Genomic DNA, 72,089 nt, shown 5'->3' on the forward strand with positions numbered 1-72,089 from the left:
AAATTTGTATGGAACCAGAAAAGACCTGGAATAGCCAAAGTAGTCTTGAAAAAGAAAACCTAAACTGGAGGCATCACAATCCCAGACTTCAAGACGTATTACAAAGTTGTAATCATCAAGACAGTATGGTACCGGCAGAAAAACAGACACTCAGATCAATGGAACAGAATAGAGAACCCAGAAATGGACCCACAAACATATGGCCAACTAATCTTTGACAAAGCAGGAAAGAATATCCAATGGAATGAAGACAGTCTCTTCAGCAAGTGGTGCTGGGAAAACTGGAGAGCGACATGCAGAAAAATGAACCTGGACTACTTTCTTAAACCATACACAAAAATAAACTCAAAATGGATGAAAGACCTAAATGTAAGACAGGAAGCCATCAAAATCCTCGAGAAGAAAGCAGGCAAAACTTCTTTGACCTTGGCCATAGCAACTTCTTATTCAACACATCTCCAGAGGCAAGGGAAACAAAAGCAAAAATGAACTACTGGGACCTCATCAAAATAAAAAGCTTCTGCACAGCAAAGGAAACAATCAGCAAACTAAAAGGCAACCGATGGAATGGGAAAAGATATTTGCAAATGACATATCAGATAAATAGTATCCAAAATCTATAAAGAACTGATCGAAATCAACACCCAAAAAACAACTAATCCAGCGAAGAAATGGGCAAAAGACATGAATAGACACTTCTCCAAAGAAGACATCCAGATGGCCAACCGACACATGAAAAAATGCTCAACATCACTCATCATCAGGGAAATACAAATCAAAACCACCGTGAGATACCACCTTACACCTGTCAGAATGGCTAACGTTAACAACTCAGGCAACAACAGATGTTGGCGAGGATGTGGAGAAAGAGGATCTCTTTTGCACTGCTGGTGGGAATGCAAACTGGTACAGCCACTCTGGAAAACAGTATGGAGGTTCCTCAAAAAATTAAACATAGAACTACCCTACGACCCAGCAATTGCACTACTAAGTATTTATCCAAGTGATACAGGTATACTGTTTTGAAGGAGCACATGCACCCCAATGTTTATGGAAGCACTATCAACAATAGCCAAAGTATGGAAAGAGTCCAAATGTCCATCAATGGATGAATGGATAAAGAAGATGTGGAATGGATAAAGAAGATGTATATACATACATACACACACACACACACACACACACACACACACACATACACAATGGAGTATTACTTGGCCATCAAAAAGAATGAAATCTTGCCATTTGCAACTACGTGGATGGAACTGGAGAGTATTATGCTAAGTGAAATTAGTCAGAGAAAGACAAAAATCATATGACTTCACTCATATGAGGACTTTAAGAGACAAAACAGATGAACATAAGGGAAGGGAAACAAAAATCATATAAAAAGAGGGAGGGGGACAAAACAGAAGAGACTCATAAATATGGAGAACAAACTGAGGGTTACTGAAGGGGTTGTGGGAGAGGGGATGGGCTAAATGGTTAAGGGGCACTAAGGAATCTACTCCTGAAATTATTGTTGCACTATATGCTAACTAATTTGGATATAAACTAAGAAAATAAAATAAAATAAAAAGAAAGAAAATATCCAAAATAATGTGCAAATAAAATGTCAGAATTAATGGGGCACCTGGGTGGCTCAGCCAAACATCTGGCTCTTGGTTTTGATTCAGGTCATGATCTCATGGTTCATGGGTTCAAGTCCTACATCAGCTTCTGCACTGACAATGTGGGGATTCTCTCCCTCTCTGCCCCTCCCCTGCTCATGCTCGCTCGCTCTCTCTCTCTCTCTCTCTCTGGATAAACATTTTTTTTAAATGTCAGAATTAATAATAAGTTTAGGTTGTTCAATAAAATGTCAATAGACAAGAATCAATTGCATTCATGTATACTAGCAATAGCAAAAAAAAAAAAAAAAGCTGATACCTAGGAATTAATCTAACTATAAGACCCCTCAGAAAACAATGAAAGACTAAGAAGATAAATAAGAGAAGATATAAAATAAAGATATACCAGTTTCGTGGATTGTGAGACCGATATTTTATTAATTTTTTTAAAAATGTTTATTTATTTTGAGAGACTGTGTGAAAGTGGGAGAGGAGTAGAGACAGAAGTAGACAGAGAATCCCAAGCATGCTCTGCACTGTCAGCTCAAAGCCCCAAGTGAGGCTCGGTCCCATGAACCATGAGATCATGACCTGAGCCAAAATCAAGAGTCAGACATTTAACTAACTGAGGCACTCAGGTGCCCCAGGAGACCTATATTTTAAAGATAACAATTCTAGGGGCATCTGGGTGGCTCAATCGATTAAGCGTCTGACTTCAGGTCATGATCTCGCAGTTTTTAAGTTTGAGTCCTGCATCGGGCTCTGTGCTGACAGCTCGGAGCCTGGAGCCTGCTTGGGATTCTGTTGTCTCCCTCACTCTCTGCCCCTCCCCTGCTCATGCTCTGTCTCTCTTTGCCTCTGAAAATAAATAAACGGTAAAAAATAAAATAAAATAAAAATAAGTTAAAAAAATAAAGATAACAATTCCTCCCAAATTGATCTGTGTATTTAATGTAATCTTGATCAAATCCTAATAAGGAATCTTATAAGAGCTGCTTTCCAAATCTGTGTGGAGAAGTAAAACTTCCCACCACAGGGCAGACTATGGTAGCCACGAGAGTGTATTGCCGACCTCCAACTATAAGGAGAAAACTGACCAAGGACCCCAGTGACTGAATGCATTTAGAGATACTAAAGCAGACCTGTTCTTGGCAGACAAGAGACTCTTCTGACAACCAGCTTTGGCTCCAGAATTTCCAATAATCTTTTCAAACCTTTCTTTGACTACACAGTTGCCTAGAACAATTCCACCCAATTTTCTCTTCTCCCCTTTACTTGTAAGCAGACTTGTACTGTTCAGTCTGACAGCTCTCCCAGCCTTAGCAAGCTCCCTCCCTATTTCCTCTCACATAACCATTCCCTTAATGAAATTTGGTTTTTAGTGTTTATTTATTTATTTTGAGTGAGAGAGAAGGAGAGAGGGAGGGAGAGAGAGAGAGAGAGAGGGGGAAGAACATGAGTGGGGGAGGGGCAGATAGGGAGAGAGAGAATCCCATTCGGGCTCCATGCTGTCAGTGCAGAGCCCTACACAATGAACCTTGAGATGATGACCTGAGCTGAAATCAAGAGTCAGATGCTCAACCACCTGAGCCACCCAGGTGCCCCTTAATGAAATTTATTTGACTTTTTAATGTTTATTTATTTATTTTGAGAGAGAGCATGAGCAGGGGAGAGGCAGAGAGAGAGAGAGAGAGAGAGAGAGAGAGAGAGAATCCTAAGCAAGCCCTACCCTGTCAGTGCAGAGCCCCACGCAGGGCTCAATTTCACAAACCATGAGATCACGACCTGAGCCAGGTGCATAACTGACTGAGCCACCCAGGTACCCTTATTTATTAATTTTTAGTGCTACCTTGGTGTCCGATCGTTGGAGGATCCAGACTAGCACAATAGCCAAGGTGTTCAATAAGAAGGTGGGGTTAAGGGGCGCCTGGGTGGCTCAGTCGGTTAAGTGTCCGACTTCGGCTCAGGTCATGATCTCGCGGTATGTGAGTTCGAGCCCCGCGTCGGGCTCTGTGCTGACCGCTCAGAGCCTGGAGCCTGTTTCAGATTCTGTGTCTCCCTCTCTCTCTGACCCTCTCCCGTTTGTCTCTCTCTGTCTCAATAATAAATAAACGTTAAAAAAAAAAAAAAAAGAAGGTGGGGTTACATGCTTGACTTAATATCAAGACTTGTTAATAAAGCATAGTAATTGAAACAGTGTTGTTCTGACACCAGGTTGGACAAATAGACCCAAAGAATGGAAGGCCCAGAAACCTTGCAATGCACGAGCCTGTGTGCACGTACACATAGACACACACACTCACAACTTAACAAATGTGGCTCCAACAGAGTGGAAAAGAGACTGTATCTTAATAAATAAAGTGGAATACTGGATATCTGTATGGCGAGAGAAAATGAAACCATTTCACACTTCACACAACAACTAATTCCAGGTGTATTGTAAACCTGAATCTACAAGAAAAGAATAAAGCTTCTAGAATATGCGAAGCTATCTTCATGGCCCTAGTATAGAAAAAAAAACTTCCTAATCAAAGCACAAAAGGCTAACCATTAAGGAAAAGAATACTACTTAGACCCCATTAAATTAAGAACTTCGTGTTCATCCAAAAACAAGCACCGGAAGGTTGAAAAGACAAACCACAGAGTGGGAGCAGATCTTTTCAACACATATAACTGATGATGGGATCATACGCAAAATATAAAAAGAACTCCTCCAAAACAGCAAGAAATAAACGTTTCAAGAGAAAAATGCCAAGAGTCTTGAACAAACAATTCACAGGAGGAACCTAGCCCCATTTATTATCAGAGAAATTCAAATTAAAATCACAGTGAGATAGTGCTATATGTCCACCAGAGTGTACCAGGAAGTACAAACGTACAAAGGCTAACAAATATATGGGAGTTACAAAAATGTACCAATGCACACTGTTTGAACTGATGAATCCAAGGGTGGGTGAGGCTGGGAAGCAATGGGAGCTCTCCTATAGAGAGTAGTGTAATTTTGGTATGATCACTTTGGAAAACAGCTTGGCACCACGTACTGTGACTGAAGATCGGCTTACACTAGAATTCAGCGATTCTACTTCTACATGGAACAAAACACATATCCATAGCAACGTGATTCTTATAGTCCCAAACTGGAAATTACTCAAATGTCTATTAACAACAACATGGATAAACGTATTGTGGTAATTTCGCACAGTGGTCAACTATAACGAAATGAAATTGAAGCACATTACTGCTACATACAAGTGTATGAGTGAATTTCTCAGTGTTAAGATACACATTTCAAAAAAACACACACAGTAAGATTCTATTTATAAAAATTCAAACTTAGGCAAAACTGCACTGTTTAGGAATGAGTATACATATGGCAAAATTATAAAGAAAAGTATAGCTACCATAAAAGTCGGGACAGTGGTATCCTCTAGGAGAAAGGCAGAGATAGTATTTTTTATCATTCATTCATTCATTCATTCATTTATTTATTTATTTATTTTTGAGAGAGAGAGAGACAGAGAGAGAGAGAGAGAGCGAGCGAGCGAGCACGAGCGGGGGAGGAGCAGAGAGAGAGATAGGGAGACACAGAATCTGAAACAGGCTCCAAGCTCTGAGCTGTCAGCACAGAGCCTGATGTGGTGCTCAAACTCACAGACTGCGAGATCATGACCTGAGCCGAAGCCAGATGCTCAACCAACTGAGCCACCCAGGTGCCCCGATAGTATTTTTAAAGTAACCTCTATGCCTAATTATGGGGCTTGAGCTCACAACCCCGAGATCAAGAATCACATGCTCTACGGACTGAGCCAGCTAGATGCCCCATTATCCTCTATGAGGAAAAAGAGGGAGATGTCAGTGGGAAAAGGAACGTGGCAAGCCTTGGAAGATGCTGTCAAATAGTGATAATTACATGCATTTTCTTTTTTATGATTTATTGACCCATAAAGTTTTGCTTAGTAGACTTTTCTGCATGCGTGTCATATTTCAAAGTAAATAAACTTAAACTTGGCTAACTGATTTGGCAATAAGAACTAGCTTTGCCATCTCAGATATTTAGTGGACATTTTCCAAAGTTTGGATGAAAATATGTTTAAAGCTTGCACTAAAACAAAAGCATTTCATCAAAAATACTGTGTTGATAAGGGCAAATTGAAATTTACATTTGGATTTTTCCCAACTCTTTTTGTGACTGTCAATTTACACAAATGTTGCTCTGGAAAGGAATGAGAGTTAATGGATTACCTCTCAATTAATAGTCATTCCATAGGACTTGGTACAAAGCCTTCATAATATACTTCCCAGAAATTAAGAATGTGAATTACTCTATCCTTTGCAAATCAATGGTTTCTAATTCTTTGCTCTCAACAAAACTAAAGAAGGGCTTAGTCAAACTATTAGCTTATAGAATGTTAAAAATGGTTTTTGATAGTATATCATTGTGATTTTTAGCATATAACTCATAAAAAGTTCAAAGAATTATATGACAGTGTGATAATAAAACCTGCTCCATTTTTATTTACTTATGTGAACAAGGTTTCCTAGTGTCTAACGCTACAAAAACCATCAGTAGGAAGAGAAATTAGCTAATAATAATACCCACCCATAGATAAATGATACTCAACCATAGATAAATGAACCAATTAATTTTTAAATGCTCAATTCATGTTATTAAGAAATAGATTTACAATTCTTTAGTTATATGTTTATTATTTATAAAAAATTTAATTTATATTGTTTTGTCTAGTTGTATATTCATTAAGATTGCAACATAGCTCAATCCAGGTCAAATTTTCAATCTCTAGAAATACATGGTTACACAATTTTAGTGTGTGTGTGAGATCTTATTGCAGAGACACAAGATAAAGTAATCTGGGGCACCTGGGTGGCCCAGTCGGTTAAGCACCTGACTCTTGACTTCAGCTCAGATCATGATCTCATGGTACATGGGATTGAGCCCCGCATTTGGCTCCATGATAACAGTGTAGAGCCTGCTTGGGATTCTGTCTCCTCTCTTTCTGCTCCTCCCCCAACTCACATGTGTGCTCTCTCTCAAAAATAAACATTGAAAAAAAAGGGGGGGGGGGGCGCCTGGGTGGCTCAGTCGGTTAAGCATCCAACTTTGGCTCAGGTCATGATCTCACAGTTCATGGGTTCGAGCCCCGCGTCAGGCTCTGTGCTGACAGCTCAGAGCCTAGAGCCTGTTTTGGATTCTGTGTCTCCCTCTCTCTCTGCCCCTCCACTGCTCACGCTCTATCTCTATCTCAAAAATAAATAAACATTAAAAAACATTTTTTTAAAAGAAAAAAGAAAAAAAAAAAGCCTGGGTGGCTCAGTCAGTTAAGTGCCCTACTCTTAATTTCAGTTCAGGTCATGATCTTACAGTTTGTGAGTTCAAGCTCCAAGTTTAAGTTGCCAGCACAGAGCCTGCTTGGGATCCTCTCTCTTACCCTCTCTCTCTATCTCTCTGCTCCTCCCCTGCTAGTGCTCTCTGTCTCAAAATAAATAAATTTTTAAAAAAAGACAAAGTAATCTATAAAAGACTTTCAAGCATAAAAAAACACGTGCATAAAAAACATGTTAGGATGGGGGCGCCTGGGTGGCTCAGTCGGTTAAGCGTCTGACTTCGGTTCAGGTCATGATCTCACAGTCCGTGAGTTCAAGCCCCTCGTCGGGCTCTGTGCTGACAGCTCAGAGCCTGGAGCCTGCTTCAGATTCTATATCTCCCTCTCTCTGACCCTCCCCCATTCATGCTCTCTGTCTCCAAAATAAATAAACATTAAAAAAACAAACATGTTAGGATGAAATTCTGTAAGAGACACAGAATGGAAATAAGAGTTCAAGAAAAAAAAATGAATGCGCTAAATTTGACTGTTAAATATTTGTTTATGGAATTTTTTATTTGATTATAGTTGACATGCAAAGTTATGTTAGTAATTTAACAAGGTTAAACATTATGCTTACCACAAGTATAGCTACCACCTGTCCTGTTACATCACTATTACAATGTCATTGACCATATTGCTTATGCTGTGACTTTTATTCCTGTCACTTATTTATTTCATAACTGGAAGCCTGTATCTCTGACTCCCCTTCACCCATTTGGCCCCACCTTCATCCCCCTTCCTTCTGGCAACCATCAATTTGTTCTCTGTATTTATGGGTCTGATTCTGATCTTTGTTTATTTATGTGTTTGTTTGTTTGTTTGTTTTTGTCCACTCATAAGTGGAATCATTTGGTATCTTTCTCGGTCTGATTTATTTCACATAGCATAATACCCTCTAGATCCATCCATGCTGTCACAAATGGCACAATCTCATCTTGTTTTATGGCTGTGTAATATTCCATTGTGTACCTCTATCACATTTATTCATGTATTTTTTTAAATGATGGTATTAGATTACCATGAAGTTTTTATTTCTTTAAATACATTTTAAAGTGATATGACAGTTTTAGAATGTTAACAGTTTCAATAAGTCAGAGTTCATTCTTTGCAACTATTTAAACCTTTAAAGAAATTTTAGATGTCAACTTAAAAATCTACACAGGGGTACATGGTTCTCTAAGCCCAATGGTTTAAAGAGACTAATGGCTTATTCTCTTACATAAAAGAAGCTAGGGACACACAGTCCAAGCTGGTGTGACAGTTCCTTGAAATCATCAGAGGCTATGGATCCTTCAGTCCTTCTGTTCTGCCATGCTTAGAAGGTGGCATCTACCCTCAAGGCCACAATATGACTACTGGAGCTTCGGCCATCATTCCCATCATCTGGGAATCCTGGAAAGGGGCCACAATAACTTTCCCAGAAGCCCAACCACACCACATCACCTGGCCACTCCTCTTAGCCAGGGAGCCTGGAAAACCGGGCATGTTGCCCAGAGCCCTATTACCAAGGGAGAAGATGAGAATATATATATATGGCAGGCGATTAGCGGTCTTAGTTACACAGAGTGTGACCCATGACCGCTACATTATACACATGCATGTGTACCTGTGCATTGTTATGACTAGGAGATATTTACCAGTGTATGAATGATTTATCCTGGGTGGGGGAGCTTCAGGTTATTTTTACCTACTTCTCAGCACTTTAGTATATTGATTTTTGACAATCAACCTGGTAATTCTTACAAAAACTTTGCTGAAATTCTCATAAGTTAAAAAGGGGCAAACTGGGAAAAAGAAAAAAAAAATCAGACTTCAGAGTCAAAAGACCAGAGTTTAAATTCCACTCTCCAGTATGACTTAGGTACATATCTTCATCTCTGTGAGCCACAATTCCCTTGTCTACAGAAAGAAGATTGGTTAGGTTTTTCCATTATCTCTGGCTTTAGTTGTTTCTCATGAGAAGTCATAGTCATCCTGATTTTCATTCCACTATATGCAATTTCTTTTCCTCTGGCTGCTTTTAAGATTTTTTTTTTCTCTATCATTAGTTTTCAGCCATTCTCTGATGTGCCTGGTATGGTTTTGTGTCTATTCTGCTTGTCATTTTGTTGAAATTTTCCTATCTGTATATATTTTTCATCCTATTTGCAGAACTTTCAGTCAGTAACTCTTCAAATAAAAGCTATTTGCAGTTCTGACCTGCTATTTCTACCTATCATCTTGGCCATTCCTAGGTCTGTTTCTATCAACCGTGTTTTTTTCTTTTTGATTAAAAAAATTTATTAGATGCTGGACAATATGATTGGTATGTTTAGAATTTGTTGTCTTCCTTTAAAAATGTTGTTGTGTTCTGACAGTTACTTGTGGATCTGCTCGCCACTGTCAAAGCAATTTTTTTTTTAATGTTTATTTTTGAGACAGAGAGAGACAGAGCATGAACGGGGGAGGGGCAGAGAGAGAGGGAGACACAGATCCGAAGCAGGCTCCAGGCTCTGAGCCATCGGCCCAGAGCCCGACGCGGGGCTCGAACTCACGGACTGTGAGATCGTGACCTGAGCTGAAGTCAGACGCTTAACCGACTGAGCCACCCAGGCGCCCCCAAAGCTTTGTCAAAGTACATCTAGGATGGCCTTTGTTTTAGGGATGGTTTAACCCTTGAGCTCCCTGTGTTCATGAAGGCTTCTCTATTCTGGTCAGTCAGAACTCAAAAGTCTTCCAATATTGTATGTGCTTGGGTAGGTCCTTGCTTGTTGTTCATTCCCCAGTATTTGTTTGTCTGGCCCTCTGGGATATCACCCTACATATGTGCAGCTTAATATTCAGCCAAAAACTTAAGGGGATCCTCTTTGCCGCCAACTTTTTAAAAATTTCTTTTTAAGTTTATTTATTTATTTTTAGAGAGACAGAGACCATGCAAGTGGGGGAGGGGCAGAGATAGAGGGAAAGAGAGAATCCCAAGCAGGTTCGGAGCTGCCAGTGCAGAGCCCAATGCAGGCCTCAAACCCGTGAAACCATGAGCTCGGCACCTGAGCCAAAACCAAGAGTTGGATGCCCAACCGACTGAGCCACCCAGGCACCCCTACCCCCACTTTTTCTTTATTGAGATGCAATTCACGTACCATAAAAGCCACCCTTTTAAAGCACTGGTTTCTAATATATTCACAAGATCGTGTAACTATCCCCACCATCTAACTCCAGGACATTTTCACCACTGCATGGGGATCCTTCAGGAGATTTCTGGAGCCTCCTCCTCTCCAATATTCTGCCCCACAAGTTCCAGATGCCTCAGCCTCCCTGTACTCAAGACTCTGTGTGCCCAGCTCAGTGAGACTGCTGAGCTCCCTTGGAAACCTTCCTTGTGCTGGGTTCTGCTAAGTGCCTCCAGGCAGAAAGCCAGGGTGATCACAGGGCTCCACTGTCTATTGTCCAATGTCTGAAAACTCTTATTTTCATATATTTTTTCTAGTTTTGTAGTTATTTATAGAAGGAGGGTTACTCTGGTATAATTATTCTATCACGGCCAGAAGTGGAAATCTCGTTTATTTGATTTTCAAGATTAAACCAGCTTGTCATTGTGCTTGGCTGTAATAAACACTAAACAAATCATAGTTATTAAGTTACTATTTTATGTATTACTGAACCGAACATGATCTTCTCAATACCTCTTGTATCAGATTCCTATTGTCCGGTACCCACAGAATAGAGGGGAGAGGAGACGTCACCTCGACTATAGCTTCACACTGGCTGTGTTTCATAATTTTTTTTAATGTTTATTTATTTTTGAGAGAGAGAGAGGGAGACAGAGCATGAGTGGGGGAAGGGCAGAGAGAGAGGGAGACACAGAATCCGGAGGAGGCTCCAGGTTCTGAGCCGTCAGCACAGAGCCTGATGCGGGACTTGAACTCACAGACTGTGAGATCATGACCTGAGCTGAAGTCGGACGCTTAACCGACTGAGCCACCCGGGCGCCCCTGTGTTTCATATTCTTTCAAACCATTTCGTGTGACTCCAAGCCCCACACCCCTGGCCATACTGATTAGTTCAGTTAAACCAGGGCTAAGCTAATTAGTGCATGATATTCTCTTGGCCACACGGATGGTTCTGGAAAGGAGACTTGAGGGGCAAGGGGGAGGGGAATGTGTCTTCCCCTCTCCTAATGTTTCCTTCCCTTAGAACATCCATTAATGTGGTTTCTGACCTCTCTCTACCCCTTTACTCACAGAGGCGCAGCAATCCCTCTAAGTGAAAACCAGAGAAGAGTAAACTGGCCATGTTCAGCCCAGCTCAGCTTTTCTTCCCATCGAAGAGAGCCTCAGGAAGTGTGTGTGCAGAGAGCACACAGTCACCTCCACTTCTCCGTAGCAGGAGGCTTACTCACCTGGCAGGTTTCCCACACGGGGAGACCCCAACTGGATGAGCAGGCTGTCCTAACTGAGGGGTTCTGGAAGAAGGCTCACTGTGTTCTCGCCCTAAGTAACAGTCTCCAACAGTAATAAGGTAAAGGTACTATTTTCCTCTTTTGTTTCATGTATCACATTTTTTTATAACTCAGAGACACGAGTGTCCTTTACTGGAGCCCCCTCAGAGACCATCATGGTTACCTGGCCCCATTCAGACCTGTGAGATACAGCAGCAGGTTTGGCGAATGACTCGGGGGAAATTTCCCTCCTCAAGAATCTTCTACTGTGGCTGTAGTGAGAACATGTGCATCCTGCAGCCACCTGAGCCAAGCCTCAGAAAAAACCATGCGGGAGGAGGGTGGAGCTAAGAGAAGCACAGGAAAACCCGGGTGCCAGTGCCTGCCTGGTTACAGGAACCAGTACACATCCTTTACTGCTTCAGCCAGGTGGGGGTTTGCCCTCTTTTACCTGTTCGCTGACATCAGCCCAGCAGACACAATCTCTATTCCGTTTAAAAGTACTTTTACTCGGGGCGCCTGGGTGGCTCAGTCGGTTAAGCATCTGACTTTCGCTCAGGTCATGGTGGTGAGTTTGAGTTCATGTCCCGCAGCAGGTGAGCTCGAGCCCCACTCCAGGTGAGCCCCACTTCTCTCTCCCTCTCTCTCTTCCCCTTGCTTGCTTACGCTGTCCCTCCCCCTCCCTCTCAAAGCAATAAAAAGTGCTTTTACTTGTATCTATATCATTTGATCCTCTCCCAGTGGTCCAGAGTTACAGGAGATGAGGAAATGGCCACAAATGTAAAATGATGTGCTCAAGGTCACAGGGTGGAAAAGTGACAGACAGGGATGGGACGCACACCCGGGGGTCCCTACTCTAAGCTCAGCGAGCTTTCTGCTGGACCACACCACCCGTGCAGGCAGCCCGGCAGGTGTTCTGAGCACCCAGCGGGCTTGTCTCCACTATAGGTGTCATAGTAGGGCCGCAACCAGACTCTGGGGCTGACATCAAAGAGGGCAGTGGCCACGGTCTCCCCAAGTCACCCTCGTCCATCCCCATCAGACATGGGATCTCAAAGTGGGTGGCCCTCAGAACTGAGCCCTCAACAATGGGGATCTGGATGGGGATCCTGCTTGTGAATGGAGAGACTCCTGAAGGAAGCAAGGAGGTATTTCCAGGGCACAGGGATCCCAGTGATCAAGGAAATTGGGTGGGAGTCTGCTGAGAGTCCACTGATATGAGCCTGAAGGTAGACATTTGTAAGTTAAACTAAAAAGCTAAAAAATCCATTTTGAGAACAGCAGCAGCAGCGGCCAGCCTCTGGGTACCCCTCCCCCAGGCCACTCACTGACATATGACATTCCCTCAGTTCCCATCTCACCCCTCAGCACCTCTGGGGAGTGGTGAGCTATTAAGCATCGACAGTCACTTACTCTTCATTGTGACCAGGCTACCACTCCTTTCCTGAAAGACACGGAGGGTGAGTCCTAGGCAAGACAGGAGGGAATCCCCAAACGTTATGTCTCCACGGCATTGGGAACACCTGCTCTCTGGGTGTCCTCGGACCTCCCTCTTGTCTGACCAGGAACAGGACAATCACTGTGGGTCTGGGGAAGAGGCAAACGAGCCCACTAAACTGGTCTGATGCTACAAGGAATTACTCCTTCTCCTCCCACTGGTCCTCCCCCACCACCGAGGGAAAAAAAATGCCAACAGGAAGAAACATTTCCATCTCGGCCTGTTGTCCTCAGTCTCTTTCTTTCATCCCACTGTCTGATTTGATGTCAGGTGCAGGGTGGGCTAAGTCCTGCTGTTATCAGAAGGCACTGGCCCTGGGCAAAAGGTGGACGCCACAAGCAGTTCGCATGCCATTGGCTCTCCAGGCGACATTCCCAAGTTTCATTAGGTGGAAGGGCAGGAGCAGAAGGAACAGAATGTGAGCTGCCAGTCTCCTGGGGAGGACATCACCGTCAACCTGAAGTTGGCGAACAACACTGGCCGCATCAGATCAATACGAGGAACAATAAAGAAACGAAAAACAAAAATCTCTCCTTACATTGTAGAACAAAGATCCGTGGAATCCAACAGCCCTGGTTTCTGCCTCTGGGCTCTGCCACTCCCTAAGTGTGACCTCACAGAAGCTACTTAAACTCTCTGTGTTGCAGATTCCTCATTTATAAAGAGAAATGACACTAACCACACAGCCTTACAGAGCTCTTCAGGGAGAATCACATACAACAATACACATACAGCACTTAAAACAGTGCCTGGCACGTAGAGAGTGCTTATTAAATGGTGGCCCTTATTTCTACTCATCTTGGGTCAGGGGCATGGACAGGAGATGGGAAATATTGTAGAGAAGTAAAATGCAAATTGTGGATAGGGAAGATCACATGGGCATTTTGTGAACATTAATAACACCATTGCCAACACTGAGGAAATGGTCACCAGACCTAGGTCTGGGCAGACGAACTGCTTACAAAGGCTTTCCCAATTGGATCAAGAGATTTTCCAGAGCTTTCACAGAGTCTGGGGCTGCCGTCTACCTTCACTGCCTCTGCTCCCTGTGGCTGACTCCCAAAGGCAGTGTCCCCACCACCAACTGGAGGAGAGTGTGCTCATTTGCAAAAGCCCCTTCACCACTAAGGACCACACTCTCCGTGGGGCTAAGAAGCATTGACAAGGAGGATCTGTGAGATTTGGGCCCCTCAGGAAGTCAGATCTTGGTCCATCGGGTTCCTGTCTTCCCCCATCATCTCCAACCAGCTCCTGGCTCTCCTGTATCCTCTGCCCTCGGCATCTCCACAGGCTGCTTCACTGGATGGACCCTTAGGCTCATCTGGCCCCACCTAATCACTGACAAAGCACAGAGGACCAGAAGGGACACGGGCTCATCCAGATTCGCACATGAGGCTTGGGATGGCTGTGTGGCTCACCCGGGTTGGAGGAGCCCAGGACAGTTATCACCCCCCATGCCCGCGTACTCTGCCATACATAGGCAGCTCACAAAGCACACACATATCCTGCACCCGGTTCACATATGGGAAGCCCTGACCACAGAAGCTGGCATGGAACACACTGACAAAGACTCGCTATCCTTACTGCTGTTATTGCTTCCCATCTCCTATCTTCATACCAGCTCCAAGTCACGGTGTGTGTTAGCACCTTGTTATACAAGAGCTAAGTAGGTTCACATGGTCCTCTGAAGGATTTTCCCCAAACCCTGCAGTTAGTAACAGCACAGCGAGGCCGGCACCCCAGACTCCAAGGTGCTGCCTCCCACCATCCTCTGGGGTGGGACACGGACCCTGAGAGGATGTGGCGCTGGCCTGGCAGTGACGACTGTGACTCTCTACTATTAAGACCCACTTTGAGGCACCTGGGTGGCTCAGTCGGTTAAGCACCCATCCAATTCTCGATCGCAGCTCAGGTCATGATCTCACGGTTCATTTCTCAAACCCCACGTCGTGAAGTCTGCGTGGGATTCTCTCCCTCCCTCTCTCTCTGCCCCTCCCTCACTCATGCTCTGTCTCTCACAATAAATAAAAATAAACAACAACTAAGAAGACCCACTGTCATCCTCAGCACTCTGCTAAGATGAACTGCCAGGCCTCCAAACAGCCCAACAGAGAGAGAAAGCCCAGGAGATGTGAGTGCTGGGAACCCGTCCTGCCACTTGCTCTTGACAGAGAGGCCATCGGAGTCTCTGAATGAAGAAGGCAGGGATGCTGACCCACCCAGGCACAGCTCACGCCACGGCGCTCGAGAAAGCTGGCAGGGCCATGCCCCATGGGGGTCACTGCATTTTGCAAGTGGTGTTTCACTGTGGGTGCTTATTGTGGCCCAAAGATGGGGCTTGTCGGTCCCCAGCAACAACACAAGTGCATCGTGGAGAGGAGTAGGCCCACCCCAGCAGAGCCACACAAGGGGGGAGCAAGGAGAGAAGTCAGGGCAGAACCCACCCTTCCAGGCCCTCCCCACCTTGTTCAAAGTCAGCAGGAGGGCCTCTCAGAGTCAGAAGGACAGGAGCAGCTGGGGGGCTGTGGCTCGGGAAGGGAGACACTTCCCAAAAGGGTGCATGGCGCCCCTCTTCTGCCTCTAACCCGTGGACTCTCACCCCAGGCCCCTCTGCACACCCACGAAGCCCTGCAGTTGTGGGCATAATGGGAGCAGACTCACACAGATATATTTTTCCCGTGGAGAAGGCTGATAGCTCTCAACAGATTTTTAATCCTCTGTGGAGGACACTGTAGTTCATGTGGACAGATAGAAAGACTTCCTGCCTCACCGGGTCATGGGTGCCTGCAGTGGGAGTGGCCAGGAAGGGAGGCGATAGAGCCAGGCCCTCCTCCTGAAGAACAATGAGTTTTTGAGGCCCAGTGTCCAACTCCAGTCCTCACTTCTCGAGCTCCTAACTCCCCTCACCTTTAGGCCTTTGCTTAGGGGCCTCCTCTTCCTCCAGGAAGTTCTCCTTGATCTTCCATGTCCACTTCTCACAGTTTAGCAACTGCCTCTTTGTTTCCCTGAACTAAACCTCAGATCTCACTGAGGCAGTGGGCTGTGTCTGCGGGGTCTCTTGACCCTGCCTTTGGCAGCCTGCTAGGGGCCCTGGCCCATGGTGGAATCTGGTCAATCCTCAGTGAATGAATGAATGAGTGAGTGAATGAATAGTAGCCTAAGTTAGGTGGCTTCCAGATGCCCCGCATCTCTGAGGACGGTTGTACATTTTATTTTTTAAGCAGTAGAGCAACAGAGAAGCTTGAAGTCACTCTGCTTGCCCCTGACAGTTTGCAGGCAAGGGGAGAAGCTGCCGTCCCAGACCAATCTGGCCAGGGCCCAAGGCCTCCGGTTTCCTTTTGTGGAACTGGGCTCTGAGATACGGGGCTGGGGATGGGGGATGGGGGATGGGGGATGGGGGATGGGGCATGGGGCATGGGGGACGGGGGTGGGGGGTTGGCAGACCTCTTCTTTCATCTGAGAGCCCCGGCATGTACAAAAATGAAGAAATGCAAAATGGCTTGCATTTCTGGCTTGCAAAAATGATGGTCCTTCTTAAATGTTCACATTTAACAACTGGAGCTGTTTTGGCCTTGGGTTGGGTACCCTGTCAGGGGACCTCCCTCACCACACACCTACCCTAATTTGGAGGTGATGTCCCAAGTGGAAGTTTGAGGCCCTATGTGATTGGGTGGCCAGGTCCAAGGCCCTCTCCCCACCCCCACACATCCCCAGCCCCAGGCTGTGATAGGCCTCAGCTATTATTTCTACCACATTCCGGGTGCAGGCAGTGCTCAGGGCATCTCGGGCTCAGAGAAGCCCGGATGCCCAGCCCAGGCTGGCCCAGCTCTGTGAGTCCTGCAGGGCGGGGGCCACATGGCCATCCTGCTGTCCCTGGGAAAGCAGGACCCCTGAGCCCTCAGGTCACCTCAGGGCGGGACTCATGAATGGCCACACTCCTGGCTGTGGCCTCTCCTTCCCACAGGCTCTACAGGTAACGGCCAGTAACTGGTGCTTCTCCAGGTGGAGGTCCTGAGGAGGCCTGAGGCTGCATGGTCAGTTGCCCAGCCACAGCCACTCAGGGAGCCTGGCCCGGCCTGCAAACTGGCGCCACCGCCTGGTGGGGAGCGGGACTGATGCGCTCCTTTCCATCCCTCTCCCCCCACATCTCCAGAGTCGCGGGGATTTTTCCAGAGTGCTGGCTGTGATGTTCAGGCACAACGTCCACCACACAACTGGGTGAAACACGTCCCGCCAAAGGAGCACAACGGTGAACAAGCCGAAACACCAGCCGGCAGAGGAGAAGCTTACAGGCAAACAGGCCCGCCTGACTCAGGGGGAAGAGAGAGACACACACGGGAAGGCTTGGCTGAGATCTCCAGGATCCGCAAGCCCAACCCCGGCTCAGCCTCCAGCAGAAGATACCTCGAAGACAGGCGCCAAGTGTGTGGGCTTTGGGGCCAGGCGAGCTGGGGTTTAAATACCCACGCTTCCGCCTCCGTTCACCAGGTGCGCGATCCCTAGTGAATCATTGTTCTTCTCGGGGGCACATTTCCTTAATCTGCGAAAGAGGGTTACGAACACTTGCCGTGCTGTGTTGATGGAACAATCACATTAAATACGGGATGCAGAGCACTTGATACAGTGCTCAGAATAGAATCTATTCTTAAAAGCAATCCATTAATAACAGGGAACCAAGGCTTGAGAATGCTTATTTAAAAAAAAAACAACACAAATTAAAACAGATTCAAGTTCATTCCTACAAGAACATCCCTCTTGGTTCCTACTCGCATTCTTAAGCAGAAGGAGCAGAGTGGCCACCAGCTGAGGAGGGAATGGCCCGCAGCTCACCGTCTATTTTATCGATGCTGCAGCCAGGCAGAGACCCTGTAGAAATGACATCACAAGCTGTGGAGAGAGCAGGGAATAAATGCTGGCGCTGATTGCTTGGGAGATGCATTCACAATCTCATTTACTCTTTGCAACACTCCCCTGCAGGCAGGTGCTATTATTACCCCTATTCTAGAGGTGAGGAGGCCGGGACACCCAAGGTCACACTGCTTCTACTTAGCAAACCTGAGGCTGCAGCAGGGCCGCCGGGCCCCACAACCCCTCCTCTCAACTGCTAGACAAAAGCTGCCTCTCTGGTCTGGGCACTGCCTTCATCCCCATTGTTCAGATGAGAAAACTAGGTTCAAAGAGGTAAAGTCACTTTTGCAAGGTCGCACAGGCAGTCATCGGCCAAGCCAGGGCAGTCATGATTCTGAGCTGCGAGTTTTAGTCACGTGAGTGTTCTCTTTAATTCAACCTGGAACCCAGAAAGTAAAAGCCAGCCCCTCTCTGGTGGTAGGAACTGTGAACAGCAGTGAGGGCTCTGTCGGTAGCCATGTTTCCCACGTGTGCCAGAAGCTCCTGTGTGGTGAGACACCACGAAACCATCACATGGGGAGAAGCAAAGTGGTGACTCTGCCAGCCGATTCGAGCCCTGGTTCCGGTCGTTTCTGGAGTCCAGCAGCACCCCTTCCCTTCAAAGATCTGGTCGTTCAAATTCAGGATTTGATTCCACAAGCCAATAAAGCCCCCCTGGGTCCCCAAGTTGTTGATGAGTTGGTGTCAGTCACTTGCAACCCACACGGGTTCTTGCGTAGAAGGCAACATGGAGAAACAAGAAGCTGAAAGCAGAAGACGGGGGGACCAGGAAGACTGGCCGAGAGGCAAAGAGGAGCCAAGAGAGGCAGAAGAGCTACGAGGGGCACAGAGCTAGAGAGGGCTACTGGCCCAGCCTGCCACAGCCTTCGCACTGTGCGGCTCCTGAGCTTGGTTCTCCTGTCCCCAGGCTGTCCCAAAACAGCCTAAAAACAACATGAGCTGGCACTTCTGAACATTTCCTGTTCCAAATGCATGTGAGTTTCACAGCCCTCTGAATTCCACGTGTAGACATTCATCTATACCAATTTCTCCTTAGAAAGGGCTCCCTTCCCATACATCTTCATACTGGCTACAAAACAATCCCCGTCCTTCAGAACCCCTGCATGCTCTCCCGAAATGCCTGCCCCCCTGCCCCCTACTCCACTGCACCATCTTAGCAGGGCGCTTCTGGGAAGGCAGATGGTATTAGCTGGGAGCTGACCCCCAGCCCAGCCCTCAGGAAGGCAGAGCTGGTGGTGCATCAGCAGGGTCTATGCAGAAGCATCTGGCCCAAGGAACCAAGATTAAGCCTTGTTCATCTAAATGCACACAACCCAACAGGCAGCACCCCATGCGGGGCACCCCAAGGCTGCTGTTAGTCACGCGTGCATTTTAATTTAGCTACAGAGGGGGGATGAGCTAAGAGCACAGAATAATCCTTCCTTTAGAGAGAAAAAAATGGGGCCTAGGGAGGTTACAAGTCAACCAGGAAACTCTCCCTGGAGACAAGTTTCCTGGTGCTCATTCTAATCCAGCCAGAACTCCAGTCATCCTGGAGTCAGAATCTGGCCATATTCCTCACCTTCTTTTTCTCCCCTGCTCAATTTTACTTTCTCTCAGAGCTCAAACACAAGGAGATCTGGTTTCATTCCATCCATCCATCCATCCATCCACCCATCACGTACTGAGCCTCGTTCACAGTGTGCAGGCTGGAAGAGACCTTACAGGTCATCTGACCAAATCCTTCCCATCCAGTGTTGGTGGGCTCTTTGATTCTAAGGAACAGAAATTGACTCTAGCTAACTGAAGACATTTTTTTTCTTTTTTTTTCTTTAATTTGTATTCAGTTTGAAAGAGAGTGGGGGGTGGTGCGGACGAGGGATCCAAAGTGGGCTCTGTGCTGACAGCAGAGAACCCGATGTGGGGCTCAAACCCACAAACCTTGAGATCATGACCTAAGCCAAAGCCGAATGCACAACTGACTGAACCACCCAGGCACCCCAGAAAAAATTCTTTAAAAAATTTAAAGAATTTGAGGAAGAGGGGTGCCTGGGTTACTCAGATGGTTAGACATCCAACTTAGGCTCAGGTCATGATCTCATGGTTCGAGGGTTCAAGCCCCACATGGGGCTCCATGCTGACAGTGTGGAGCCTGCTTGGGATTCTCTCCCTGTCCCTCCCTCTCTGCCCCTCCCCCACTCATGCATGTGCTCTCTCTCTCTCTCTCTCTCTCAAAATAAACTTTAATTAAATTTTATTTAATGTTTTTATTTAATTTAAGTTAGATTTAATTATTTAATTAAATAAACTTTAATGTAATTGAATTGAAAAAAAGAATTTGAGGAAGATGGGAAGCCTATATAACTGAAGAAAAGCTGAAGACCTGGGTCCCTGATAGGACAGACCCCAGGGACCTTTGGAGCAAGAATCTCTGGGCGGTCTCCTGAGGGTCTCCCCCTTGGGCCTTCTTAACTGCCCCCCCTCCACCCCCAGCAGGCAATCAGGTGTCGGTTGTCTTCAATGTTTTGGAGGAATCAGCAAACCCTCAGATAACGATGGGACCCACTCTGGCCTAAGAATCACCTGCAGGGGTTACTAAAATATAGATTGTTGGGCCCCACACCCAGAGATTCTGACTCTGAGTTAGGTGTCTGGAGTTTTGCATCTCTGACAGGTTTTGAGGCAATGCTGGTGTTGCTGGTGTGGGGACCATCCTTTGAGAGCCAGCCCTTGGCTTGGCCACACACTTGGGTTGTGTGCCTCTCTAAGCTGGGGATCCTGGGGCACCTTGAGAAGCAGTCCCTCCAAAGCTGTATTCAGCAAGTCCCACAGGGCTGTGCTCAGTGGGATTTCCAAAACAAAATCAGAATGTTATGACTGAAAGGGGAATGGATGTTAGTGAGGCAGGAAAAAACACAGATGTGTACCATTAAATATTTGGGGAAGACTCTCAGGCTTCCCTGGGTTGGTTCAAATAACCCCCAGGTACTTCTGCTGCTCTTCACAAGGTATGCTGATAACCCTCCTTGTAATCTTGAAGGAGAACAAGCTCCCGGTCAGGCAGACAACATGTTTTTGCAAGCTTGGTATCTGACCAGTTCAATGCGTTTATTGGCAATACAGTAGCAAAAGAGGCAAACACTGTCCCAACTCTCATGGAGCTTTCCTGGGTAATGAAATGAAAATGAAACAGTTCTACAGATAAGGTCTCCTACAGCGTGCAACAGTGAGGCTATCAATATCACCTCCCTTATTCTAGTTAACGTGCTTCTATTAATGCAGCCTGAGATGACATTAGGTTTCTCAGCAGCCACATCCTACCATTGACTTATTGTCATTATTCAAAATTATTTAGTGAGTATTTCTAGGGCACCCAGCCCTGTGCTGGGTGTCACGGGTGCAAGAGAAGCAAGAGGCCAGTCTCAGCCCCTTAGGAGCTGCCAGCATCTTAATGAAAGGCTGGTTAAGTGGCAACTGGACAAGATCTCCAGATCTCAAATTGGACACCCAAAGAGTCATCATTACCTATCCCATTAGGAACACTTGGATCCCCTGTCTCAGTATAGCCCATATTGGGAGGTAGGATACACAGGCTGCACAATCTGGCATCATATCTCTACGGTGCAATATACATCCTGGCACCCTGCTTGATCCTCCCCCAACTGAAGCAGATGGGGGCTCCCCCTGCCACTCCCCTAAAGGGGTTTATGAATGGTCAGCTGTAAATCAGGAGTACAGGAAGAGTTGAAGCATCAAAGAGCCCTGAGCTGGCAGCATCCTTACCGATGGCCTTAGTCCGCATCTCATTTAACAGAAGACCCTGGACCCCAAGAGGTAAGTTCGCGCAATTAGTAGAGGGCATTTGGGATCCAGAACCCAGCTCCCCTCTGCCATAAAAGCCAGTGCTGTGTCCATTATACCACCAGAAGCAGAGGTGGATGAGGCAAGGGATAGAGAGAGAAAAGAGGATACATTTTGCTCATGAACTAGTGCCCTCAGGAGACTCTAATAGAAAACGTGCCAGACAATGCACTCTATACATATGTCATTAAGCAAATGATGTGATGTAAGCGATACATCAGGGGAAACCTTCAGTGCTTGAAATGGAAGAGCCTGAGACAGCACATTCTTCAGAAACAATGGGCAGATATAACTCAGGAGCTCAGAAAGCTTCTGTTTTTAAGTGTGCAATGCTAAGGAGAGGAGACAAACAGGGACAGACTCCAGGGACCTAGTCCTCAGGAGACAGGGCACTGGGGCCAAATGCATTAAGGTGATCTATTGGTCAGATGGTTCAGATTCAATTACTCTGACAGGAAAGGTGGCTTGTTAACTGTGGGGGGCCGGGCCCCGGTGCCAGGCTGAGACCGGGTCGAGCAAAGGCTGGCTCCCTATCGACTCAGCCAACCTGGTGGTTCCCCCTCCCGTTCATGTGGGAGGCCGGGCCCCAGCGCCAGGCTGAGACCGGGTCGAGCAACGTTCCCTGTTGACTTAGCCAACCCGGTGGTTCCCCCTCCCATTCCCCCACTTTCAAGGGCATACGAAAGCCTTGTCAAGGCTGAGAAAGTTAATTCCTGAAGCCTGTGGTCTGCAGGTGTTGGCAGTAATGCTACCTCCCTTTTTCTACCCCGAGTCAGATAGAAACAAACATGGGAATTGTGTTTTGCTAGCAATCTTATCAACAAGGTCTTGTTGTGACCCGTCTAGAAAATTCACAAGAAACACAGAACTAAATGTTTTGGTTGGTAGCGATTATGTGAAACCTGATTATTCTTAGAATGACCTGATCCATAAGAGTCTTATATTATGAAAGATTGTGTACAGCAACAATAAAGCCGTCACTTGGGCCATCAGCCCAGGGGACCCTCCTGTTCCCAAACTTTCTTCTCTTCTTTTTTCTTGCATTCCCCTACCCTCAGGACCCTGACCTCGGTGTTTGTCACGCTGGTCGCGACAGTTAACCAGCTCTACAGAGGAAAGGCAATGAGGACTCTTTTCCAAGCCAGAGCTACACAGGTGTGTGCAAAAGAACTACAGAGGGGGTGTGGGTGTGCAGCAGCTGGGTGGGTGAAAGGAAGACACTGCTCTCCTGGAACACCCGATTTCACGGTGCTGTTTTCAGAAAATGAGGACGGACTTCCTGAGTCGGTAATGATAAGAGCTAACACACGTGTAGTGCTTACTGTTTGCCAGACACGGTTCTAAGCACTGAGTAGGTATTAGCTTCTCACAATAACACTATAAGGGAGGGGTGCTCTCCTGTCCTCAGTTTACATAAGAGTCGATTTTGTCACAGCAAGGCTTAAGGCAGTTGTCCTAGGTCACACAGCTTGGCAGCTCAGTCACGATTGAATCCAGGAAGTCTGGTTGGCAGTGCCTAAGCTCACCTCTGTGCCACCTTCGATCAGGCGAATTGACACGTGGCTGCAGATACCCCCCCCAACGTGCCTGTATCAATCTTCAGAGTACCTCAGGACTCTGGCTTCTGACTGTCATTCGGGACCTGACTAAACTTTCCAACTTGAACCATTTCCTGCTGATACCGACACAAAGTACTTAATAAGTTCTGGCAATAATATTTTTTTTTCTTTTGCTTGTTCATTAGAGAGCTCTTATGGATAGCCAGACTGCAATATTTTAGCTTTCTTACGAGACAGAGAACTGGCACATCGGTACAGTGTGTAATGGCCAATTGTTCCCTTCCCGTTTGTTTCTTACTACCCATGATGCAATGAAGAGCTGCATTGACCCTCAGTCCAAGGACCTCCTTATCTTAAATGAGCCCCAGGATGATCTGTCCCATGTATCAACGCTTCCTAGCCTGGTGCCTTGCTAGTCACCAAGGAGACACCAGTGGGTCACATATGATCTCTTCAATGCCTTCAATGAATTCAATCTCCCAGAGAGATTGAGTGCAAAGGACAGTTAAACATGGTGAGTGGTACAGCAAGTATCCAAATACTTCGGGAAGAGAAAGAGAACCCAGCTCTTGGGAGAACAGCAGGAAGAGAGGCTCACTTGGGGACAGAGGTCCGATTGTACACAGCTAGGCAGGCTGGACAGTCTCACAGGAGAGAGGGAGATACTGGAAGCCTCAAAGCGGGGATGTGTTTTAGAAAGATCACCCTTCTAGCTGCATGGACGGGAGACTGAAGGGGAGAAGGACCAGGAGGAGGACAACCAGCTAGGAGATGAGTGTGGGGTTCAGGCAGGAGAAGAGGGTTAGATCAAGGCAGAGGCGCCGATATTGGAAAAGAGATGATGGATTTGAGGGGGGAGATCGGAGGTGGTGTGAATAGGGGTTTTTTTCCCCTGTGGGGTTCACTTAGGCCGCAGGTTCATTTGCCATGAAAATAGCTTTGGATACAACTCTGATCATGGCTGAAGAATCACAGAGACCCAGGTGGTAGATTAGGTCATTTCAACACAAGGACAGGAAACACAAGTCTGATCAGAAGACTAACGTTCAGAAGCGCTGGGGTGGCTCAGTCGGTTAACCGTCCAACTTTGGCTCAGGTCATGATCTCACGGTTCGTGAGTTCGAGCCCCACGTAGGGCTCTCTGCTGATAGCTCAGAGCCTGGAGCCTGCTTCGGATTCTGTGTCTCCCTCTCTCTCTGCCCCTCCCCCACTCATGCTCTGTCTCTCTCTCTCCAAAATAAACATTAAAAAAACCTTATTTTAAAGAAGACTAGCATTCAGATCATGCCCTTGTGCTCTTGTGCAAGTCACTTGCATTCTCCTAATGCAGGTCACATCATTTGCAAAGTGAGAATCACCACATGTACCCACATCTACCTCTGAGCTCATTATGACCGTGGCTCACGTTCAGGCAATATTGTCTCATCCCTTTTTACCTCTCCTTACAATGACATCAGCCTCCACCATTCACTGAGCACCTGCTACGTGCCAGGTACTATTCTAACGTGCATTAACTCGCTGAGTCTCCACGACCACCTTAGGGAGATAGGTACTATTCTCAGCTTCATTGTGCAGATAGAGAAGCTGAGGCAGAGATTCAGTAACTTGTCAACTTCTCACAGGCTAGGACAGAGCAAAGATGTGAAGTCAGTAGAGCCCCCTCTCATAACTGCCTAAGCATGTACCTACCCTTATGCACAGGAAGCCCAGGCTCTCCCCTCTGAGCCCCCCACCTCCCCTGTATGGTTCAAGAATCCCTCTCCTTTGGTCCTGCTTCCTCAAACCAGGCAGATAAAGAACAAGCTGAACTTTCTGCTGCCATTGTAAGATGCTGCCACAAGGTGTCGCTATTGAAAGGCAATCCAGCAAGGTTCATTCCGGAGGTCTGCTGGTGGGATGCCCTTACTGGCTCAGGTTCCCGGCTAAGCTACAGGGGTGTCTTACACTGGAGCTGAGGCTTCACTTTTTCTGTAGTTCTCACCACGTGCTGAGATATTGTTCCTCAAATCATGCTGGGGGTGGGGACTCTGAATCCAACAGGGCTTCTGGTTCCTTACTGGTTCAGCACCACTAACTCAGAACTCCCCTTTCCTTTCCAGCGGGTTCCCTTTGGATCCTTTGGGGCTCTTTCCTACCAGAATACCATGGGCAGGGCCATGCCAATTGAGCTCATCAGTGCCCCTTAACTTCAAGTTTCAGGAGAGACTGAACTTGTGGTCTAAGTGCCTTTACACACACGAGACCCCCTGGGCAACTTGTACAAATTGGCTTACCCCCTCTGAAACTGACTACTAAAGAGATGCAGCATTTTCTACACACACACACACACACACACACACACACACACACACCATGTGTGTTGTACCTTTTTTCCATGATAATGGGTGTCAACTCCTCTTACCCATGCATAGCTAACAGGGGCTCAAATGACTGCTATCTGAACAAAAGCTTACTTCACAGTATACAGTTCTGTTCACTGACATACAGAAATGCCAGAAGCTTCTTTCTCCAACTATGTCTAAAGAAGCTATTATATACTTTATGGCTATTAGAAACCCTCTTGTATACCAAGTAAAAGCTTCCCACAACAGACATTAGGACAGGATAAGGAATCACCAAAACCTTATGGGGTGTCATGACAGTGTCTTCATGGAGTTATTTCAGAAGGCTGATGAAGGCAGTTTTTGGTCCCAGGCAGAGAGAATCGGAGGCTGTAATTGACTATAAACTCAAACCTCTTCATAAAACAGATGGTCCCAATACCAATCCTCAGCAAGAGAAGGAGAATGCTGTGGGAAATCACATGCATCCTCAAGTATAACCATAATTGGTGCAGCCAGGTTTAGCACATAAAAGCACAGGATATCCAGTTAAGTTAAATTTGAATTTCAGATTGTAAAAGGGGTAATTTTTAGAATGAGCATATTGCTTGCAATATTTGGGACACACACTCTCTAAAAAATTCTTGGTTATTTATCTGAAATACAAATTTAACTAAGCATCCTGTATTTTATCCATCAACCCTAGTTCTGAAGTACAGCCATGATCAGAAGCAAACCCACATCTTAAACAAGCAAAGGTCAAAGGTATTCTAAGAAGTTGATAGTTAAAATTCATTTGTCTACTACACACTGACTAAACTTTCACTTTTAAGAAGCGGTTCCTAAGCCTGACTACACATGGAAACTAGCTGAGGGATTATAAACATAGATATATAAATGCCCAGGTTTTCCCTGGGGATTCATATCAAACTGTCCAGAGGGTATTCTAAAATGCACCTGGGGTTAAGGAGTACCTTCTTCAAGTGAAGAATTGTCTGTTTCTGCCTATTCAGCAGAACATTTTTCTGAAGTGGTTGAGGAAATAAGACTGATGCACTTTCTCTGCAATTCTGTTTCCTTAAATTTCTTTATATTTATTTATTTTTGAGAGAGAGAGAGAGAGAGAGAGAGAGAGAGAGAGAATGAATGAATCTGAAGTAGCTCCAGGCTCTGAGCTGGCAGCACAGAGCCCAACGCAGGGCTTGGACTCACGAACTGCGAGATCATGATCTGAGCTGAAGACGCTCAACGGACCGAGCCACCCAGGTTCCCCTGCAATTATGTTTCCTTAAACTCATAACTCACAGTGAGTTTACACTGACAATAGCTCTAAATGTGCTGAGGATAAATTGGCAAAGAGATAGATTGGCTACAGATAAATCTTTTTTTTTAAGTTTATTTATTTATTTTGAGTGAGTATGCATGCGTGAGCAGGGGAGGGGCAGAGAGAGAGAGAGAGAGAGAGAGGGAGGGAGAGAGAGAAAATCCCAGGCAAGCTCTGTGCTGTAGCATAGAGCCAAAATCAAGAGTCAGTTGCTTAACCAAGAGTGGACACTCAACCGACTGAGCCACCCAGATGTTCCTTCTTGTTGTTATCAGAATAACATTTCTAGTCATACTCTTTGTCTGAGTAATTCCAAATTAGAGAACAAATCTTAGGGAAATATTCAGAAGTCCAGGAAAATATTTATATGCAAAGATGCTAATCAAACTATAAAATAGAGGAAAATTATAATTTCTGTAAAACTTCAACAATAGGAAAATGGCTAAATAAATTTTGATATGCTTATGTTGGGGTATGACAAAGCAGTAAAACCATTTTTCTCACAAAATATTTATTAGTGAACATACTGGCAATATTATTTTAAGAAACAGAAGCAAGATATACATCCTTGATGGGGAAAAACAGAGCTTTTCCTCTACGGTCAGGAACAAGATAGGGATATTCATTCTCACCATAACTATTTAACATACTACTGTAGGTCTTAGCCTCAGCAATCAGACAACGAAAAGAAATAAAAGGAATGCAAAATGTCAAGAAAGAAGTCAAACTTTCACTATTTGCAGGTGACATGATACTCTATGTAAAAAACCTGAAAGATTCTACCAAAAAATTGCTAGAATACATGAATTCAGCAAAATTGCAGGATACAAAATCAATGTACAGAAATCTGTTGCATTTCTATGCACCAATAATGAAGCAGCAGAAAAATAAATCAAGGAATTGACCCCATTTACAATTGCACCAAAAACCATAAGATACCTAGAAATAAACCTAACCAAAGAGGTAAAAGATCTGTACTCTAAAAACTATGGAACACTTATGAAGGAAACTGAAGAGGTCAGAAAGAAATGGAAAAGCATTCCATGCTCATGGATTAGAAGAACAAACGTTGTTAAAATGTCTATACTAGTACCCAAAGCAACCTACACATTTAATGCAATCCTATAAAAATACTACCAGCATTTTTCACAAAGCTGGAACAAACAATCCTAAAATTTGTATGGAACCACAAAAGACCACAAATGGCCAAAGCGATCCTGAAAAAGAAAAGAGGAGGTATCACAATTCTGAACTTCAAGCTATATTACAAAGCAATAGTCATTGAAGACAGTATGGTACTGGCACAAAAACAGATACACAGATCAGTGGAAAAGAATAGAAAACCCAGAAATGGACCCACAATTATATGGTCAACTAATCTTCGACAAAACAGGAAAGAATATCCAGTGGAATAAAGACAGTCTCTTCAACAAATGGCGTTGGGAAAACTGGACAGCGACATGCAGAAAATGGAACCGGACCACTTTCTTACACCATACACAAAAATAAATTCAACATGGATGAAAGACCTAAATGTAAGACATCCTAGAGGAGAAAGCAGGCAAAACCCTCTTTGACCTCAGCTGCAGCAACTTCTTGCTCAGCACATCTCCGGAGGCAAGGGAAACAAAACCAAAAATGAACTGCTGGGACCTCATCAAGATAAAAAGCTTTTGCACAGTGAAGGAAACAATCAGAAAAACTATAAGGCAACCAATGGAATGGGAGAAGGTATTTGCCAATGCATCTGATAAAGGGTTAGTATCCAAAATCTATAAAGAAATTATCAACCTCAACACCTAAAAAGCAAATAATCCAGTTAAGAAATGGGGAGAAGACATGAATAGACATTTTTCCAAAAAAGACATCTAGATGGCTAACAGACACATGAAAAGATACTCAACATCACTCATCATCAGGGAAATACAAATCAAAACCATAATGAAATACCACCTCACACCTGTCAGAATGGCTGGAATTAACCACACAAGAAAAAATAGGTGTTGGCAAGGGTGTGGAGAAATGGGAACCCTCTTACACTGTTAGTGGGAATGCAAACGGGTGCAGCCACTCTGGAAAATAGTATGGAGGTTCCTCAAAAAGTTAAAATTAGAGGTGCCTGGGTGGCTCAGTTAGTTAAACATATGACTCTTGATCTAAGACCAGGTCTTGGATCTTGATCTCATCATGGTCGTGAGTTCAAGCCCTGCATTGGGCTCCATGCTGGGTGTGGAGTCTACTTAAAAAAAAAAAAAGAAGATAGAACTACCCTACAATCCAGCAATTGCACTACTAGGTATTTACCCAAAGGATAAAAAATACAGATTCAGGGAGGGTGCATCTGGAGATCAAGGAGATGCACCCCAATGTTTATAGCAACACTATCAACAATAGCCAAACTATGGAAAGAGCCCAAATGTCCATCAACTGATGAATGGATAAAGAAGATGTGGTATATATGTTTATACAATGTGATATTACTCAGCCATCAAAAAGGATGAAATACTGCCATTTGCAATGATGTGAATGGAGGTAGAATCTATTATGCTAAGGGAAATAGAGAAAGACAAATACCATATGATTTCACTCATATGTGGAATTTAAGAAACAAAATAGATGAATATATGGGAGGGGGAGAAAAAAGAGAGGGAAAAAAACTAAAAAAAACTCTTTTTAATGTTTATTTATTTATTTTGAGAGAGAGAGAGAGAGAGAGAGAGCGTGCAAATGGGGAAGGGGTAGAGACAGAGGGAGAGACAGAATCCCAAGTGGGCTCTGTGCTAAGGGCTTTATCCCATGATCTATGAGATCATGACCTGAGCCAAAACCAAGAGTCAGATGCTTAACTGACTGAGCCACCCAGGTGCCCAACCATGAGAGACTCTTAAAGATAGAGAACAGACTGAGGGTTGGTGGAGGCAGATGGGTGGGGGATGGCTGATGGGTATTCAGAAGGGCACTTGTTATGATAAGCTCTGGGTGTTGTATGTAAGTGATGAATCACTGAATTCTATTCCTGAAACCAATATTGTATGTACTGTATGTTAACTAAATAGAATTTGAATAAAAATTTGAGATGGGGAGCCTGGGTGGTTCAGTCGGTTATGTGTCCAACTTTGGCTCAGGTCATGATCTTGCAGTTGGTGAGTTCAAGCCCCACGTCAGGCTCTGTGCTGACACCTCAGAGCCTGGAGCCTGCTTCAGATTCTGTGTCTCCCTCTCTCTCTCTCTGCCCCTCCCCCACTCGTTCCCTCTCTCTCTCTCTCTCAAAAATAAATAAACATTAAAAAACTAAATAAATTAAAAATTTGAGAAAGAAAAAAGTATATAAAAATGTATACACATTAGTGTTTATTTTTGAGAGAGAGAGAGAGAAAGACAGAGTGTGAGCAGGGGAGAGGCAGACAGAGTGGGAGACACAGAATCCAAAGCAGGCTCCAGGCTCTGAGCTGTCAGCAAAGAACCTGATGGGGGGCTCAAATTCATGAACTATGAGATCATGAACTGAGCCAAAGTCAGATGCCACCCAGGCACCCCTAAAAATGTATATGCATTAGAATTCTTATACTTTAATATACGGGGGGGGGGGGGTGGGGGGAGGAGAAGAGTGAAATGAAATAAATACACCACAACATTAACATATATCTCATAGTATTCCTAGGGCATACATTTCCCCATTTTTATTTCTCTGAGTTTTCAAAATTCAATACAATAAGCAGGCTTAACTTTTATTAACTAGGGAACTCGGTGTTTCTCTAATTAAATAAAATATTTATTTTAAATGTCAGTGTTAAGACTTACTTCTCCTAATTGCAGACTAGGTGGTTCAGACCAAACTCTTACCAAATATAGCTAAAAGGATGAATAAAACATTTTTTAAATCTTCTTGAAAGTATCACAGAGCTCAAAAGATAATAAAAAATTATCTGTCCAAAATCCTAGAAAGCCCTGGAAACCAGAGAGACTAGTGAGATAGTCTGGGCTCTACTACCTGAAGCTAAGCTGCAATTTGGGGCTTTTGATGGCCTCAAGGAACTGTGGGCGAAAATGTTGGAGTCCAGAGCTCTCAAAGTATGAGACCCAATATATGACTTCTGGCTTTGGGCTATGGCCCCCAAAAGCTGCACACTAGAAGTAAGAGTAACCAAAAGTAGACTGGGCCTTACACAGATGAAAATCTGGCTCCAGGTAATTTGGGTGCCTGAGAAAATAACAAGGCCTGAACTTGGTATGAAGGAGACCCCGGATTGGTAGTTTCCCCAGCCACCTGGCTAAAGCAATAGAAAACCCACTCTCAGAAAAATATGGAACACATCCCAGACATTAGTTTTCCCATGACAATGTCTAACACACAGTCAAAGATAACGAGGCACATGTGAAGATAAGATATTATAAATAAAAATAAGCAGAAAAAACACAAAGAAACAACCCACAGGGATTTCAAATAATGGAATTGTCAGCTGAGACTATAAAATAAATAGGTTTGCTATTTTAAATAAATAAATAAAGGTTTGCTATTTATTTTATCTCAAGGAGATAAATCCAATCTAAACAATTTGTACAGAAAACTAGAAACTATAAAAAGTGACATAATAAGGGAGGAGCCAAGATGGCGGAATAGCATGGAAGCTTTTCGTGTGTCTCGCGTCCATGAAATACAGCCAGACCAACACTAAACCATCCTACACACCTAGAAAACTGACTGGAGGATTGACACAACAATCTGTACAACTGAACCACAGAATTCAGCAGGTACGTGGCACAGAGAGGTGAACTTGGGGAGCAAGAAGGCACAGGGAGGTGCTTTTGTGAGCAGAGAGAGGACGGAGACTGGCTGGGGGGAGAATATGGGAAAAGCACCTCTCCCCAAAAGCAGCTGGAGAGAAAGCAGAAAATTGGAAACAGCTGCAGGGACTAAACTGAAAAGGGAGAAAGGAGAAACAAGAGGGTTTAAACTCCATTAAAACTGTAAACAGGGTGAGCACAGAGTCTGCAACTCCACAGCTCCATACCTGGCGGTGCTCTGGTGGGAAGGGCGAATCCCCAGGAGCAGAGTGGGGTCCGGGAGGTTCTCGGGCCACACGGGGAAAAGCGGTTCCACTGCTGGAAGGACATTTGGTAGAGGCTTGAGGCAACCTGGGCCCAGCAGACCCCAGAGAATGGCCGCATTCGCTGGTGCTGGAACGAGGTCGTTAAGGGTGAAGCCTGGTGCCAGATGTGTGTTGTGACTTTCCATAATCCCTGAAACGCTGCTGCTACACTGTCTCACGAACATTTTCTCCAACGGGCTGGCACCTGGCCGCAGTCTCGGGAGACCGGCAACAACAGGGTCCAGCGGGCGTTCCTGGGTGCAGCCAATATTCGGCCATTGCTCATTCGGCCGTTGCTCGGTGAGACCCTCCCGCAGAGGGGCGGAACAGGTCAAAGCCACAGTCCTTCGGAAGTAAGGGGCCGGGGAAAACAGCCGCGTCTGAGACAAAACTTGGGAGAGAGGTATTGCCTGGAGCCTGGTCACAGAGAGTGAAAAAGCAGCGAGTGGACGAGAGCTGAAGACAGAGGACGGGTGCATGATTGCTGATCCGGGATAGTGCCATTTTCACCCTCCCGCACATGCGCATACGCACCTACGAGCCCTGCAACAATCCACCCCAGTAGGCTCGCAGCGCCATCTAGTGGAGAATGGAGCCATTACACTGAGCCCCACCCAACTGGGCCAACTTCGCTCTTCAGGAACACAAGTCTCACCGCAGGCTTCATTTAAGGACTATAAAGAGCTACATAGACTGACTTCTAGGGGAAAACGAAGCAATTTCAGTCCTACTTTCATGTGTTAGCAGGTTCATCTATTCAATTTTCTTTTTTTTTCTTTTTTCTCTTTTACAATTCTTTTCTTTTTCTTGAATACAGAAAGAGAAAAAATTCATTATTATTTTCAATTTTTATTAAAAACATCTTTAATTTTTATTACTATATTTGTTACTCTTTTGTAAATTTTTTCAAATTCTACTTTGCTTCCATAATTTTATTTTAGTCTACTTCAGTGTATTCACCTTTGCAAATTTTCAAACAATTTCCTTTTATTTTTCCTTCTTTTTCTTTTTTCTCTTTTTCGTTTCTTTTTCTTGGATACAGAAAGAGAAAAACTTCATTTTTACTTTCAATTTCTATTAATATTTTTCTTTAATTTTTTTACTATATTTTTTGTTTTTATGTAATTTTTTTCAAATTCTATTTTACTTTTATCATTTCATTTTAGTCTACTACAGTGTATTCACTTTTTCAAATTTTCAAACGATTTTATTTTTCTCATTTTTCTCTTTTTCGTTTCTTTTCTTTTTCTTGAATATATAAAAAGGAAAATGCATTTTTATTTTTAATTTTTATTAAAAATACTTTTAATTTTTTTCTACTATATTCTTTACTTTTGTGTGTATTTTTTTAAATTCTATTTTACTTCCATCATCTCATTTTAGTCTACTTCAGTGTATTCATTTTTTCAAATTCTCAAACGGTTTCCTTCCCCCCCCCCCTTTTTTTCCTCTAATCTGTCAAACTACTTTCAACACCCAGACCAAAACACACCTAGGATCTAGCATCATTTATTCAATTTGTGTGTGTGTGTGTGTGTGTGTTAATGTTAATTTTAATGTTTTTTTAATTTTAATTTTTCTACCTCATTAATTCATTTTCTCCCTTCAAATTGACAAAATGAAGAATTCACCTCAAAAGAAAGAGCACAAAGAAACGACAGCCAGGGATTTAACCAACACAGATACAAGCAAAATGTCTGAACCAGAATTTAGAATCACAATAATAAGAATACTAGCTGGAGTCAAAAATAGATTGGAATCCTTTCTGCAGAGATAAAAGAAGTAAAAAATAGCCAGAATGAAATTAAAAATGCTATAACTCCGCTACAATCACAGATGGATGCAGCGGTGGCAAGGATGGATGAGGCAGAACAGAGAATCAGTGATATAGAAGACAAACTTATAGAGAGTGATAAAGCAAAAAAAAAAAGAGGGAGATTAAGGCAAAAGACCACGATTTAAGATTTAGAGAAATCAGTGACTCATTAAAAAGGAACATCAGAATCATAGGGGTCCCAGAAGAAGAAGAGAGAGAGAGAGGGGTAGAAAGGTTATGTGAGCAAATCATAGCAGAAAACTTTCCTAACCTGGGGAAAGACACAGACATCAAAATCCAGGAAGGACCAAGGACCCCCATTAGATTCAACAAAAACCGACCATCAATAAGGCATATCATAGTCAAATTCACAAAACACTCAGGCAAGGAGAGAATCATGAAAGCAGCAAGGGAAAAAAAGTCCCTAACCTACAAGGGAAGACAGATCAGGTTTGCAGCAGACCTAACCACAGAAACTTGGCAGGCCAGAAAGGAGTGGCAGGATATATTCAGTATACTGAATCAGAAAAATATGCAGCCAAGAATTCTTTATCCAGCAAGGCTGTCATTCAAAATAGAAGGAGAGATAAAAAGTTTCCCAGACAAACAAAAATTAAAGGAGTTTGTGACCACTAAACCAGCCCTGCAAGAAATTTTAAGGGGGACTCTCTGAGGGGAGAAAAGATATATATATATCTTATAAAAGATATATATATATCTTTTATATACATATCTTATAAAAAGACATATATATATATATCTTTTATATACATATCTTATAAAAGATATATATATATCTTTTATATATATCTTATATAAAAGATATATATATATCTTTTATATATATATCTTATAAAAGACATATATATATATATATATATATATATATATAGCAACAAAGATTACAAAGGACCAGAGGACACCACCAGAAACTCCAACTCTACAAGCATCATAATGGCAATAAATTCATATCTTTCAGTACTCACTCTAAATGTCAATGGACTCAATGCTCCAATCAAAAGACACAGGGTAACAGAATTGATAAGAAAACAAGATCCATCTATATGCTGTTTACAAGAGACCCACTTGAGACCTAAAGACACCTTCAGATTGAAAATAAGGGGATGGAGAACCATCTATCATGCTAATGGTCAACAAAAGAAAACCAGAGTAGCCATACTTATATCAGACAATCTAGACCTTAAAATAAAATAAAGACTGTATCAAGAGATGCAGAAGGGCATTATATCATAATCAAGGGGTCTATCCACCAAGAAGACCTAACAATTGTAAACATTTATGCGCCAAATGTGGAAGTACCCAAATATATAAATCAATTAATCACAAATATAAAGAAATTCATCGGTAGTAATACCATAATAGTAGGAGACTTCAACACCCCACTCACAGCAATGGACAGATCATCCAATCAAAAATTCAACAAGGAAACAATGGCTTTGAATGACACACTGGACCAGATGGACTTAACAGATATATTCAGAACATTTCATCCTAAAGCAGCAGAATATGCATTCTTCTCCAGTGCATATGGAACGTTCTCCAGAATAGACCATATACTGGGACACAAATCAGTCCTAAGTAAGTACAAAAAATATCGAGATCATACCATGCATATTTTCAGACCACAACACTATGAAACTCGAAATCGACCACAAGAAAAAATTTGGAAAGGTAACAAATACTTGGAGACTGAAGACCATCCTACTGAAGAATGAATGCGCTAACCAAGCAGTTAAAGAGGAAACTAAAAAGTATATGGAAGTCAATGATAACACCACAACTCAAAACCTCTGGGATGCAGGAAAGGTGGTCATAAGAGGAAAGTATATAGCAATCCAGGCCTTCCTAAAGAAGGAAGAAAGATCTCAGATACACAACCTAACCTTACACCTTAAGGAGCCAGAAAAAGAACAGCAAATAAAACCCAAAACCAGCAGAAGACAGGAAATAACAAAGATTAGATCAGAAATTAATGCTATTGAAACCAAAAACAAAACAAAACAAACAAAAAACAAAAACAAAAACAAAACAGTAGAACAGATCAATGAAACCAGAAGCTGGTTCTTTGAAAAAGTTAACAAAATTGATAAACCACTAGCCAGTTTGATCAAAAAGAAAAAGGAAATGACCCAAATAAATAAAATCAAGAATAAAAGAGGAGAGATCACAACCAACACAGCAGAAATAAAAACAATAATAAGAGAATATTATGAGCAATTATATGCCAAAAAAATGGGCAATCTGAAAGAAATGGACAAATTCCTAGAAACATATACACTACCAAAACTGAAACAGGAAGAAATAGAAAATTTGAACAGACCCATAACCAGTATCAAATTAGTAATCAAAAATCTGCCAAAAAACAAGAGTCCAGGGCCAGATGGCTTTCCAAGGGAATTCTACCAAACATTTAAGGAAGAGTTAACACCAATTCTCTTGAAGCTGTTCCAAAAAATAGAAATGGAAGGAAAACTTCCAAACTCTTTCTAAGAAGCCAGCATTACCTTGATTCCAAAACCAGACAGAGACCCCACTAAAAAGGAGAACTATAGACAAATTTCCCTGATGGACATGGATGCAAAAATTCTCAACAAGATATTAGCCAACCGGCTCCAACAATACATTAAAAAAATTATTCACCACAACCAAGTGGGATTTATACCTGGGATGCAGGGCTGGTTCAATATCTGCAAAACAATTAATGTGATTCATCACATCAGTAAAAGAAAGGACAAGAACCATATGATCCAATAGATGCAGAGAAAGCATTTGACAAAATACAACATCCTTTCCTGATAAAAAAAAAACCCTCAAGAAAGTAGGGATAGAAGGAGCATGCCTCAAGAGCATAAAAGCCATATATGAACGACCCAACAGTAATATTATCCTCAATGGGGAAAAACTGAGAGATTTCCCCCTAAGGTCAGGAACAAGACAGGGATGTACACTCTCGCCACTGTTATTCAACATAGTATTGGAAGTCTTAGCCTCTGCAATAAGACAACACAAAGAAATAGAAGGCATCCAAAGCAGCCAGGAGGAGGTCAAACTTTCACTCTTCACAGATGACATGATACTCTACATGGAAAGCCCAAAAGATTCCACCAAAAAACTGCTAGAATTGATTCATGAATTCAGCAAAGTTGCAGGATATAAAATCAATGCACAGAAATCGATTGCATTCCTATACACCAACAATGAAGCAACAGAAAGAGAAATCAAGGAATCAATCCCATACAGTTGCACAAAAAAACCATAAAATACCTAGGAATAAATTTAACCAAAGAGGTGAAAAATCTATACACTGAAAACTATAGAAAGCTTATGAAAGAAATTGAAGAAGACACACACAAAAAAATGGGAAAAGATTCCATGCTCCCGGATAGGAAGAACAAATATTGTTAAAATGTCAATACTACCCAAAGCAATCTACATATTCAATGCAATCCCTATCAAAATAACACCAGCATTCTTCACAGAGCTAGAACAAATAATCCTAATATTTGTATGGCACCAGAAAAGACCCCGAATAGCCAAAGCAATCTTGAAAAAGAAAACCAAAGCAGGAGGCATCACAATCCCAGACTTCAAGCTATACTACACACGCTATACTACAAAGCTGTAATCATCAAGACAGTATGGTACTGGCACAAGAACAGACACTCAGATCAATGGAACAGAATAGAGAACCCAGAAACATATGGACTAATCTTTGACAAAGCAGGAAATAATATCCAATGGAATGAAGACAGTTTCTTCAGCAAGTGGTGCTGGGAAAACTGGACAGCGACATGCAGAAGAATGAACCTGGACCACTTTCTTACACCATACACAAAAATAAACTCAAAATGGATGAAAGACCTAAATGTAAGACAAGAAGCCATCCAAATCCTCAAGGAGAAAGCAGGCAAAAACCTCTTTGATCTTGGCCGCAGCAACTTCTTACTCAACACGTCTCCAGAGGCAAGGGAAACAAAAGCAAAAATGAACTACTGGGATCTCATCAAAATAAAAAGCTTCTTTCTGCACAGCAAAGGAAATAATCAGCAAAACTAAAAGGCAACCAATGGAATGGGAGAAGATATTTGCAAATGACATATCAGATAAAGGGTTAGTATCCAAAATCTATAAAGAACTGATCAAAATCAACACCCAAAAAACAAATAATGCAGTAAAGAAATGGGCAAAAGACATGAATAGACACTTCTCCAAAGAAGACATCCAGATGGCCAACCGACACATGAAAAAATGCTCAACATCACTCATCATCAGGGAAATACAAATCAAAACCAAAATGAGATACCACCTCACACCTGTCAGAATGGCTAACATTAACAACTCAGGCAACAACAGATGCTGGTGAGGATGTGGAGAAAGAGGATCTCTCTTGCATTGTTGGTGGGAATGCAAGCTGGTGCAGCCACTCTGGAAAACAGTATGCAGCTTCCTCAAAAAACTAAAAATAGAACTACCCTACGACCCAGCAATTGCACTACTAGGCATTTATCCATGGTATACACGTGTGCTGTTTCGAAGGGATACATGCACCCCCATGTTTATAGCAGCACTATCAACAATAGCCAAAGTATGGAAAGAGCCCAAATGTCCATCGATAGATGAAGGGATAAAGAAGATGTGGTATATATATACAATGGAGTATTACTTGGCAATCAAAAAGAATGAGATCTTGCCATTTGCAACTACTTGGATGGAACTGGAGGGTATTACACTAAGTGAAATTAGTCAGAGAAAGACAAAAACCATATGACTTCACTCATAGGAGGACTTTAAGAGACAAAACAGATGAACATAAGGGAAGGGAAACAAAAATCATAAAAAGAGGGAGGGGGACAAAACAGAAGAGACTCATAAATATGGAGAACAAACTGAGGGTGGCTGGAGGGGTTGTGGGAGAGGGGATGGGCTAAATGGGTAAGGGGCACTAAGGAATCTACTCCTGAAATCAGTGTTGCACTATATGCTAACTAATTTGGGTGTAAATTTTAAAAAATAAAAAATAAAAATTTTAAAAAGTGACATAATAGATATGTAAGGGAACAAAATAGAATTTTTTAAACTGTAAAATATGATAATATGAAAATTAAGAATAAGATTTTTTCTGGCCTATCTTCCTTTTTATCTTTTTAACAACATTACTGAGGTATAATTTACATAAAATAAAATCCATTTATTCAAAGTACATACTTTAGTGAACTGTACTTGTGCAACCACCACCACAATAGAAAAACAAAGCATTTCCATTACCCCCAAAACATTTTGATGAATGGCTCAATGGTAGATTACAAAAGCTGAGAGAGAATTTGTGAAGGAAAATGTAGGAAGAAACTATGCAAAGAACAGTCAAGACAAGAAGATGGGAAATGAGGCAGAAAATCTAAGTGATAAGTTTTAAATGCTTTTATTTATGTCTGTTATCCTGACTAAAATCATTAAGTTGGGGAGAAGGCAGATTATAATTTACAGCAGTAACTGTATCTTTCCCTACATCCAACTTCTTCTGCCTCAGGGTCACACAATGAGAACCAGAGGTTAGACCTGCAGGAGCCAAGAGTTTTTCACACCACAGGAGAGAAACCCTGAAATTATGAATCTAGCAGTTTATATAGGTTGCACAATGTCCAGCTAGCACACTCTCTTCCTAAGAGACAGTAGGGAGGGAGAGAACCATTTGCTTTAGTCACAAGTTTACTATCTAGTTTACTAGACAGGTATCTAGTATCTAATTAACTATCTAGTTTACTATCATTTGGAATGTAAACAAATGCCTCCAGGATTCCAGGTTTTATCCCCCTCTGAAATGTAAATGAATTAACTAAGAAGTAAAACAGTAAAAGATCTGTATGCTGAAAACTATAGAAAACTTATGAAGGGAATTGAAGAAAACACAAATAAATGAAAAGCATTCCATGCTCATGGATTGGAAGAATAAATATTGTTAAAATGTCAATACTACCCAAAGCAATCTACACATTCAATGCAATCCCAATCAAAATTGCATTGGCATTCTTCTCAAAGCTAGAACAAACAATCCTAAAATTTGTATGGAACCACAAAAGACCCCAAATAGGCAAAGTAATATTGAAAAAAACCAAAGTGGGAGGCATCACAATCCCAGACTTTACCTCTACTACAAAGCTGTAATCATTGAGACAGTATGGTATTGGCACAAAAACAGACACATAGACCAATGGAATAGAATACAGAACCCAAAATTGGACTCACAAACATGGCCAACTAATCTTTGACAAAACAGGAAAGAGTATCCAATGGAAAAAAGACAGTCTCTTTAGCAAATGGTGCTGGGAGAACTGGAAAGCAACACGCAGAAGAATGAAACTATACCACTTTCTTACACTATCCAAAAAAATAAACTCAACATGGATGAAAGACCTAAATATGAGACAGGAAACCATCAAAACCCTAGAGGAGAAAGCAGGCAACATTACCTCTTTGACCTCAGCCGCAGCAATTTCTTGCTTCAACACATCTCCAAAGAATTCAGAATTAATAATTAAGGGAATTAGAAGCAAAAATGAACTATTGGGACCTCATCAAGATTAAAAGCTTCTGCACTGCAAAGGAAACAATCAACAAAACTAAAAGGCAACCAACGTAGTGGGAAAATAGTTGCAAATGACATATCAGATAAAGGGCTAGTATCAAAAATCTATAAAGAACTTACCAAACTCCACACCCGAAAAACAAATAATACAGTAAAGAAATGGGCAGAAGACATGAATAGTACTTTTCCAAAGAAGACATCCAGATGGCCAACAGACACATGAAATGATGCTCAACATCACTCATCATCAGGGAAATACAAATCAAAACCACACTTGGGGTGCCTGGGTGGCTCAGTCGGTTGAGTGCTGACTTCGACTCAGGTCATGATCTCGCAGTCCGTGAGTTTGAGTCCTGAGTTAGGCTCTGTGCCAACAGTTCAGAGCCCGGAGCCTGCTTAGGATCCTGTGTCTCCCTCTCTCTGCCCCTCCCCCACTCATGCTGTCCCTCTCTCTCTCTCTCTCAAAAATGAAATGAACATAAAAAAAATTTTTTTTAAACACACTGAGATACGACCTCACACCAGTCAGAGTGGCTAAAATGAACAAATCAGGAAACTACAGAGTTGGCAAGGATGTGGAGAAATGGGATCCCTCTTGCACTGTTGGTGGGAATGCAAAATGGTGCAGCCACTCTGGAAAACAGTGTGGAGGTTCCTCAAAAAATTAAAAATAGAACTACCCTATGACCCAACAATAGCACTGCTAGGAATTTATCGAAGGGATACAAGAGTGCTGATTCAGAGGGGCACATGCACCCCAGTGTTTATAACAGCACTCTCAACAATAGCCAAATTATGAAAAGAGCCCAAATATCCATCAACTGACAAATGGATAAAGAAGATGTGGGTTACATATACAATGAAATACTACTTGGCAATGAGAAATAATGAAATCATGCCATTTGCAGCAGCATGGATGGAACTGCAAGGTATTATGCTGAGTGAAATAAGTCAGTCAGAGAAGGACAGATACCATATGTTTTCACTCATATTTGGATCTTGAGAAATTTATCAGGAAACCATTGGGGGAGGGAAGAGGGAAAAATAGTTACAGAGAGGGAATGAGGCAAACCATAAGAGATTATTGAATACAGAGAACAAACTGAGGGTGGATGGGCGGGCAGGAGAGAGGGGAAAACGGGTGATGGGCATTGAGGAGGGCACTTATTGGGATAAGCACCGGATGTTGTATGTAAGCAATGAACCACAGGAATCTACCCCAAAAACCAAGAGCACACTTTATACACTGTATGTTAGCCAATTTGACAATAAATTATATTTTAAAAAAACTAATAAGCAAAACAGGGAACTCCCCACTCCAGAATGTAAGCATTTGGCTTGGGGAGGTGGGGGGTTCGGAGAAGATAAGTTTTTTTACCCTTTGAATGGGAACAGGTGGCTTCAGTTCTAACTGCCTTCCCCTCAGGTATCAATAACATTTGTTCAGAAAGTCCTCGCTATGCAGAGATATGGAAATATTCACTTCCTAACAGATATAGACATAGAGCATATTGTGAGGAGGTCTAACACATATGTTTTATTGGTGTCCCAGAAGAAAAGAGAATAGGAACAGAGGAACATGTGAAGAAATGGTGACTGAGAAGTATCCAGAACCAATAAAAGATGTTGCTAGGGTCTGAATATGCCCCCCACCAAATTCATATGTTACAATCCTAACCCTCAAAAATGATGATATCAGGATATGAGGCCTTTGGGAAGTGCTGAGTCCAGGAAGATTAGAAGCCTCATGAATGTGAGTAGTGCTTTTTGAAGAGGCTCCAGAAAGCTCCCTAACCCCTTCCACCATGTAAGGACACAGCAAGAAGACGCCATCTCTCAACCACAAAGAGGGCCCTTACCCCATCACGCTGGGCCATGATCCTTGGACTTCCAGCCTCCATGTCTATGAGAGGGGAATGTCTGTTGCTTATAAGCTACTTAGTATGTGGTATTTGGTTATAGCAACCTAAATAGACTAAGACACATACAAAACCACATCTTTAAAAAGCCAAATAAACAATGAGAAAGAATGAAATCTGGCCATTTGTAGCAACGTGGATGGAACTGGAGAGTGTTATGCTAAGTGAAATAAGTCAGTCAGAGAAAGACAGATACCATATGTTTTCACTCATGTGTGGATTCTGAGAAACTTAACAGAAGACCAGGGTGGAGGGGAAGGGGGAGAAAAAAGTTACAGAGAGGGAAGGAGACAAACCATCAGAGACTCTTAAATACTGAGAACAAACTGAGGGTTGATGGGGGGGGTGGGAGGGAGGGAAAGTGGGTGATGGGCATTGAGGAGGGCACCTGTTGGGATGAGCACTGGGTGCTGTATGGAAACCAATTTGACAATAAATTATATATATATATATATATATATATATATATACACACACACATATACGTATATATATACATATATATGTATATATATGTGTGTGTGTGTCTATAAATATATATAAATATAAATATAAATATAAATATAAATATAAATATAAATAAATATATATATATATATATATAGCGCCAAATAAATGCCAGGGAGAGAGTGTTAAAAAGAAATCCACATCTTTTGAGTGTATCATTTATTCTGACAGCTGAATCCTCAAAAAAAACAAAACAAAACAAAACAAAACAAAACAAAACAAAAATCAAGAAACAATGGAACCTAAGAGACAGTGGAATGACCATCTTCATATGCAGAAAAATAACCCTCAACATAAAATACTTTACTCAAGAGAGAAAAAACCATTGACCATAAACATGAATTAAAGATATATTCAACAAATGAAACCTGAGAGCGTTCACCACCATATATACCAGTGTTCACTCTTTATATGGAGCAACGAGTTTACTGAAATTAGGGTAAATCTAAATACCTATTGGGTAAATAAAAAGTGATGATTACATCTTCACACACCACCCCTTCCCACGGATTTGCCCTTTTCTAGTGTTCTTTCCTATTGATCTGGGCGTCATCTGATACCTTTTCCCTTTAGCCTGAAGAACTTATTTCTTGTAATGAAAGTCTACCAGAGTCAAGTGCTTTTAGCTTTTTTCTGAGAGCAAATGTCTTTTTTTTTCTTTCATTCTTTAAGTATGTATTTTGATTGATTTTTTTTTTAATTTCAGCATTTTAAAGAAGCTATTCCACTGTGTTCTGGAGTCTAGAGTTTTTGATGAGAAGTTACTTGTCATTCTTATTATTGTATCATTAAACTATGTGCCACTTTTCTCTGGCTGTGCTTAATATATTCTCTTTAATTTTAATTTTCAGTATTTTGACTATGATGTGCCTTGATATGGTTTTTTTGGTATCTATTCTAATTGGCTTTTCCTGAGCTTCTAACATCTGTGAATTGATATTTTTTTATTAATTTTTGAAAACTCTCAAGTCTAATCCCTTCAAATATTCCCTGTGCTGCATTTCCTTTCGTCTCTTTCATAGGGACTCCAATATACATACATTATAGTGCTTGATATTATCCTACAATTCTCTGAGAGTCTGTTGTAACTTTTTAATTTTAATTTTTCTCTCCTTATGCATAAATTTGGATTAATTTTATTAACCTGTCTTCAAGTTCTGCTGTTAAATCCTTCAAATGAAATTTTCATATCAGTTCTAGAATTTCCATCTTATTCGTTCATGGAATTTCAGATTCTCTGCTGCAGTTTCCCCTATTTTTACTTATTTTTCCAATATTTTCCACTAAACACATTAATAGAGTTACCTTAAAACTTTTGTCTGCTGGGTCCAACATCTGGGTCATTTCTGGTTCTGTTTCCATTGGCCATTTTTTTGTCTTGGTTATGGGTCACATTTTCCTGCTTTTTTACATGTCTTCTATCTTTGACTATGTATTCATTTGGAAAGGATCGGTGGGCACGTGTGACTTGAAGGGGTCTCTATCCTTTCTTGTCTGTGCTGTTGCTATGTACTCAGTGGAGACTCAGGTAGAAAAAGCGACCTGTGAGTGCTCCTAGGAAAATCTCTCTCCACACTCATTCCCTGTCCTTCAGGGACAGACAAGAGCCATGCATTTGTGGGGCCTTATGGATGAGAATTTGCAGGTGGGTGCCGTTTGCATTTAGGTCTTTTGGAATCTTACTACATCATACCAGCTCATCCAAATTTCAGCCAGTTCAGCTAGTTTCTCATTGCATCTCCCAAATCCCCTATCTATGGTGGGGATTCCTCCTCCATCCACAATGTTCCTATATGAAAGCAGCCTCATGTATCACTCTCCTAAAAAGGGCTCTTCACGCTGAAATTAGGTCATTTTATTTTTATTTTTTTATATTATCTGTACTTTTTTTTAATATATGAAATTTATTGTCAAATTGGTTTTCATACAACACCCAGTGCTCATCCCAAAAGATGCCCTCCTCAATGCCCATCACCCACCCTCCCCTCTCTCCCACCCCCCATCAACCCTCAGTTTGTAAATTAGGTCACTTTAAATTCATTGCATCTTCAGCTCTCTGGTAGGTTTTTAACCACTATGATTTTGTAGCTTATACAGCTTACTCACATTGTTACAGTGAGAGAAATGGTCTCTTACAACTTTCTAGAACTCACCTGGAAGTCCAGGTGAGAGGAAGTCCAAATGTTTTTCAAAAAGGCTTATTAATTGAAAATATGAAAAGACAGGGTAAGAAGAAGCTTCTGACATCTGTAGACTATGAGATTACCCATCTCCTCTCCATATCTGGAACCAATTAACACTGACTGGATTCAGGGAAAACACTCCCAGGTCACATGTCAGGTCCGTATCTCTGCTGAGAAAGCCCAGGACAGCTAATGTATCCAAGGCCCAGTACAACAGAAACATCTGTCTTTAAAAGGCCACCTGTTTTAAAATGGAATTTGGGGGAAATGACATAAAAGAGAATTTACTCCAATTTTACCAAATAGAATTTCTGTTATCATTTAAAATCCTCTTTATCCTCATTTCACTAGATTTCTTCTTCTTAATCCATGCTGGACTGGTACCAAATTCAGAAGCCAGTTTCTCTAACATACCTGCTGAGTCTGAAAAGATAGTTTATGCTTGCCAAAGAAACTGCAGTATAACTAGAATGTATGCATTTTCACACAAAGAAAAATAAACAAGGGGGCTGACAGGACAGGATCTTTGTTGCGGCAATCATCTAAACTTGTACATTAAGAAAGCAGAAAGAAAAGAGTAGCTTAATCCGAAAACAGTAGAAAAGAAACATGAAGGCAACAATAAGAATAATGAGGGTTTGCCTGGTGGCTCAGTCGGTTAAGCTTCTGACTCTTGGTTTCAGCTCAGGTCATAATCTCACAGTTCCTGTGATAGAGCCCTGGGTCAGGCTCTGCACTGGCAGTGTGGAGCCTGCTTGAGATTCTCTCTCTCTCCCTCTCTCTCTCTCTGCCCCTCCCCTGCTCATGCTCTCTCTCTCTCTCTCTCAAAATAAACTTAAAAAAATAATGAAATAGAAAATGGACAAACAGTACAGAGAAACCAATTAAACCAAAGCTGTATCTTTTAAAAATGTAATGCATTTGATAAACCTCTACAGTTATCAAGAAAAAACACAAATTACCAATATCAGGAGTTAAAGAGGAAACATAACTACAGGTCCTACAAACACTAAAATGATAGACTAACAATATATGCAAATTTATTCCAGTACATTCATCAACATAATGAAACTACCTATTCCTTAAAAAAAAGGAAAATTACAAAAACTGACATAAAAAGAGAAATCATTTAATACCACCTCGTTTTGGAATGGCTGAAACAACTCAGGCAACAACAGATGTTGGGAAGCATGCAGAGAAAGAGGATCTCTTTTGCACTGTTGGTGGGAATGCAAACTGGTGCAGTCACTCTGGAAAACAGTATGGAGGTTCCTCAAAAAGTTAAAAATAGAACTACCCTATGACCCAGCAATTGCACTACTAAGTATTTATCCAAGGGATACAGGTATGCTGTTTCAAAGGGGTACATGCACCCCAATGTTTATAGCAGCACTATCGACAATAGTCAAAGTATGGAAAGAGCCCAAATATACATTGACAAATGTATGAATGGGTAAAGAAGATGTGGTATATATATATATATATATATATATATATATGTATATATACAATGGAGTATTGCTCAGTGATCAAAAAAAATGAAATCTTGCCATTTGCAACAACATGGATGGAACTAGAGGGTATTATGCTAAGTGAAATAAGTCAGAGAAAGACAAATATCATATGACTTCACTCATATGTGGAATTTAAGATACAAAACAGATGAATATATGGGAAGGGAAGCAAAAATAATATAAAAACAGGGAGGGGGCCAAAACATAAGAGACTCTTAAATACAGAGAACAAACTGAGGGTTGCTGGAGGGACTGCGGGTGGGGGGATGGGCTAAATGGGTAAGGGGCACTAAGGAGAATACTTGTTGGCATGAGCACTGGGTGTTATGCATAGGAGATGAATCACTGGAATCTACTCCTGAAATCATTATTGTACTATATGCTAACTACCTTGGATGTAAACTAAAAATTAATTAATTAATTAAAAATAGAAAAAATACATGTTTAATACAGAATTAAGTACAAAAGTAAGTTTGTTTAAAATGAGAAAATAAATCATACAAATTACAAATTTGTAAAGTCAAAAAAAAAGAGAGAAATCATTTAAATGATATTATATCTATGAAAGAAATTGAATTCATAACAACTTTTTAAAAACCCTTTTCACAGGGGCGCCTGGGTGGATCAGTTGGTTTAAGCGTCTAACTCTTGATATCGGCTCAGGTACTGATCTTATGGTTATGAGATCGGGCCCCACATTGGGCTCTTCACTGAGCATGGTGCTTGCTTGGGATTCTCTCTATCCCTCTCTGTCTACTCCTCTCTCTCTCTCTCTCTCACAAATAAATAAACATTAAAAAAAAAAACCCTTTTCACAAAGAAGATGCCATACCAGATGGCTTCACTGCTGAAGTCTATCAAACATTTAAAGAGGAAATAATACCAGTCTTAACACGAAAACTTCCAGAAAAGAGGTGAAAGGAACACTTCTCACATTATTTTATAATGCAACATTATCCTGATGAGAAAAACAAAGTTATTACAAGACAATTACAGACGGCTATCTCTCCTGAACACAAATCCTTAACAGAACATTAGTAAGTTGAATCCAGCAATATTAAAAAAGATAATACATGTGACTTAGTGGGGTTTATCCCAGGAATGCATAGTTGACTTAACATTCGAAAACTTACTGTATTCCTCAACATTAACAGAATAAAAGAGGCAAATTATAATCATCATGAGAGACACAGAAAAAAAAACAAAAACAAAATTAAAGAACTGGTTATGATAAAAGACAACAACAACCAACCCTCTCAGCAAAACACTGAAAATAGACGAGGACTTCCTCAACCTAATAAAAGGAGTCTACAAAAAAACTTACAGCTTCTGCATCTGAACAGAAAAATAAGCTGAGGGAAGAGAGAGTTGCCAAAAAAATGAACAGGACATTCCCCCAAAAAGGTAGGTCAAGTACCACAAGAGATCAAAAACTCCCATGATCACAAAGCCACTTAGGATACCACGTGCTCCAGCGAGGAGACTAAGTGGCAGACAAAAATCCTTGTAAGGATCATGAGCCACTCATCTTAGAAGCAAGGAGCAACAAAGACTCGAGTGGCAACAATTTATATTCTTACTCCACTAGACACACAGATAGAAAAAAGAGCAAATGATAAGAATGCTGGCCAGCCTAAACCCCTGCTAACTACGCCTTTCGACCTTCCTCTGACTTAACTAAGGAAGTGATGAACCTGCTTTGCACCAGACTCTAAAGAAGGTGATAGCGAAAGAAACCTATCTGTAAAAGAAGAGAAAAAATTCAGCAAAATGTCTAAGGAACTGAACAACACAGTAATGAAGGAAGCAAAAGGGCTTGGACACAGCAGCTGTCGGCCAGACGGGCTTAGCAGGAGCCAGAGTCAAGCTGTCCTGGGCAGCCCACGTAGAAGCCATAGTCCTGGAAGCCAAGGCTGAAGGCACAGTGGCAGTGCCAGCCCAGCAGGACGTCAGGACAACAAGAACAACAAACACAAGAAACACTTTTTTAAAAATGAATAAGCACACAGACACTAAGGTAAAATTGAAAAAAAAAGTCAAACACACACACAAAACAGAAAAAGAAGTCAAAGAGCAAAGATAAAGAAAAGGAAAAGAGGAAAGATGACCAAAAAAAAAAAAAGAAAGAAAGAAAGAAAGAAAGAAAGAAAGAAAAGAAAAGAAAGAAAGAAAGAAAAAGAAAGAAAGAAAGAAAGAAATCCTTCAGAGTATAAAAGGATGGGTTTTTTTTAATTGACTTAAGTCATCATACTGAATTTAATGTTACATTGTTAAAGAGAGATTCAAGCCTTATAAGTAATGGAACAGATGGAAAACCTGTCTACACTTAAAACACCACTGCTTGTTATTTGATTTTTATATCAGAGCTTTATTAATACAAACTTTTGTACAGAATAGTGAGTTGTGACCATGTGACATGGCAGGTATTGCCAGGGATGGAGTTTATTACACAATTTTCACTTTTGAATTTTTTTTAATTCTCTAGCAAAAGTCAGTATCAGTTCTAAAATATCAACAGAATGATATGCTGAATTCATTACAAACCCATTAGGCCATTTTTAAAATCACAATAATAGTTTTCAGTGAACTTAAGGAAAAAAATACAAAACACAGAGCTACCATTACAGTTAATGATAAGATCAAGAAAAAGGCAAAATTGTCTATCTCATCATTCTATTCAGTGTTGTACTAGAGTGCCACATGACAAAACAAAATAGAAAGAAATAATTAGAAAGTTATGGATTAGAAGAAGTAAAACTATTTACAGAAGACATAATAATGTATGATTGTATGTAAAAAATCCTAAGAAACATACTATGAAATTACTAAAATAAGAAAATTCACAAAAAAAATTCTAAAATACAAAGTCAGGGTGTCTGGGTGGCTCGGTTGGTTGGGTGTATAACTTGGTTTCGGCTCAGGTCACGATCTCACAGTGCATGGGTTGAAGCCCCATGTCGAGCTCTGTGCTGACAATGCAGAGCCTGCTTGGGATTCTCTCTCTTTCTCTCTTCCCCTCCCCTCCCTCAAAATAAATAAATAAACCTTAAAAAAGTACAAAGTCAATATACGAATTGTATTCCTAAATATTGACAATAAGTTACCAGAAAACTAAAATTTAAAACATGCAATTTACACAGTAGCATCACAGACCATATAATAATTTGGAAAGAATTTAACAAAATAGGACCACAAGACCTGTGCACAAAAAGACATCGCTAATGAAAGTAAAGAAGACTTAAATAAACAAAGGGATATGCCACGTTCGGAGTTGAAAGACTCAGTGTAGTGAAGACGTCAGTTCTCTCCAAATTTATCTCCAGATTCAACACAATCCCATTCAAATCCTAGAAGATTTTTTTGGTAGAAAATGACAAGATTATTCTAAAAGTTTACAAGAGAACGCCAAGAATCTAGAATAGCCAGAACAATTGTAAAAAGAAAAACAAAGTAGAACATATACTACCTGATTTCAAGACTTCCAATAAAGCTACAGTAATCAGGATAATACGGTAGGCCACTGATTCCCATGAGCGCGGGCTCATGGCTGTACCTCATTTGCTGTAAAATGAGTTCCTTGGTCAGAAGTGATGCAAGGCATAATACCGTCATGGCGACTAGGATATTCTGTCAGCACATGCATAAGAGTTTTGGAAGAAGTACTGCAGACAAGAAAAGCAAATCCATATCCAGAGTATCTATGTCAGTGAGATCAAAATCCTATCCTTTGTATGTTGTGGTAGCTCACTGGTTTTCCCAAAGGGTAGTGCTACCTGGGGGGCTCAGTGTCGGTCTCTGCTGCTGGAGATTAGGCTTTAGGAAGTGGACAGTCCATGAGGTTGAGCTGATGCACCATCTCTGTCACTGCTGTCTTGGCCACTTTGATCTCTGAGGCCTTTGGGCAAGAACAAAGATGCCTGGGAAAGAAGCTAACTGACATCCAGAGAACGGATCATTTCCTCTACCTGATTATGAAAACCCTTCTCGGCTGCGACTACTCTTGAGTGACCATTGGGATGCCGATCTCCACATTCTGTGGCCATTTAGAGAGGTCCAGCCACACACCTCTTCCCCAGAATGCCTTGTGACCAGTTTTTAATTGTGCCTTCCCAAGTCCCTGACCAGCCAGCAAAACCATGGTAGAGAGTACATGGGGGTTCGTTAAACACTCTCTGCTTTTGCATGTGTTTAAAACTTTGAATAAAAAGCCTTAAAAAATTCTGATGAAAGCTACAGACAACCTCCCCTTATAAATGTACCTAAGAATGTAATAAAATGTCACCTGGCCTCACCAGCCTTCAAAATAAGCCTACAAAATTTCTATGTAGACCCAACTTATGACTGTAAGACCCACCCACCCATCCCTGCAGCCTAGGAGCACGTGCTCACCCTCACCAAAATGCCATTATTCCACCAAGTCCTCAAAAGGGTTCCACGTATTAGACCACAAGTAAGGCTGAAGCTGACAGCCGTCCCTAAGACCTCCATGCCTTGGCTCTCCTCTTCCAGTTCCCACCTGTCTACATCTACTGCCCGAGAAGCCACTTAAAGAGGCTTCATCATTGCTGCCATTGACAAAAAAGAAAGACAAAGAAAGATGTAGGACTCATTCCGAGGTAAAGGAGACTAAAATACGTGACAGCTAATATGACATGTGATCCTGAGTTGACTCTTAGATGGGGGGGCTGGGGGGGAAGGCTATTGAGTCATTACTGAGAACTGAAATTACAAGATGGACTGTGGATCAGATGATGGTACATTCACGTTAAATTGGCAGATTGTGATCATTGCACCGCGGTTACGTATGAGAATATCCTCACACTTAGGAAATACAGTATTTCCTATTTGAAGTATCTGAGGGTACAAAAGCAAAGCATATACATTGAAAACTTTCCCCCCTTAACCCAGCCTTTCAGCCACATGATTTCCCTCCCAAATGGTAACAAATGTTATCTCGCTTCTGGATATGTCTTCCCAGAGGTATTTCATGCTTTTGTAAGCCAAAAGACATTTTAACGTCTCCTTTATACCGAAAGTGGGAGCATTCTCTACATTGGGCTCTGCATTTGGCTGTCTTATGTCTTGGTGATCACTGCATAACAGGACATGAAGTGCCTCCTCATTATTCTTTACAACTGTGTAATATCCCATGGAGAGATGTGTCATGACTTATTTAAGTAGTTTCTGTTTTACACATATTTGGCTTATTTCCAATCTTTTGCTGTACTTTATTAAGACGAGCAGAATAGCAGCCTTCAAGGGACTCAGGATGATTTGGGAACCTAAGCATATAATAAAAATATGATGTTAATACATCAATAATTTTGTCAGGAGTTATATGTTAAATGACTAATGAATGCAAAATTGTAGGTTATAGACTTGCAAATGAATGATTGATGGTTACAAAAAAACAAGGATGTGTATGGGAAGATCAATGTTAGCAGCCCTGTGTCTTAACCATTAAATGGCTGTGAAAAAGCATTTTAACACAATGGGATTATTTTTTCAGAACTGTGTGAGACGTTGAACCCAATAAATAACAATCAAGAGTAGAAGTAGAGTCGCTAATGGTGTTATTATTGAGACATTAATGAAAGTATTGATAGAAAGAGTAGAACTTTGGGTTCATAAACAAAAGACCCAAAAAATGCAATGCCTTAAGAGTTAAAACAACAAATAAAGTTGCCTTTCACTTCACTGCCAAATAAGGCTATACTGGAAGGAGGGAGAGTTAACTATGAGCCAAGAGTCAGGTGCAGGGTATGAGCGTATGTATCCATAAGTACATACACACTGAGTGTATGTTTTGGGGTTGTAGGATTGTTTCGTTGTTGTTAATAAATTCTATGTCCACCTTTATCTTCAACACTTTTCCTTAAGTTCTTGAATTGCAAAAGATAGTAACACAATTGAATCTAGCCTTAGGCCTTATACCCAGAGCCCGAGCACACATAGGCAACTAATCCTGACCTAAAATGCCTCTCTTCTTCCAGGAATCTGAGTCCAGTACCCATCCTTTTCCAACACACTTACCACTTTCTGTTCCATTATAATGACCTTTCATGGCTTTTCACTCCTCCAAATGGATGGGTAACACTTTAAGGGTAGGATCCATATATTTTTTTTACTGTTTATTTATTTTTGAGAGAGAGAGACAGAGCACGAGTGGGGAAGGGACAGAGAGAGGGGAGAGACACAGAATCTGAAGCAGGCTCCAGGCTCTGAGAGCACAGAGCCCGATGCGGGGCTCAAATCCACGAACTGCGAGATCATGACCTGAGCCGAAGTCAGACGCTTAACCGACTGAGCCACCCAGCGCCGCTAGGATCCATATTTTAATCTTTTAGTCTCCAGAGCCTACTGGAGCTGGCATGGCTCCAGCTCACCTTCCAGAGACAGTTCAGCAGAGGCTCGATCCCCAGTGTCTACCGCCTGGCGTCGCAGTGATGGTGAGGCAGACCTTGCCACCTGTGTCAGTAGTACTAGCACTGATGTCCCGACGAAGCAGTCTGAGCACATGATTCAGGGCATTGGGCCTGAGTTTGGAGCCACCAAGCCTAGTTTTCTGGCTTTATTGGTCAGCATAGCCTAGGCCATTCCAGCAAACAAACCCAACATCTCATCAGCTAACTGCAGCAAGCTTTACTTCCCAGTCACATGCAGGCCCGTGCAGGCTGGACAGCTGGCCTGAGCAGGACAGCTCCAGGTGGGGACGCAAGGCCGGGCAGCTTCACTGGTGTGACTCTACCATCTCCGATTCCTCCTCTTTCACATGAGAGTAAAAGCCAAGGATCGGGCACAAAATTTTAGAGCCGGGCCTGGAAATGCCAGATATCATTTCCTGCCATGTTCCACTGGCCTGACTGAAAGGTGAGCTGAGAAAATTCGCCTTCCTGTAGGCGGAGAACAAGAAATGAGATGGGCAGCGTCCAGCCGGAATCCACCTTCTCCGACATTTCGTGAGCCATCTTTGACCGCTTCAGAAATCCATCTTCTGATTACCCCAGCCAGGGACAGTTCCTGTGTCTGCACTGAAACTCCTGACCAATGTCCAAACTGGAGACACAAGAGAACGCAGAGGTCAAAGAGCGTACACCTGAGCTCAAACTCTGGGCTCCTGCCCCACCAAACCGTGTGCGGTTTGGCAAGCAACTAGGTCTCCTCCTCTTTGAATTCCAGACCCTAGAGTATCTGCCTTATGAAGCTGCTGTAAGTTAATGAGGGGCGGTGCGTACATAATGTTACCAAGTATTCATCTTCCCCAAAGTATCCAACCCTCAATCACTTCCCAGGACCAGGTACTCATGAAGACTTGAATGAATGACAAAACTACTGATTATAGAGCACTGGGCCAAGGAAGGGGCCTTAAAGGAAAATAAGTTTCTCTAGACAGGAGGGCTGTGTTATCCTTGAATTAATGAGAGCTGAGCCCCACAGAAAGGGCTCTCCAAGAACCTGGGTGTCCCTGTCACGTGCTCCAGGGAGTCTCCTAGCCTGAACCCAGCCAAATTTCTCCTTTAAAGTGACAACTTTGGGCATGTGTCTGTGCCAGGCATCCAGCTCTAGAGGGTGGGTGGAGTGGGCAATCCTGTGCGAGCCATGCCTGTGCGGAGAGAGCAACTGCCACCGGCCAGCACATACCAGGCAGGGTCTAGGCTTGGGCTTAGGGAGGCCAGAGGGAGGATGGCTACTCTGACATCCCAGGTCAGGCCCAAGATCTTCCTCTAAAGTGTAACATTCCTGGACTCACTGAGAGGACAGGCGGGGGGTATTGGTTCCACAGTAGCCACGGACGGGCCCGCACTTACTCCTGTGTTCCCCGATGATGCTTGCTGAGGCTATGAAAGTCCTAGCCCTAGTTTCCCCACCAACACTTCCTCTACTAACACAGAGACAGCACTACAAAAGAGGCAGTTTCCTGTGCCAGAGTCCAACAGGCCTGGGCCCCTGGGCTCACTGTGCTTCCACAGAGGAGGACACAGCAATTGTGGGGAATAGTCTCTCCTCAGGACAGTTGTTAGATTTCCAGAGGGATAAGTCCTCCCCCTGCAACATGGCCTTTCCAGCCACAAACAGCTCCAGGAAATGAGTACATTTTCAGGCAGAGTCCTCTTTCTCTGCAGAAAGATTTTCCAGATGTGAAAGGATGGAGGTGCACGTCTTCTGAAAGGGTAATAGCCCAAGTTCTCCCTAAAATAACGGCAGCATGCAGCAGAAAAACAGTGCACACAGTCAGGGGAAGAAGTGGGGGTGTGGACACGGGACTAGACAACACAGCCGGGGAAACGCACATGGACCCTCTCAGCATCAGGCATCCTTTCAACCAGTTGGGCCAAGGGCGTAGTGACCATGCACTACAAATATCAGGATACTGAAGCTGCAACAGGCCAGCCCTGGGGGACTGAATCTGATTTCATCATTTACAAGTCCCAGAGCCTTCGTCCATGTTGCCTTGGTCCATGATAATTGTCTGAGCCTCAGTTTGTCAACTAGAGATAAAATTCCTTGCCCAGACTACTTCACAGGGTTCTCCTAATGAACTAAAAACAAAAAGCCCATGCAAACTCTTGATAACCCCAAAAGAGTTGTTTTAAAACAAAGCACAGTTATCATTGTAGTTGTTACGCTAAATGTCAGCCCTCCAGAACCCTACAATCTAGTTGCAGAAACAAATCAAAATACATGAAGCAGTGAAAGTAGCAAACCATGATGGTCTGCATTTAGCACAAAATGGTGTTATCAAAATTACAAGCAGTAAGTTTTCAGAAAAAGAGACAGGGGTAGAATGAATGGGACAGAACAAATTTCATGGAGGTGGTAATAAGAACTGAAGTGAGTCCTGGAAAAGGAGAAGGTTGTGGACAAACTTGCAGAAGAGGGAAAGCTTTAATTGTGTGGGTGTGTGTTGAAGTACAAACGCTCAGCTAGGACATGCACCATGCAAGCCTAGAGACACACAGTCAAGACTACAGAAGGTGGGAAATAGGTCTAAGGCAGGGCTTGGCAAGCTATAGTCCCACAAGCCATTTTGTGTGTGTGTGTGTGTGTGTGTGTGTGTTTGTGTGTGTGTGTGTGTGTGTGTGTGTACGCGCGCAAAAACTGATAATACCGAATGCTGGTGAGGATGTGAAGCAACAGGAACTCTCATTCTTGCTGGAAGGAATGCCAAATGGTATAGCCACTTTGGAAGACAGTTTGGTGGTTTCCAACAAAATGAAACATACTCATACTATATGATCCAGCAATGACACTCCTACCAAAGGAGTTGAAAACTTATGTTCAGACAAAACCCTGCACACAGATATTTACAGCAGCTTTATTCATAATTGTCAAAGCTTGGAAGCAACCAAGATGTCTTTCAGTAGATGAATGGACAAATAAACTGTGGTACATCTAGCAAAGGGACATTATTTAGTGCTAAAGAGAAATGAGCTATTCAACTATGAACAGACATGGAGGAAAACTTAAATGAATATTACTAACTTAAAGAAGCCAGTCTGAAAGGTTACATATTCTATGATTCCAACTGTATGACCTTATGGGAGAGGCAAAACTATGGAGACAGTAAAAAGATCAGTGGTTTCTGGGGGTTAGTGGGGAGGGAATAATGAATAGGTGAAGCACAGAAGCTTTTGAGGGCAGAGCAACTAGTCTGTGTGGTAACATAATGGTGCATACAGGTCATTATACGTTTGTCCAAACCCGTAGAATGTAAGACACCAAGAGTGAGCCCTAATGTAAACTATGGACTTTGGGTGATTATGATTTACCATTGTAGGTTCATCAGTCGTCTCAAATGTACCATTCTGGTGGGGTATGCTGATGATGGGGGAGGCTATGCACGTGTGGATACACAGATGATCTATGGAAAATCTCTGTACTTTCTGCTCCATTTTGCTGTGAACCTAAAACACTCTAAAAATAGTCTCCTTTTAAAATGTTATAAAGAAGAAAAAAGAGAACAAATGATATAGACCTTATACATTCCACAAAGCCTAAAGTATTTAGTATCTGGCCCTATGCAAAGTTTGCTGGTCTCTGGTCCAAAGGATAAACATCTAGGCTGAATTACAATGAAAATACAATGAAAAACATAACCGAATTTGTGTTCTGCAGCTAAAGCAGTGCTAATGTTGCAGGATTTTTTACCACAATACCCGGAATTCGTTGTCTCGCCACTTCGAAGAATGAAGAAGTGGACACAAAATGAGCAGCAGGCAAAAGCTTATTAGAGTATAAGATTAGGAAGGAAGGATAGTAGGAGAGCTCTCTTTACAGAGAGGGGACATTCAAAAGTGAACGCCTGCCGACAATAGGCAAGGCCTTTGTTTGATAAGGTTCTGGTCACCCTAACCCTTCCCTTCCCCCTTGTTCCTTCTCAGGTTTTATCTGTATTGGCTGGATAACTCTAGGTGCTGGGTTGTCCATTCCTGATTGGCTCATTTCTATTGTATGAGGGGTGGTCTATGACCATACCAGTTCCTCATGGGTCATAGGTTTTACAGCCTACTTATTTTTAGTCAGGTCTTTTGTCAAATTCCTGAAGGAAACCTGAGGGGGAGTCACCTGAGGGGGTTTGCTGTGGTCAGACACTCCCAACATTGTTCCATAATGTATCTTTCCCCACCCAGGGACATCAGGTCCTAATCTTTTCCTTCTCTGCCTATTTTATCCTATTTTTTTCCTATCATACTAATAGGGAAAAAGAGGGAAAGCTTCAAATCAATATAATAGTCTGATGTCCCACAATAGGAAACTAGGAAAAGAATGTTTTTCACCTCAGTGCCCAGGATTTGTTGTCTTGAAGCTTTGAAGAGTGAAGAGAAGGACACAAAATAAAACGAGCAGCAGGCAAAAGTTTATTAGAGTATAAGATCAGAAAGTAAGAATAGTATGAAAGCTCTCTTTACAGAGAGGGCGCATTCAAAAGTGAATGCCCGCAACAATAGGCAAGGGGCTTTTGTTTTATAGGGTTTGGGTGGGTCCTTTCCCTTCTCCCTTGGTTCTTCTCAGGTTCTACCCTTACTGGCTAGGTAATTCTAAATGCCTAGTCATTCCTTTTTGATTGGCTCATTTCCATTGTTTGAGGGTGGTCTATGGCCATTCCTTGTGGGTCCTACCTTTTATGGTCTGCTACATATTTTTTAGTCAGGTCTTTGGTCAAATTCCTGAGGGAAACCTGAGGGGGAGTAGGTGCTGTCACATTCTTAAGAAGAACTTTACGCCTGAAGGAGTTTGCTCCAAGTCTGACATTCCCAGAAGAAATGTTTTAAAATATGTGTTTTTCCCCACCCAGGGATCTTCAAGCCTTAGCCTCTCCCTTTCTGCTTACTGAGTCCTATCTTGCCCTATCATAGTAATAGCAGAAATAAATGAAATTTCTATTATATATATTTAAGATATATATCTATGAAAAAATGTTAGCTAAATCCAGCAACATTATAATTTCCAAAAAAGTATCTATGAAAAGGATCTACGAAAAAAATTTTAGAATAAATCCAGTAAAATTGTAGGATACAAAATAAATATAGAAAATCAGCTGCATTTCTATACACTAAGAATGCGCTACTGGAAAAAAGAAACTAAGTAAATATGCTCATTTATAATAGCATAAAAATAATAATTAGGGACAAATTTAAACAAGAAGGTAAAAGACATATACTATAAGACCTAAGAAAACTAGAAGACATTGATGAAAGAAATCAAGTAAGACACAAATAAATGGAAAGATATCCTACATTCATGGATTGGCAGAGTTAATATTGTTAAAATATACATACTAACCAAAGCAATCCACAGATTCAATGCAACCCCTATCAAAATTCCACAGGCATTTTCCACAAAAATAGAAAAAATAATTCTCAAATGTGTGTGGAACCACAAGAGACCCCAAATAGCCAAAGCAATTTTGAGAAAAAAAGCAAAGCCAGAGGCATCACACTTCCTGACTTCAAACTATATTACAAAGGTATAGTAATCAAAACGGTATAGTACACATAGGCCAGTGAAACAGAATAGAGAACCCAGATACAAACCCAACTGTATATACGGTTAACTGATCTTTGAAAAGTACACCAAAAATGCACAATGAGAGAATAATCTCTTCAACAAATGGTGTTGGAAAAACTGGTTACCCACATGCAAAAGAATTAAACCAAATCCCTGTCTTACACCATACACAAAAATTAACTTGAAATGGATTAAAGACTTAAACATACAGCCTGAAGCTGTAAAACTCCTAGAACATAAGGAAAAACTCCCTGGCATTGGCTTGGCAATGATTTTTTGGATATGAAGTCAAAAGCAAAGATAACAAAAGCAAAGATAAGCAAGTGGGACTACATCTAACTAAAAAGCTTCCACAGGGCCCCTGGATGGCTCAGTCAGTTAAGTGTCCAATTTTGGCTCAGGTCATGATCCCATGGCTCATGAGTTCAAGCCCTGGGTCAGGCTCTGTGCTGACAGCTCAGAGCCTGGAGCCTGCTTCAGATTCTGTATCTCCCTCTCTCTCTGCCCTTCCCCTGCTTGCTGCTTGCTCTGTCTCTCTCTCTCTCTCAAAAATAAACAAACATTAAAAAGCTTCCACACAGCAAAGAAAATAATCAACAAAATCAAAAGGCAACTATGGATGAGAGAATTTGCAGACTACATATCTGAGAAGAGTTAGTATCCAAAATATATAAAGAATTCAATAGCAAAAAAGCTCAAATAATCTAATTTTAAAATGGGCAAAGGCCCTGAATAGACATTTTTCCAAAGAAGATATACAAATGGCCAGCAGACACAAAAAAGGTGCTCAACATCACTAATCACAGAAATGCAAATCAAAACCACCAATGAGATATCACCTCACGTCCATTAGGATGGCATTTACCAAAATGACAAGAGATAAGTATTAGGGAGGATATGGATAAAAAGGAAACCTTGGGTACTGCTGGTAGGAATTTAAATTTGTACCGCCATGACAAAAATAGTATGAAGATTCCAAAAAACCAAAACTACCATACGGTCCAGCAATTCCACTTCTAGGTATGTACCTGAAGGAAACAAAATCAGTATCTTAAGGAGATATATGCACTCCCATGTCCATTGCAATATTACTCACAATAGCCAAGATGTGGAAATTCTCTCACTGTCCATCAAGGGATGAACCAAAAAAAAGAGATGTGAGATTTTATATGATGGACTATTATTTACCCATGAGAAAGAAGGAAATTTTACCATTTGCAACAAGATGAATGAATCTAGAGGACTTAATGGGCCAGACAGAAAAATACTGTACAAACTCATACATGTGGAATCTTAAAAATACAAAAATAGAAGTCAAACCCATAGAAACAGATTATAAAATGGTGGTTACTAGGGGCTGAAAAGTGGGGGAGATGGGGAAATATTGAGTCAAAAGTTACAAGACTTCAGTTATAAGATGCATAAGCTCTGAGGATCTAATACACAGCATTGTGACTATAGTTAATATACTGTGTTATGTACTTGAAATTTGCTAGGAGAGAAGATCTTAGGTGTTCTTACCACACACACACACACACACACACACACACACACAAGGTAACTGTGAGGTGATGGATGTGTTAACTTGATGTGTCAATCATTTCACAAAGCTTACATATGTCAAATCATCACATTGCATACTTTTTTTTTTTCAATGTTTTTTTTAAATTTTTTTTTCAACGTTTTGCATACTTTAAATATATACAATTTTAGTTGTCAATTATACTCAATAAAGCTAAAAAATAAAAGAATACCTAAAAAAAAAAAAACTATGAAAGATTGATTGTTTTTCCCTAAGTTCAGGCACAGGACAAAAATGTCTGCTTTCACCACTGACAGTCAACATAATGCTAGAAGTTCTAGCCAGTGTAATAGCATAAGAAAAGGAAATAAAAGACAAAGATTGTTTAAAATTTTTTTAAGTTTATTTATTTATTTTGAGAGAGTGTGTGTGTGTGAGTGGGGGGAGGGGTCAGAGAGGAGCAGAGAGAATCCCAAGCAGGCTCTGTGCCACCAACACAGAACCTGATGTGGGACTCAAACTCACTAACTGCAAGATCACGACCTGAGCCAAAACCAAGAGTTGGGTGCTTAACCAACTGAGCCACCCAGGCACCCCAAAAGATTTTTTTAAGACAGAAATTTGTCATATTTGCAGATGACATAATAAACCTTAAAGAAAACCCCAAGGAATATACCAAAACAAAACAGAAAACAATACCCAACTCTGAGAACTGATATTAAGGTTGGTTATAAGATAAAAGTTCCATATATATGAAAACTAATTGCATTACTATATAATGGTGGGAAGTGAAATAAAAATATAGTACCATTTGTAGTTGGGGAAAGTTTCACTTAGGTGTAAATATAACAAAATGTGTACAGGACTGAATGCAAAACATGACAAAATGCTGATGAAAAAAATTAAGTTCGGACTAAATGCAGAGATATTCCTGGATCAGTACACTCAACATAATGTCAGTACATATATATGTTTACTGCAATTCCTATCAAAATCCCAGAAAGATTTTTTTTTCAGATATAGGCAAGATTATTCTAAAATTTATATGGAAAGACAAAAGAAAATTGGAATTGCTAAAACAGTTTTGAAAATGAGAAAAAAGTAGAAGAAATCACTACTCAATTCCAAGACTTACTACATAGCTATGGTAATCAAGACTGTGTGATATTGAGAATGAAAGACACAATAGATCAGTGGAACAGAACAGAGGACCCAGAAATAGCCCCATATAAGTACAGCCAGTTGAATTTTTTTTAAGTAAAAAAATCCAATGCAGGAATGATGGTCTTTTCCACAAATTGTAGAACAACTTGACACCCACAGGCAAAAACAAAGAAAAAAAAGAAAGAAAGAAAAAAACAAAAACAAAAAAACAACCTTTGACCTGAACATCAAACCTTATATAAAAATTAACTCCAATGGGGTCATAGATTTAAATGTAAAACTGTAAAACTTCTAAAGACTTCTATAAGAAGTTTTTATTTATTTTTGAGGGAGAGAGAGACAGAGAATGAGTTGGGGAGGGGCAGAGAGAGAGGGAGACACAGAATCCGAAGCAAGCTCCAGGCTCTGAGCTATCATCACAGAGCCCAATGTGGGGCCTGAACTTGTGAACCATGAGATCATGACCTGAGCTGAAGTCAGATGCTTCACTGACTGAGCCACCCAGGTACCCCTGAACCATCAGTATCTTAACTGCCTTCCAGAACAAAGCCAACACTCTTAAAAGCAATACAACAAAATATAGCACAACAAATGTAAGATGAAAAATATCCTGCCCAATAAAAAATTACTGGGTATAAAAAGGAAAGAAAGTGCTACCCATAACTGGGGTGGGGGGTGGGGGGGAGGAAGCTAGTGAGGAAAAAAAATCCAAATCACATATATGATGGGAGCATATCAAAGTGATAAGAGCCAACTTGAAGAAGAACCCAATGACTAGGTCAGGATCAATTTAAACAATATAATGATAGCGATGGATTACAACATATAGAATAAAATAAATATCCATGATTCCACACTAGCATAAATGAATAAATAGAAGAGAAAGAGTGGCTCTTCCTGTCTTCAAAATTCCAATTTGTAAATGTAGAAGAAATTATGGGAATTAAAAAAATCACCACTTGGGGGTGCCTGGGTGGCGCAGTCGGTTAAGCGTCCGACTTCAGCCAGGTCACGATCTCGCGGTCTGTGAGTTCGAGCCCCGCGTCAGGCTCTGGGCTGATGGCTCGGAGCCTGGAGCCTGTTTCCGATTCTGTGTCTCCCTCTCTCTCTGCCCCTCCCCCGTTCATGCTCTGTCTCTCTCTGTCCCAAAAATAAATAAAAAACGTTGAAAAAAAAAATCACCACTTGGGAAATATCACAGTAATAATTATTGCTGGCAAGAATTTTTAGTGAATGTTAAAATCAGTGGGTGAATGCTAAAAGTTAACACTATGAATAGTAAGACATATTGATATCTTGTACCTCTTTGACAAAATACAGGCAGAGGGCACAACATGACTTCTGTGGTATTGTTGCCAAGCTACATAACTTCAACCCTAATCATGAGAAAATATCAGACAAAGCCTGATAAGTGTCAAAGTCATGAGCTGTCTCAAATTGGAAGAGACTAAGGAAACATGATAGGGGAATGCAAAGTGGGATCCCGGATTGGATCGTGGACCAAAAACATAACTTTAGAGGGGTAATTGGCAAAATTTGAATAAGGTCTGTAGATTCATAAATAATACTGAATCGATGTTAATTTTCTGGTTTAGATCATTGTGCTGTGGTTATGTGAGATGTTACAAAAGTCTCAGAGCCATCATCACACAGAATGGTGAAAGATCAGATGATTTCTCCTTTAAGATCAGCAGAATGTCCTTACCAGTTTTATTCAACATTTTATTGAATACCTTATTCATTACAATAAGATAAGAAAAATAAAAAGATATACAGATTAGAGAGGAAGAATTAAAATTGTCTTTATTCATCATTAGCATGCTCGTACACACAGAAAATCCCTAAGAATGTATCACAAATCTACTGGAACTAATGAGTTTCGCAGGGTTGCAAGATACAAGATCAACATACAAAATATATTGTATTTCCATATATTACATATCAGCATCAAACAACTGGAAAATGACACAACAGTGGCCAGAAAAATGAAATATTTAGGAATACATTAAAATACAGGCAAGATCTAAACACTAAAAACCTACAAAACATTCCTAAAAAAGACTTGAAGAGATATACCATATTTATGGACTAAAAGACTAAACACTAGTGGTGCCTGGTTGGTTCAGGCGGTTAAACATCTGACTCTTGATTTTGGCTCAGGTCATGATTTCATGGTTTGTGGGATCGAGCCCCATGTTGAGCTCTGCACTGACAGTGCAGAACTTGCTTGGGATTCGCTCTTTCCCTCACTCTCTGCATCTCCCTTGTTCACACGCATGCTCTCTCTCTCAAAACAAGTAAACATCTTTTTTTTAATGTTTATTTTTGAGAGAGAGAGAGAGAGAAGAGAGAGAGTGCAAGCGGGGAAGGGGGAGAGAGAGAGGGAGACCCAGAATCTGGAGCAGGCTCCAGGCTCCAAGCTGCCAGCACAGAGCCCAATGCAGGGCTGGAACTCACAAACTGCAAGATCATGTCCTAAGCTGAAGTCAGACACTTAACCTACTGACCCACCCAGGCAGCCCAATATACATTTTTTTAAAAATACTAAGTACTATTTAAGATGTCAATTTTCCCCAAACTGATCTACAGACCCAATGTGATACCTATCATTATCCCAGCAGCCCATTTGTAGAAATTGAGAAGCTGACTCAAATTTATATGGCAATGCAAAGGACCTATAATAGGTCCTGAATTTGTTTTAACATAAAGCTAAAGTAATCAGCAGAATGGGGTACTGGCTTAAAGTTAGCCACGCAGACTGATGGAATATTAAGTCCAGAAACGGACTCCTTTATATATGGTCAGCTGACTTTCAACAAAGATGCCAAGATAATTCAATGGAAGAAAGAGGAGTCTTTTCAATAAATGATGCTGTAACAACTAGATACCCTTATCTAGTCGGGTTAAAAAAAAATTAAAAAAAAAAAGAATCTCAACTGTTACCTCACACCACATCCAAAAATTAACTTTGGCTAGATTACAGAATGTTTGTTTATAACAACTTTCCTCATAATAGCCAAAATTTGGTAACAAAACAAGTAAACAGATAAATTCTTGTGTATCCAAACAATGGACTATTACTCAGCAATAGAAAGGAACTAGTGGTAAATGCAACAGCACAAGTGAAACTCAAGACCATCATGCTGAGCAAAAGAAGTCAGACACAAAAGAGAACATACCATATAATTATATTTATACGAAGCTCTAGAAAAGGTTAAAGCTCACTGACTGTATCAGAGAGCAGGTCAGTACAGCTGAGGCTGCTTGGTGGGCATTAACTGCAAAGGGACATGAGGAAAATGTCCTTTAGCTGGACTGTGATGATTACAAAAACATAAACGTCTGTCAAAGCTCTTCGAACTACAGATTTTATTTTTTATTTTTTTTTTAAAGAGAGACAGGGAGACAGAGCACAAGCAGGGTTGGAACAGAGAGAGGTGGGGGGGAGACACACAATCTGAAGCAGGCTCCGGGCTCTGAGCTGTCAGCACAGAGCCCGACACAGGGCTTGAACTCATGAACTGTGAGATTATGACCTGATCCCAAGTTAGACACTTAACCTACTGAGCCACTTAGGCGCCCCATGAACTACAGGTTTTAAATGAGCAGATTTTATTGTATGTGAATTATACCTCAATAAAGTTGATTTTTTTAATTATATTTTGAAGGTTTTTATTTCTTCATTTATTTCGAGAGAGAGAGTGCACAAGTGGGTAGAGGCAGAAAGAAAAGGGGAGAGAGAGAAAATCTGAACCAGGCTTCTCGCTGTTAGCATGGAGACCCACAGGGGGCTCTAACTCACAAACTGTAAGATCATGACCCGGGCCGAAATCAAGAGTCAGGTGCTCAACTGACTGAGCCACCCAGATGCCCCAATAAAGTTGATCGTTAAAAATTAACTGTATATATTACAATCCCCGTATCTGTGGTCCTCAAAATGTCAGTAGATTTTACTTCTGGATCAGAATCATGCCATGTTTGATAATCTGGTAAAAGCCCTGAGCTGCCTCCCGCCCAGCATTTCCAGTTGAGGGCTGGAGTTGCCACTGGAGCTTATCATGGCAGAGAGTGTGATATCCTCTCTTCCGAGATAGGATGTCTGGGCTTTAATCCCAACTTAAGCCCCAATTTAAGCCCCAATTTAAGCAACGGATCAAGCCACGCCCCTGGTCTCGGAAATGCAGTTAAATATTTGCTGCCCTGTCAACCTTTCCAGCTGATGAGGACCAACGGAAAGTTCCTTTATGAATAACTGTCATCAGCGTTGACAGTTGGTAGGCTTAGCCCAGCTCATGTTGCCAGGACAACCAGGCCATGTCCCAGAAGCCCTCAGGTGTGCTGCTCTCCTCCCTGAGGCAGGACAAGGCTTGAGGAGAAAGTGAAGGGGAGCAGTCCCTTCAAGGGTTTAGGGAGCCGAGCTCTAACACACAGTCCCATAAATGCAGGAGCCTCCTGAAGCTGACTTTCAGAAGTTGGGTCACAAGGAGGCCTCAGAGCTGTTGCCAGGCCTGGGAAGGAGCTGCCATCAGAGGCAACCGCTAAGGAGAAAGTCCTTCCATCGCTCAGTCCTGAACAGAAGAAGGCTTTGCCACCATGGGTCCCCAGGGAGGGGTGGGGGGTGGGCCCCAGTGTCTCACAGAAGAGCAGATGGAATGTCCTGGGGAATGGAGAATGGAGGTTGAGCAGAAGCTTCAAACGGACCTATACAGATATATTCAAATACAAGAGAACCAAAGCTTGTTAGCACAAAAGGGGGGTGGAGGGTGGGAGTCAGGTGGTGGAGAGGGAGTTAGAGAAATAATGATCCCAAAGAATCAGCCTCAAGAGGCCGGAGTAACTGTGCACGAAAGTGGCTCTGAGCTTCTCAGCAGCAAACACGGAGAAGGGGGCAGATGGGTGACATCAGACACTTGGACTAGTGGAAGGCACATGGGTACTGATTTTTTTAGGAAGGAAAACTGCTTTCCTGACTCTTGAGCAAGGCAGCAAGCCAGAGCTTCTCATATTTCCTTACACTTGAGATAGGGATTCAGTATGCATAGCAAAGGAAACTCTTCATTCAAAGAGAGGACAGTGAGTGGTTCCAAATCAAGAAAAAGGAGGAACGGTTTAGTTCAAAAGGTAGGAGGAGGTTGACAAGAGGCTATTACCTTGAAGCTAATGAAGCCTGATTTCAGGACCCCACACTCACAGGACCTCTCCTCCAGTTCTCTCCCTTTTTTCTGCCCATCTAGGGAAAATTGTATAAATTTGATTTTCTGCTTTTACTGATTTTACAAACTCAAATCGGTTCGTGGGCACAGATGGAAATTTATATTAGAAACAAAAGCAAAAGCAGTTAAGTGCTGTCCTAAAAGCACTGCACATTGGAAAGTTAGCCTGGGAAGCATCTGGACCTCTTTTCAGACCACAGATTACTGGAGAAGACAGGAAGAGCTGGCTGGCAGGACCAGGAGCACAAGAAATACCTCATTGGAGGGGTCCAAGGGTGGAGGGTGGGTCAGCCACCAGGACTAAGCTTAGCCTCCCCCACTTCCTGTTAGTCTTGAGGCCTGATTGCAGCTCTCTCCCCTCCCAGCATAACCAGGATGCCCCGCTAGGATGCGGGGATAGTGGGCTAAGTGCCAGGCACAGGAGCACTCTTTTACTTCTCTTGGGGTATTTACCTAAGTGCTTCCTTTCACAGCCCTCTGGACTTAATCCTCCCAGTAATATGTGCCTTGATGCCAAGGCTAAAATCCTCCACATCTCTCTGTTCCATCCAGGAGCTCCTAAGGTTTGCGCAGAGTACCTGGCAACATGCTCTTGGGGATGGAAGTAAAGAACACAGGAGCCAATAATAAACTCCCAAGTGCATTTCCAGTCCTATTGTAATAAGACACTAGTAAGCACACTGAAGTCCCACACGTCAGTGAAGCAGCACATGAGAGTTACCAACAGTCAGGAACAGAGAGGGGTGCAGGTTTTATGTGGGCTGGAAGTTTCCAAAAACAGGAGATCTGAGAACTTCAGGGTAAACAGCCCGTGGTCTTGCAAGTGGCTGGTGAAGGTTCTTATGAGATGGGATTTGAGTTTGGTGGACCTCGAAGGACAGGCAGGATTTGGAAAGGCCTGTGTGGCAGGATGAACAGAGATTTAAGAATGCAAGAGAGCTAGCCGCTCGGGAGCCAGGGGCAGACCCATCCAGCTGGACAGGAACTTTGCAAAGCACAGGCGGAGAGACAAGGAAGGCAGCCTGCGGAAAACTTGAGTGCAGACCGTGGGACCTGACTGGTATTTCACTGGCTACAGGAGCCACGGACATTGTTCTTACATGTCCCTGAGTGATCTGAATAAAATGTTTTAGGAAGACCGGCCCAGCTGTTTTAAGGCAATGAAGCAGGGGAAGTTTTATTATAAGAGTCCAGGTTTGGGGAACAAGGGCTGGTGGCTGTGTGGAAGGGAGTAAAGGGAAAAAGCCACCTTGATGGGCTGTGGTGGTTTAGGGACCAAGAGGGAAAGCATTCCAAGATGACTAAAGCTTCTGCTGAGTGTTAGCTAGAGAAGGGCTGTACCAGGAAGGGGAATGCAAAGATCAAGAACGGGGGCAGATCTGAGGGGGGAAAATAGAAGGAACATTTTAGACGTTTAGACTTGAGATGATGGAGGACCTGTGGACTTTGAGATGGATATCTGACCCCCTAGGAAGTAAGGAATGGAGAAGTCTCATTATGTAATCAGGGCATCCATTTATTCATTCATTTAACACGCACTTGTCGGTAGCCTCTGGCACTCCAGCCCTGTGTTGGGTGTCGAAGGGTGTAAAAGATGAAGTGTTCCCTCCCTTTGCATAATTGAATGTAGGCTCTCAAGAGAGAAGAGACAGAGGGGAAACCAGTTGAGTAAGGCAGGGTCTGTGGGGCATAGAATGAGCAAGGCAGAAGTGGGGGAGTTGGCTGTGACATCGGTCACCCTGTTGATTCCCAGAAAGTCTCCCTGTTGACTCCACTGACTTATGGATACCTTTACCACAGGTGACCTCGAGTCATCCTGTTGACCCCACTGACTTGTGGATACCTTTACCATGTGGATACCCCTCTACTTCTCCCCAACTCCACATGTGTTCTGAAGGTAGACTTGTCTGAAGAGAACAACGTTCCCAGAGCCCACAACTATACTCTGGTCAAGGGTCCTTGAGTAACATGGGCGGTAAAGACAATGAGAGGAGTTCACAGGATGGAGAAATCCCTAGGAGAGGAGGGACAGTTAGGCCACGCTCCTGGATTCTGGAGGAAGTGATACTGGATCTGAATCCCAAAAGGTTGAGGGATTTGCCTAAGAGAAGTGGGGAAAAGACCTGGCCCTGAGAGAGAAAAGGCTTCATTCATCTAATAAGAAGCACCTGGTATTGGGCAAATCCTCTTTAATCCGTAAAACCTCAGCTAGGAGGAAACCTCAGCTAGGAGGAGGAGGAAGCAGCCTTCCCCGTGGCAGCCGTGTTAAAGCAGGGACCATGTCCCCTACGAAGGTAGTATAATCTCCATGGTCTCACTTGCCTGACTCCTCTTGTGCTCTTCTCTCCATTTGGAATGGCTTCACCAAGAAGCAAGTGGCAGAAACTAAAGAAGGGGAGGGGCGCCTGGGTGGCTCAGTTGGCTGAGCGTCCAACTTCGGCTCAGGTCATGATCTCGCGGTTTGGTTCATGAGTTGGAGCCCCACATCGGGCTCTGTGCTGACAGTGCAGACAGAGCCTGGAGCTTGCTTCGAGTTCTGTGTCTCCCCCTCTCTCCACCCCTCCCCGTCCCCCCCTTCTCACTCTCTCAAAAATAAATAAACATTAAAAAAAAGAAGAAAGAAAGAAACTAAAGAAGGGGAAACGAGTAGAGGTGGGCAGACGGAAGGAGCCACCAGGTCCGGGGAGGAATTAGGCAACAACCCGAAGACAGTCAAGTACATGTAAACTCCCAAATTCGAACCTGAAGATGTCTTCTTGGTAGCAAGCTTGTCTAGAGCTATTTTTGCAGTGCCTTAAAATGAATAGGTGATGCTTTTTCCCCCCTAACTTCTATCACCAAAGTGTGTGTGTGTTTCACTTTCCTTCCTTCACTATGCCTTTTCTTGAGCATTCTATGTGAATGTGTACAATACATATTTCGAATGTAACACATTGACTTTAGGGAACTCGGATCAAAACGGCCACTGTTGAGGGCCATCTGAAATCCATGGGCTCGATTTCCCTCTTAGCAATCAAGCAGCGCGTCTCACACTATTAAGAAAAAAAACATGCACTGCACACCTTCAGAACATAGAGATGGTCCTATCACCAAAGATGCTATGTGTGAGCTATCATTACTCTGTGTCTCCTTGGCTGCCTTTTGCTCTCCAGTTTTCTTTGCCTGCCATGAGTAAAGTGAAGACAGGAAATATCAGAAAAAGGAAGAAGTGGCAATCAAGTTAATTTTGCCACTTGTTCCTGCTCAGCTGCCCCGCCATGATGTGATGCTGAGGCTTCGAATGTGATGAGGGCGTGCAGTCCCTCCCTGGTGGAGCCCCATACTGATAGACCAGTGGCCCGTGTAGCAGGAAGGCTGGGCACTTCTCTGCCGATGGAATGGGGCTCCCATTCCCATTTGCGCCAAGTACCGAATAAGCTCACCCTCCCACAACCTGAGATAAGGGGTGGGGCTCGAACCCCAGGGGCTTTGCCTGTAACTTCAACTGCCAGTATCCCTGAAGCTAAGCTTCTTGTCATGACCCCTGCAAAGTTCTCACGTGGAAGAATCCGACCCTCCTCGCTGCAGGAAGACACTTGCTCACACTTAAAGCTCCTTCCAACTGGAAATGGAAAGGACCTTAGATAGCAAGAAAGACCTCTTTGTTCCCTGATCATGAAATATTTCAGCAAACTGAACAATACTGAGGATGAATGCCCATATACCCCCTACCTAACTTTAGCAAGTCCTACTATGTTACTTTGCTGGTTCAGATCTTTTTTCAAGAAGGTTAAATATGATTGATGTCTATGGGGCTTCTGTTCTGGCATCGGGGCAGACCAGGATAACCTGAAAGGCTTCCTGCAGCAAAACACCTAGAAAATACTAGGTACAACTTGTCAAAGAGAATTTTAATGCATAGTGGAGCTTGCCAGAAGGTAAGGGAAACTCCCCTGGGCCTGAACAGCAAGAGAACGGAACTCCATAAGCAGCTGCTGTTGCTGCCTAAGGCAGGAGGGTGTGGGAGTGTGGGACCATGTTTCACAGACTTGGTCTTCAATGCCCACACACAGAGCAGAGACTGTGACCTTGTTAGGGGGTATTGGAAGTAAGACACTCCTCACACAGACGAAGTTGGAGCTTTCTAGAAGCAATACTTAACTCTCAGATAAAGTGAACATTAGAAAAGTTCACACAGGAAGACAAGGGAATCTGTCTATTGGAGTCTGAGTTCTGGGTAGAAAAGTCTCCCCAGAGAATTCTTAACCAATGTCTAGGCCTCATAGGCTTCTGGGTTTAAATATACACTCCACTCATATTTGGGGAACTAAAAAAATTGACGTTGAGCTGGTGATATCCTTTGGCTACCTGGCATAAGCAAATGAAATATCTCTGTACAGGACCCACGCACAAGCCAGGGCTCACAGGGGTCCCACAGATAAAACCCTTCTAAAGATGAGTTCAGAGGTAATAATGCTTAAGGGAACAATTTGCTCCTTGTCTTGTATTTTTTTTCTCCACTGCTTTCAGCTACAAGCCACCCCTGTTGTATGATACTGTTCCTGTTAGCAGCAAGTTCCTGACGCCCAAGAACTGTGTGCCCCTCCCCTATCTTGTTCCTTCCTCCCTTACAGCAACCACTAAATCCCTGATAATTCCCATGCATCATCTTAAACTACACTGAGTCCATAAGTAATACATACATTTGTTTGCAACCTCAAGCTTATGGATGAAGAAAATGATGCTCAATTACAAAGGCGTGTGAATCAGCACATGCCAGAATTGAGTAGAATACAGGTCCATTGATTCCCGGGCTCCTACTCTTTCCAATTCACTATTTTGCTTCTCTCTTTCTTACGGCCAATATTTGCATTATTAAAACTCGCTTCATTTCTCTGATAATGCACCAACAATATTTGAGAGAAAGCACCCGAGAAGTTGGTTTGTTTTAAAAACTGTGACTAATTTCCAAGACAGATGATCTCTGATTGGATGATTGTCACTTGACTGTCCACCAGAGCATGGCTGACGTAGAGAATTAGGGAGGGGTGTGTCAGGATCACATGTTGAAGTCCATTAAGAGGGGATAAACCCACATGTGATCAAAAATGACCAATGAAGATCTACTAAATCACCGAGACACTGAAAAGCCCGGGGGTGGTGGGGCAGTCGAAAGACTGGAGGGGAGGCTGGATCAGTCAAGGACTCTGTTTTGCTGGAAGCCCATTGCTAAATGAGGTGCACATCCCAGAGTCCCGACAGAGGCTGAGTGTTCCCCATGACTATGTGGAAGGTGAGGGACCCTTCTGGCATCAGCATCACCAGATGGTTGTCAGCATTTCAAGGGCAGGGCCCGTGCCTGATTCAATATCTTTGTATCTTGAGCACTCAGAAAAGAATACGGCACCTGTCAGGGCCCATGAAAAAGTTCACTGGATGATGAATTAGGCCACTCCCCTGGCCCAGTATAATAACCACCAAATCCCCAACTCTTCTGACAACACATTCAAGGCAGGCAGGTGGGAGAAGGCAAGGGAGACCGGAGGTGGGAGGCTCTGAACTCTACAGCTACAGGGCCACACTCTACAGCTGTGGCCCACAGCTACAGGGCCAGCAGTCCAGCTGGAGACCCTAGAACAGCCATCACACTGAAAGCACTGCCCCTTCTCCTGACCCACATGTCCCCACCACTCTCTACAAATTACCCC

The sequence above is a fragment of the Panthera uncia genome, chromosome D2, assembly GCF_023721935.1.
Source record: "Panthera uncia isolate 11264 chromosome D2, Puncia_PCG_1.0, whole genome shotgun sequence".
Classification (NCBI taxonomy): domain Eukaryota; kingdom Metazoa; phylum Chordata; class Mammalia; order Carnivora; family Felidae; genus Panthera; species Panthera uncia.